This window comes from Megascapheus bottae, chromosome 21 (genome assembly GCF_031878675.1).
Source record: "Megascapheus bottae isolate mThoBot1 chromosome 21, mThoBot2.hap1, whole genome shotgun sequence".
Taxonomy (NCBI): domain Eukaryota; kingdom Metazoa; phylum Chordata; class Mammalia; order Rodentia; family Geomyidae; genus Megascapheus; species Megascapheus bottae.
The window spans coordinates 30,755,923-30,816,870 of NC_143529.1; the positions used below are offsets into that span (position 1 = coordinate 30,755,923).

The 60,948-nt window shown below is 39.4% G+C and overlaps 2 long non-coding RNA genes across 3 annotated transcripts; one reads left to right on the forward strand and one right to left on the reverse strand.

Moving 5' to 3' along the window:
• Positions 1-25,590: 25,590 nt before the first annotated feature.
• Positions 25,591-51,214, reverse strand: LOC150048865 (uncharacterized). The gene is made up of 4 exons (XR_016539111.1): positions 51,133-51,214; positions 34,556-34,667; positions 33,116-33,265; positions 25,591-25,868 (listed from the first exon to the last, which is right to left on the reverse strand). It is a non-coding gene; the product is annotated as an uncharacterized LOC150048865 (long non-coding RNA).
• A 141-nt stretch (positions 51,215-51,355) lies between these two features.
• Positions 51,356-60,551, forward strand: LOC150048866 (uncharacterized). Of its 2 annotated transcripts, XR_016539113.1 has the most exons (4): positions 51,356-51,497; positions 53,966-54,152; positions 54,886-55,124; positions 60,270-60,551. It is a non-coding gene; the product is annotated as an uncharacterized LOC150048866 (long non-coding RNA). The 2 variants fall into 2 exon arrangements; XR_016539112.1 differs by lacking the exons at positions 54,886-55,124; positions 60,270-60,551 and adding an exon at positions 54,460-54,551.
• The last annotated feature ends 397 nt before the right edge of the window (positions 60,552-60,948 follow it).

Genomic DNA, 60,948 nt, shown 5'->3' on the forward strand with positions numbered 1-60,948 from the left:
TGTATCTGACATCATAACCTGTTCATATCCAGTCTGGGGAATTGCTTGCATGGTGTCTAGGAAATCTAGACCTTCTTTCTTTTGAAAGGCTAATGTTCCCTATGAGTCCAGAATATCAGCCTGTAGGGAGAGGACAGAGGGGGACACCTCTATAAAGGAAAACCTAGAGATGAGAGGAGCCTAAAGCGGGTGGTGGAATGAATCATCCTTCTATCTGCAAAGCTCTTCCCTAGTGTTTATTTACCCTTCCCACACCTCTATGAGGCAGAACAAAAGAGAATTTGAGAGGATGAATTCTAAGGGGCACATCACTCACATATTAAAGATACGGAAATAAAGAAATAGTAAGACCATTTCCCCTATCCATGATCACTTAAGAATATTGAAACACTGCAAACAAAAAAATAAATAATAAAGTATTAGGAAATAAACATTTAGTTACCCTGTGCCACTTCCTCAAAATATAATTAAGGAAGAAGATAACTACATTTCAATCTAAATAATCTTCTTTATTTCTGAGTTCATTATTAGGGGCCATAAGTCACTAGATGATCACAGAGAAAATGCGATTTGCTAGAAAAACAAGATCCAAATCATCATAGCCAAACCTATGAATATTTATCAAATTGTTTTGTTTCTTGCTCTAGTCATTTTTATTCATTCACAAATGAATAAAAACAAATTTTGAAGATATATTTTATACTAGCAAAACCCATCAGTATTTAAATATTTTTAAACAGATTTAGAGACTTAACGTCAGAACTAAAGACTGAGTATATTTTTTTTCATGAGACAACCATATTTACTAATGTTCTCCTTCAGAAAATAACTTTTACCACTAAATAAAATAAGTAAGTTAGAAGGTTACCATAGGTTTTCAATACATTTCCACTGTGGCTGAAGAGAATGTGAAAAATCAAATTAATATTGATTCAAAATAACCATCACTCTTCCTTTAAAAATATCTTCAGCGAAATTCAAGTCTTGGTACTTTGCAAGAGTACTAATGAGCAGTTACTATAAGCAAACAGAGATAGAAAAGGGAAATATATTAAAAATATACTTCAAAAATATATTTCAAAAGGTAAAAAAAATGGACAACTTAGAGATAACACAGGAGGGTCCAGTGCATAGCAAGTGCTGCAGTGGCTATCTAGAAAGCATGAGATCCTAAATTCATACTCCAGTTTCTCAAAAAAAAAAATCAGAGGAAATTCACATGAGTTTTTAGGACTAAGCACACTTTTGGAGATTTGGGGGTATCTGTTCATTTCTTCAACTTCCCATAACCAACTCAGAGAATGAGATCAGCTTGAAAAAAGACCAGCTTTATAAATGGTCCTTTCTCTTCTGAACCCCTGAGCTCACTCTCCCCATCCATCTCCTTCCTTTATCCAGCCCTCATGCTGAGCCCCCTTCCTTCTGTTTCTGGGGACAGCAAGTGATCCTGTGAGAAACCCCATTCTTTTCCTGTCTCTCCACAGTAGCCCTCTGGAGTCATGAAGGTACCTCCAGTATCCTTCCACAGCAACAGTGATTTGTCCTAGCTGACCAATCACTATCTCACTCCCTTGAACAGGAAGTTTGGCTTGGGGGTAGGCAAGGGCTGGAAGTAAACCCAGTGAGAGTCAGTCCTGGGGGATGAGAATGGAACCTCCATATCCAAAGGGCCTCTGTGCTTTCCCTAAGAATGGTGATGGACAGATTCAAATACAATGGACATCTTAATTGCAAAGCACTTCTCTCAAATCTCTCTAAATCAAAACATGACTCCAATTTTTGTCAAATGGCTTATACTTTAATCCTGAGTAGAGATACATGGCAATGTGGGAAATAATTCATATTTCCAAGTTTTTACAGGTGCTAAAAAATCAATGAGAAGAGATATGGGAAACGTACTCCTTACCTGACTTATGTAACTATAATCCCTCTGTTCATTATCTTTATGATAACAATCTTAAAATATAAAAAAGAAGAAGAGCTATGGACTAAGGGCTCAAGTGATAGGGTGCCTGGATGGCAGGCACAAGGCCCTGAGTTCAAACCCCAGAAGAAGAGGAGGAGGAGGAGGAGGAGGAAGAGAAGGAGGAGGAAAAGGGGGAGGAGAAGAAAAGGACCCTGGTTAGTAATCTATGACTGTGTTTGGTACCCAGGTATCAAAATATTGGTTCTTCTGAATAGGTAAATGTAACAATTTTCCCAATTTTTATAATTATTTTCTCTGTGTTTGAATGAAATAAAAATTTCTACGGGTAACTCCTTCCCTGTTACTTGCGCTGAGATTCATTTATACCATTAACTAGTTTTCATTTATATTATATCATATTACATTATATTAATGAGTTGAAATAAATTGGTGATAGAGCCATCCTTAGTTTAAACCAATCTCAGTAGAGGAGTAGTAAAGAGATGATAGATAGATAGATAGATAGATAGATAGATAGATAGATAGATAGATAATAGATAATTTCAGAAACCATTTCCACCAGAAACGAAGAATATGCAATATCTATAGTTCCATTTAAGAGGAGATTCTAGCAGCTTCCACATCATTTGCTCTCACTCTGACACCTCTATCTTAGAAGACTTAGGTTGAAAATCAGCATGTTGCTGTGACGACTCCAAACCTTCTCAATTGTACCAGTCTCCACACTCCTTAACTCCACTGCAATTAGGAATAGAAAATGTATCTGCACCTGTATAGGCTTTCTATAACATATGGATAGTACATGGAAATACATAAAGAATATATCATAACTCTGTAAGAAAATATACTTCTATGTATATATATACATATATTGTATGTTTGTATAAAAATGATCCCCTGCAAAACAAACATCTGTATTTGAACTCTTCAGAGAATTCAAGGCTCTCAAATACTGCTCTCATTTTTTATCGCAATAATTCATAAATCTTGGTCTCCTCTCCACTCATATACATAATAGCCAGTATGAACAAGAGAAACCAATAGTTCTTTTTATAGCATCTTCACACGAAACCTCCAAACCATTTGTTCAGTTGACTGATTTCAGCAGAGTGGGTGAAGGGCATTAATAGACATTTGGAAATCCCTGTAAATTCATCATCCTGATAGACAGCACTGTGCCCCCTGTGACTCCAAAAGGAATGAAATGAAATATGCCACCAACTCCCTGGGGGTTCATCTATCATATTTTTTGTGCTACTTGGTTTGACATAACCAAATTTGCACTGAAAATCAAGTCATCTATCTTTGTTCTGGTCAACTTAAAAAATTTAATCCTATTTGACCTTTCCTGAGGTGCAGTCAAAGAAAAACAGATTCTCTTTTGAGCTGGGCAACTCCCTTTTATCTGTATTACAGTCACCTGAGAAGTTCCATATCTGTTCTAATTGAGGAGCATTGAATGGCCATGACAAATACATTCACCATCTTTTCTGCCTCCCAAAGGCAGGAAGGATAGAAGATTTTATTTGTTTTACTTTGAGATGATAAAGGAAATTTATTTAGAGAAGATTAAAGGGAGAGGACCAAGAGATAAGGAGTGGTGTAATTCTCTGATTCACCACATGAGTGAGGCAGAAAGAAATCTAGAGAAATCATTAAGTCCCCATAATCCCCAATTTTCTCATGGAAACTATCACTACAGCAAGACTCTTACTACAGCTTCCACAAAGCAGACTATGTCTTCTGCTTCCGTTTATTTTTATTAACTCAATTTAGAATTCACTGAAGAGGCATTCCTTTTCAGGCACGTTCTTCCTAGAAACTCAGAACATTTAAAGTTGTACTTGAAAGATTCTTTATAAAATTCTCTCTCTCTCTCTCTCTCTCTCTCTCTCTCTCTCTCTCTCTCTCTCTCTCTCTCTCTCTTTTGCTCTCTCTCTGTATTGCTACTATATATACTTTATTGGTATTTAAAACTCTGTTATATTGTCCTGAAACACTCCTCATTGTTGAACTTCTCTCCAGAGAAGAAAAACAAGATCTCATCTCTAAAGATAATGGTTGAAATTGATATATCTGTTAAAGCTGGGCTAATTTTCGGCGGTAACTACTGAAGGGGAAAACAAGCCAAATTGAAAAAAAAATAAAATAAAACATCCATTGCTTTTGGTGACCAAATGCTAACCATGCAGAAAAAATGAGTATCTGAAACCTAAAACAGAGGCCATTGGAATGCAGCACTGAACATTTGTCCTATACGTTGTGTTTAGACCTCTATGCCCCTCACACTTATGATATGTGAATGCACAATCACATGTACACATATGCACACACACAATATTATTTTTAATATTTGATTCTCACAGTTGGCTCTCCCTATGTATAAAGAAAGGCTAAATCAAACTCTTGATTCTATTAGCACAGATAAAAGACGGACAGATAATGTAAGAATTTTCATTGCTTTGCCAATTATATTTTTTAAGATGTTGGTTTTCTTTTCCTTCCTTCCTTCCTTCCTTCCTTCCTTCCTTCCTTCCTTCCTTCCTCCCTGGCTTCCTTCCTTCCTCCCTGGCTTCCTCCCTGGCTTCCTTCCTTCCTTTCTCCTTTCTGTTTTTCAGTACTGGGATTTAAACTAAGGGGTTTCTCTTGCTAAGCAGGCTTTCTACCCCTCACCCTATTTTGCTGTGGATATTTTGGGGATAGTCTCACTTCCTACCCAGGCACACTCCTAGATGGTATTTCATCTATTGTGGGCATTCTGTCATAGCTAGAATGGCAGGTGAACACCATGACACTCAGTTATTCGTTGAGAAGGGGTCTTGCAAGCTTTTCTGCTGCAGCTGGCCTCAAATCACAATTCTCAGAAAGTGTCTGAGATTATAGACAGGAACCACTGGCACTGGTGTGGAGGTTTGTTTGCTTGTTTAAAGAGAAAATGTATTTGCTTATGTAAATATTAATGGGCAATTTCCTTTTTATTTACTGAGAAATAGTTCAAATGTCAGATCAATACTTAAAATCCAAATAAACATCATCTACTCCAGAAAAGTTGGTTCTGTGATACACAGGGAATCACTTTTATCTTCCAAATAAATGTCAGCAAACTCTGCATTAGAACTAGCCTCTCTAGTTCCTTTTTTAGGTCCATCATGGGGCTTGAATCTATCTTATGAAGTAGTTCATAAATGACCTATTTCATGATAGAATATAATTATATAAAGCATATGTAGTCTAAACTATAAGAAAGCAATATTTCAACAAAAAGATTTGTGATGATGTTTTATTCTAGGCAAGGCTCATCAATCATAGAAACAAATGAGAAAGCATCAATAAACTATGTTTTTATATTTGTCTACATTCTTGTACTTTTATAAGCACTTGATAGATTTCAACTCATTAATTTAATGACCTGAAGATGTGGTTACCATTATTTTCCTTATTTTCTAGATTAGAAAATGAAGGTACAGAGAGTTTTAAATGACTTTCTCAAGATTCTACATGAAGAGACCTATAACAACATTATTGTTGTAATTTCAAATTTATTGAGTATGTGCTATATGGAAACCATTTGTCTAAGCAGTTCAACATGATTTTGCCTCCTTAAACTTCCAAAGACCCAGTTGACTCCAGATACTAAATTATATCACAACTGTCACATTCACAGGGACTTGCCATAAAAATTAAATTCTGGGGGCCAGGAGTTTGTCCTAGTGGTAGATTGCTTGCCTAGCATGCATGAAGTCCTGGGCTCGATTCCTCAGTACCACATACATAGAACATGAAAGCCAGAAATGGTGCTAATGCTCAAGGAGTAGAGCTCTACCCTTGAAAAACCCAAGGATAGTGCTCAGGCCCTGAGTTCAAGGCCTAGGACTGGCAAAAAAAAATTAAATTCTGCCCTTGAGACATGATCTTTTCTCTAAGGAGATTAGATCAGGAGACAGCTGCATATTGTTCAACATTGTCACAGCTACTGGTGGATGAAATCAAGATTTGAACTCAAAGCCTCATGATACCAAAGTTCAAATGAGGCCATTTAATATCAAGTTGTGTTTTTCTTTTCTCCACCAGGATCCTGGCCTTAGAAACGTAAGTTCCTGCAGCACTTTCTGTGAACATGCTTTCCCTTCACACCTCAGGGCAGGAGAAGGAATTAGAGAGGGTGAAGGAGATAGTCGACTCCTCTATAACCCCATCTTCATTTAAGTGATGGCTTCATAAACTAAATCTAAGCATATGATGACATGAACCCAAACAGCACGCTGTAATGAACTCAGCAAATTAAAATAAAGTTTGATCCACATCAATAATGTGACAAAGATGACAAGACCTCTGTAGTAGGCAATCTTTTGAAATAGCTTCTAATATTCCTAGCTCCCTGGTGTTCATGCTATCCTGTGTTTCCCTGTCCATGACTATATGGGCTGGTCCTATGAGCTTGTTTCTAGTATGCACATGAAGCCTGAGCACGATCAAAGTGAGCAGTGTCACTTCTGAAATTGGGTCAGGGGAGGTACACACTTGTACCTTACGAACATTGTCTTTTCTCTTGTTTCTCAGCTTTCTGGCTTCAGTGAAGCAAGCTGTCATGTTGAGGAGGCCCATGTGGCAAGAGAATGAGAGTAGCCTCGAGCCAATAGCCAGTAAGGAACTAAGGCCCTCAGTTTAACAACCCACAAACTACTGAACCCTGCCAAAAACCATGGGAGTGAGTTGAGAAGTAGATCCCCCCGGAAGAGCAGCCAAGGAAATCAGAGTCCTGGCCAGTACCTAGGTTGTGGGGCAGCCTGAAACAGAACTCAGCTAAAACAGGCCTGAATTTCTAACCCACGGAAACTGTGAACTAATAAATATATTTTGTTTCAAACCATTAAATTTTTACAGTAATTGGTTACGGACTGATAGAGACTATATAACCTCTTTCTTCTATAAAAGTATTATCCGTCATTTCCTCAATTTAGTATCATGGATTTACATCTACATAAAAGAAAAAACACCCACTCTGGAGAGGTCCAGATGACAGCCATCCAGTTATGATTGCTTCATTATAGTCAGGACAGTCTGCAGGTTGAAGCAAGCTATGGTGGACAGAACTCTGGATCTGGAGCCAAATTATTGGCTCTTCTATGATTTCGGTGTCAGTAATCTGAGAGTTGCTTTAACCTTTTGCAAAATGGAAGGAAGGTGCTTGTAAGATAGCATGCACAATTCCTTCATGCATAAAGGGTAACTACGAGACAGTCCTTGACCTTGACAGCAGAGAGAATTACAAAAGCTATCACTATTTCATAGTGAACAACTACTACAGTGGTTTGTCGAAAAAACTATCTCAATTAGGAATTGTTTCTGAGTTGACTTTCTCTCTTTGAATGGATCAGAACTCAAACCAAAGCCAAATCTTTGAGTTACATTGAGTTACATTAGTCAGTAAACTTGATTATTTCTACAGTGAGAATAGAATGAACATACAAGCATATATACACACAAGCCATGTCTGAGCTGTTTCTTCAGAGAACAATAACCCTTTCTTTCCTCTTTCAACTGTCCACCAGTTATACAATAGACAAGATCAATGTAAGCCAACACAAATATGTCAGACATACAAAAATTGATCTTGAGTGACTTTGGTATGCAAGGAGCCTTTACTACTTTTTGGTAGGAATTCTACAGATACTCAACTCCAATCTCTATTTCCTGTTCAGAGGCAGCTTAAAACAGTAGTCAAAAGAAAAATGTATGGCAACTAAACTTTGGTTGAAGAACATTTATTTTGGAGACTATTAGAGAAATAAGTTGAGCCGTGGTATTTTCCAGACTACAGTTCAACAGCTTTATCATGCATGTCTCCTCTAGTGCCGAAGCGTGTGATATTTGAAACCCTGGAATTAGTTGTTCCTGGTTCTGGAATTCCTGAGTGTTCATTTGTCAGTCTTTCCTTTTTTGATGTGTGAATGTGACATACATGCAATTACTCTTTCAGACACAAACAAGTGGTTGCAGTATCAGGACAAATGCAGAGATCAAAACTGCCTAGAAATATGCTGAAAGGTCTGATCTTGTTCCAAAAAAGTAATACTCTGTTGAAATTCGATACCACATATTGTACTAGTGTGTGTTTAATGTACAGAAGTGAAAAGAATTTGAAACAACAAACTTTGATGTTAATCTATAGGTGTTATTTCCAGACACTGTTCAAAGGATCATCAGTCCCATGGCCTAAACACTGTGAATAATGTCATTAATATGCTCTACCATGCTAAGGAATCTGCAAGGCACTTTTACAGGAGGTATAAATGTGAGTTCTATATATACAAGTCAAATCCAAGGCTGATCATATTCAATGGACAGATCAGGGCTCTAAGATCAGGCAATATAAGATAACTGACTATATATTCCAAGATACAGAACTAGAATTAGAATCTAGATCCTCAAGCAAGAAAATTCACCATGTTTTATGATATGAGAGCCTCAGGCTTAATTAAAAGTATATAAAGGTAAAAAAAAGTCACAATCATCATTCTGAAATTTTTATCATAACTGAATAAAACTAAAATAGAATGTGGGTAATAGTCGGAAGAAGCACTTTAGAGGAGATGAGGTTCATCTGGAAATTTGAGTCGAGATTTTCTATCTATAAAAAGACCTGAGAGTCATCTATGAGAAGACTCCTTGGTCTTCTCAGTTTCTGTTAGCCACAGAGGAGCCAGAGACCCAAAGTTTCCAATCAGCATCTCTTCGAGCCACAGACAAGATGACGTGTTCTTTTGAGAATATGGTCAGCTCTTATGAGCATAGATCTTCCTTCAGCTTTTCCCACAAAATCTTATCAATGAGACACAGCAGGTACAATCCTCTCTGTTTTATTATAAGAACTTACACACACACACACACACACACACACACACACACTCACACACACACACACACACACACACACACACAGAGCATCATGCATCTGTGTACTTGAGAGGTAAGCAAATCTTAGTGGTGGGATTTGAATTGGGGTCTCTGACCCCATTTCCACTAACAGTGTCTCTAACTCAAAGAGAAGTCCAATTTTACTGTGTGTTAACAGAATTGTCTCTGTTTCAATGCCACTATGGAATAAAATGCTTTTATAAATGATTCTACTTCCTATACTTTAATAATCTGATACCCCCCAAAAAACCAATACAAGTTTATATATTTTGATATTACAACTACTACATAATATTCTTTATGGAAATAGAAATTCCTTACAGATATTCTTTATGGAACAGTAACACCAGTGGTATCTACCAGGAGGTAGATAGGGAGGAATATGTAACCTACGTACACATGACAATGAATGGAATGCATTGTGTGTATGTGTGTGTGATAGTATGTTGTTTTTTTGTAAATTTTTATTGTAAAGGTGATATACAGAGGCTTTACAGTTACATATGCCAGATAACAAAGACATTTCTTTTTATTGTATTTTATTGTGATGTATAGAGGGATTACAGTTACATTTGTCAGGTAGTAGGTACATTACTTCTTGAACATTGATACCTCTTCCCATGTTTCTCTCCCACTTTCCCTCCCCCTCCTCCAAACTGAGTCATCTTGTTTTTCCCCTTCCCTTCCCTATTTCAAATAAACAACATATATACAATATATCAGGTTCCAAAGTCAGATACAGTAATATAAAATAAACCATAAGGTAAAGAGTGAGAAAAGAAATAACTTTGCATAGTACATTAAGAACAATAATCACAAAGATATACATCTTGTTATTTTTATTGTAATTAATACAAGGGTTACATTATATGCGCCAGATAGAAGGTGATTACTTCACAAACATTGATGCCCTTCTCATGTTTTTGTCCCCATTTCCTTCCCCCATTCCCTCCCCTCATCTTGTTTTCCCTCTTCCCTATCCTATTTCAAATAAACAAATATACAATATACCAGATAATAAGGTAAGATACTGTAACAATATGAGAATAACCAAGGGACAACAAAGAGATGAGAAATAACATAATACATTAAGAATAACAATCACACATTATATGGCTCTTGTTTCCATATCCTGGAGGTCCTTTTATTTAGCCTCATTCTATATAAGACATTTCTTTTTAAACACTATCACCACTTCCTTCATTTTCTTCTATTTTTTCCTTTCTTATCCCCCTTCCCCCACAACTTATGTAGTTCATATTTAACACAGTATCTAGTAAGGATCACTGCTGAATTACCACAGCCTTGGTCCCTCTATGTCTGTGCTTCCCTTCCCCAAATCACATAAACTTACCCACAAGAAAATGGTACAGAAATCAAAAATGGCAACAAAAGGGGACAAAGTGGGGGAGGGCAGGGGAGGAAGGAAATTAGAAAACCTCTTGTTTCTGTTTCTTGGAGTTCATTTTATATGACCCTATGGACATAGCCCTTGAGCCCTTGAGATCTGCTCTTGTGATAAACAGGACTCTAAACAATCACACAGTGATGATACATTTGCTAGCATCAAGAGGGAACTCCAGTGTAAAATGTAGACTTTGAGTAACAATGAACTTCATATAGAAAGCAAAGCCATATAACGAATGATTGTTGTCCTTAATGTACTATGTTGTCTCTCATCTCCTTTGCTGTCCCTTGGGTATCTCATATTGTTACAGTATCTCACTTTGTTATCTGATATATTGAATTTATTTGTATTTGGATATTTGAAATTTGATAGGGAAGGGGGGAAAACCAAGACGGGTGGGGGGGTGAGGGGGGAGGGTAATGGGTAGCAAGACATGTGAAAGGGTATCAATGTATGTGAATTAGTGCACCTTCTATCTGGCAAATATCATGTAACCCTTTTACTAATTACAATAAAAAATTTAAAAAAAAAATAAAAAAGAGAAAGCAACAAACTACCCCTTCTGTGGGAGAATGTTCCTAGTTTAAAAAGAAGTGGAAGGCAGAAGATCTATTAGAAATCTCTCTCCTTCCATGCAACTTTCCTCAGAATCTGAAACTACCCTAAAAGGAGAAAGTTGCTTTTCTTACAAATATAGTCAATAGTCAATATTTAATAAACTTTATTTATAAAAGGACATGGATTAAGGAAAAATAAATTTTTCTAAAAAGAGAAATCAGAATGTACTATTCATTTGTTTTACAAAAAAAGAAAAGTAGGGGGCCGGGAGTTTGGCTTAGTGGTAGAGTGCTTGCCTAGCATGCACGAAGACCCAGCTTCGATTCCTCAGTACCACATACATAGGGGAAAAAAAAAAGCTAGAAGTGGTGCTGAGGCTCAAGTGGTAGAGCTCTAGCCTTGAGAAAGTCCAAGAACAGTGCTCAGTCCCTGAGCTCAAGGCCCAGAAAAAAGTAGGGAATTGAGCAGAAAGTAAAAGTAAAGAAAGAAAAACAACAAACTGGAAAGAAACAAATGCAAATTGGTCATATACAATGGCCTTGGGGTTTTTGAATGGCCGAATTTCCCCTTTCATTTCACACACACATTTGCACACCTCCAAACTCACCTTCGCTCTTCTACTAGTGACGCATGTTTGGTTTCTGATCAATCTCTTTGATCAGCCTGATCCTGATCTTGGACTAATATTCCAGGGACAGCTACGGAAATATAATCGCAACCATAGCCTGGTATTATTTGCATCAGTAGTTTAGAAGGTTGTTTTTTTATATTTAGACAGTTATTTTGTATTCTTAGAAATCATTGAAATCTGTCTCAGATCCTCAGTTCAAGATCTAGATCTCTAAATCTATGGAAAGTAATAGCCCTGGGGAGAAGATATTCAAAGAAGACTACAAAGCATTACTCAGGAAGGGGAAATCAGTGAAACCAAGAAGGTGCATACATTTTGCCCTTCTCCCCTTCTCCCCAGGCATGTGGGAAGAGGTTCTGGATTCAGATCCCTCATTTCTATGTAGACTTAGCAGCTGGAGAGCAAAGGTCCATACCAAAGCTTTGCTATCATCCACATACCTTTTTCATAGTCAGCCCATGACCGCACGTTGACAATCAGCTTGGACAGATGCAGAAGGCCAAGGACCAATGAATGAGAAGGATATTAGAAGAGTGATTGCATCTACTGCTTTAATCCCTTGTGCTGCCACTCTGTGTTCACTCACTAATTGTGACCTTTTTTTCCCCATTCTGTATCAACTTCTCATAATACCTGGAAAATAGTAGATACTGGCTGTTGTTGAGCAGGTACATAAATGGATGGACAGATTCAGGTTTCCCTGGGAGCAGGGACTGGCTTTCACCAGTGTAACCTAGCTTTATGTTTGAACACAGTAGATTATTTCAGTGACTTATTGAAATAATTGACTACAAAAAGTATAAGCATTCTTTTACCAATGTATCCTTAGAGGAAAAATGAGAAGGCAATGCGTTCACTCACTTTTCCCCAACTCTGCATTCTTTCATGCTTATCTTTTTCAAAACTTCATTCTCATAAATGCATTCCTTTAGTTTAAATAGCTTTGTCTTCTAGGAAGTAAAATGGATATCTTTCTAAGAGACCAAAGTTCTTCTTTCAAACTTCAGACTTTTAACTAAGAACATATGTACTCAATCTTTTTCTGGGAAGCAGATTTTCATAGAGGGGCGGGGAAACGAGACTGATGCTACTGAGTCACGAAACAGATTGAAAGACACAGAGATGGGAGCACCAAGATAAACTTGATCACTTCCAAATCTTTCCCAGACCAATCCCGACTGCTAATTCCCGAGTGTCTCCTTGGTGGTCCAAGGATGGGTTTCTTGAGGAGTTCATAATCTGGCTGTGCCTTTGTTTTTGTTTCTGGACTGAATTAATCATTTAGTTAGGATGGTGAACAAGATCAGACGCTGGCTTTCAACAACTGCAGTCCCGTTTGGGCCATTAGGACTTAGGAAAATGTTTGGCACTGTTGAATGTAAGTAGGTGAAATATGTTTGTGGTTGTGTTTGGCCCTGACAAAATAATCCAAAAGAACAAACAGTGTGAGATCCTTGCTATTCCTCTTAATTTGACCATCTTTTTCTCTAGACCATCAGATTACACCTTCCTCAACATTTCAGTTGACTTGAGGATGTCACATGTCTCTTTTGAGGGTGTTTATTACTTCCAAAAATTTTTATTTGTATCATCCACTAATTCGTCCTTCATTATTCAAGAACTCTTTCTCCATACAAATCTTTTCTGATTACTCAGAAGAAAGATCTATATCCACTTGTTCTCTCATATCCTTTTTGTAGAAAATATAAGAAAGACTTGTTTCTACATAATAGACCATCTAAAATCTTACTCACTTCAAACCACACCATTTTTTAAAAAAATTATCTTAACTTTATGGGCCAACTGGGTTCATCTGGGCAGTTGTGTTCAATGAGTGCTATCGTAGCTAAGGTCACACTTATGGCTGTATTTAGATGAGATCAACATTAAAATTAGACCATCTTTTTAAGGGCTTATCCTCCACTATGGAGTGAATCTTAGGCTTCTTACAGAATAATGGATGTATCCTAAGACATGGAAAGAAGAAATCACCCTGGTTGCTAAGACAAGAATTTGTGTAGTTCCTCTGTTTTTACCTACTACCAAACAAAGCAATTCATCCCAGCTTGAGGAGACTCTGTCTCCTGATGGGAAGTGAAGAGAAGAGATAGCCTTATTGAAGGGACTACGCTTCCCTGGCAGACAGGGAATGCTTCCTGGGCTCTAATACTGAGTGTTTCTTAAAGAATACTCACAGAAATAAAAGAGCTCTGGAGATATAGCAACTTCTGAGAAATGAAGGGAAAAATGTTTAAAGATGTATAGCAACTGGGAAAAGAGCTTCAATAATCCATTTTCTAAAGTTTAAAGAAAAAATATCTGACTTCCACATGCTTTAAAAAGAAAACAATGGGACAGGAAAGCAGACACAAATTTCATTCAGGTCCTTTACAGGTGCCTGAAGAAACAAAGCTGCTTGTGACCAGAACACTGTGGAATCCTCATTCCTTATAGTTCCTTAAAGATCACAAATCCTCCTTGGTGCACTACAGTGCAATAGTCCAATGAACCTAATGTCACCATCCGTCAAGAGGGCATAAGCCATTTGAGAGACTTAAATAAATTGTCATTAATTGTTTTATCTAATACACCACTACAAATGCACAAGTCAGATGAAGTCACTAGAATCCCAGGTATTTGGTCTGAATACAAAATACTATACTGTATTTTTATATATACCATATTTTTGTATCTGTTCATCTGCAGTAGGGCATCTGGATTGTTTCCATTGCCTGGCTATTGTGAATAGTACAGAGATGAACATGGCTAAGCAGGAGTCCTTATCATATGTTGGGTTATGATGCTCAGGATAGATGCCCAGGAGTGGTATGTCGGGATCGTAGGAAGGTCTGTTTTCAGTTCTTTAAGAAACCTCCACACTGCTTTCCAGAGTGGATGAACTAGTTTACAATCCCACCAGCAGTGCAGTAGGGTTCCTCTTTCTCCACATCCCTGCCACCATTTGTCATTGTCTGAATTCAGAACCTTGGCCATTCTAACTTGGGTAAGGTGGTATCTTAGAGTTGTTTTTATTTGCATTTCCTTTATGACCATGGATGATGAGAATTTTCTCATATGCTTTTCTGCCATTTTAACCTCTTCTTTGGATAAGTCTCTCTTTCGTTCTCTTGCCCATTTAGTGATTCGTTTGTTGGGCTTGGGGGAGGATTGGTTTCTTGAGTTCCCTGAAGATACTGGATATTAAGCATTTTTCGGATGTATTACTAGTAAATATCTTTTCCCAGCTGGTTATACTGTATTTTTAGAAAGGGTTCATCCGATTAAACAATCGATCCCGTTGATACAATGATATGACATAGCCTGGAGCAGTGGCTCATACCTGTGATCCTAGCTACTCAGGAGGCTGAGATCTGAGGATCGTGGTTCAAAGCCAGCCTGGACACAATGAAACTCATCTCCAGATAACTACTAGAAAACTGGAAGTGGTGCTGTGGATGAAGGAGTAGCTGAAGAGCTCAAGGGCAGCGCCCAGGCCCAGAGTCCCTGTCCCACAACTGAGGGGAAAAAAAGCAATGGTATGACAACTGACCCAGTTATATCATGTATTTAGGAAAGTTTACAGAGCTAGTTTCCTGTTATAATAAGTAATTGATCTCAGGAATTAGAGGTAGAGATATTATGAGAATGGAATTTGACAATATACATTCCCAATAAACAATGAAATTTTTGCATAGACTTTAACCTATAGATTATATTTTCCTAAGAATTTGGGCAAGTAGAGAGATTTTATTGTTAAAGGCTTGCTTTTATTTGAAGTAGTGAAGATATTGTAACCAAGCCATATGTAAGAAATATAAAATTTACTGTATAAATTATAATATAACAATTGTAGACTTGGTTTCCAGGAAACTATTAACTGTTACTATCAAAATATATTTGCTTTTATGAAAAACTTGATTGTGATATGATATAAACATAAAATAGTTATAGAACATCTGCCTACATATACAAAAAGCTGGAAATCAATGTACTAAGTTACTGATAGTGATTAGCAGTAGCTAATTTTCAACAGTAAAATTATATTGCTGTGAGTTACAGTTGTACCTTGGTGTCTAAGATTTTCCACTAAGGAACAACCCCAAGTATTCAGATCATTTATGTCCACTACTCTACAATTAGTAACATGCACCTATACAATATCTGCAGTAAGTCCATGCTTCCATAGCTTGAAACCACATGGAATAGGCTGTCATCTTTATGAGCTATATTAGAGTTATCTGTAACTGTAAAAATAGTCTTATGAAAATAGTATCATATTGCCTGACTATAAGTTGTAACCAATATCTCACAATATTCCTGGCTACTGGAAAGGAGGACGTAAAAGGATCAGAATGGGAGGTTGCCCCATGAAATTACAGATTCTATATGAAAAACCAAGTAAAGGCAAAGGGGCTGGGGTGGGTGGGGGGGAGAAATGTGGCTACAAGAGGTAGATGCTTTAAGACTAGAGTCCAATTCTAAGTGCTACCAAAAAAATGAAATTGATTTTTGTGGGTTTTCTTCATTTGTATATCATCAATTTAAGGACTATTTGGAAAATTCTAGAATAGAGCCACTTAACATTCCCTGATTAGACCATGAGAACTATTATTTACTGAGCTATTTCTTTGGATCAAAAATGTAAGTTGTTTCCGGGCACAGTGGCTCACGCCTGTAATCTTAGCTACTCAGGAGGCTGAGATCTGAGGATCAAGGTTCAAAGCCAGCCTGGGCACAAAAGGACCTGAGACTCTTATCTCCAATTAACCTCTAGAAAATGGGATGTGGGGTTTGGCACAAGGGTAGAGTGGTAGCCTGGAGCTGAGGAGCTCAGGGACAACATCTAGGCCCAGGGGTAGGGTGGTAGTCTTGAACTGAAGAACTTAGGGACAGCGCCCAAGCTGAGTTCAAGCCCCATGACCCACAAAAATAAAATAAAATTTAAAAAAAAATATATATATACATAGGTTGTTCAATGAAACACCACTGAAACACACATGTAGCCCCATTTACTGTGCAGCACAAAGAATTGCTTTCTCACTGATGTGATGTCACTTTAGAGCACACTGAATTTGGAATGCCTGTGAGATTAAGGACGGGTAAACAGAATATATACATGTGGCCGGGAATGAGAAAAAGGTTATGGTATATGCCCTAAAGCTGAAACTTGGCGACATCTCATCCAAAAAACCCCCAAAAAACTAGAAGCTAACATCTAAGGATAGAATTTGATAAATAAAAAAATACATGATGAGTGTAAACATTCCCTCTGCCCACATGTCCCTCTTTACCCCGTTTATGGAGTTTCGGCTGTCCACAGCACACTGAACCACACCCCACAGTTGAAGAAGCATAGAACCAAGACTTGGCCATAGAATAATCTGGTGGCCAAAGCCCTGTCTTGTGCCTGCAACATAAAAGCCTCATACATATTCCCTTGTCCCCCACTTGCTTTTGTTCTTAGACTCTTACTCCTGACACCAAGTCTTCAGATCCACATCTTGCATGCAGCCTATCCAGGACTGCCTGTCTCTCTGCACTGCTATTTTTCTGTAATACTAGCATCCAGTCTTTCTGCTCGGCTACTGAAATGACCCTATGTTGCCCACTGCCAGACTTTGTTTTGCTTTGGCTTGTTTATCTAGTCTCCTCATGACAAATGTCCTTTGGTCTTCTCCCAACAAGAGTGGGGGTCTGATGAGTAGATGTCACATGACCCCAGTGGCTCCCAGGGGAGGAGTTCATCTTGTGAAGCTGAAGTTAAGGAACTCCAAGAGTTCAAGATGAGTCTGCTCACTTAGTGTTGATTCGGTCTTGATATTTTCTTTCTTGATTTATGACATTGATGTCTTTTCCCCGTGTTGCTGAGTTGTCTAAGTTGTTTTCCCTTAGAAACTTGGATTTCCCAGGCCCAGGTTTTGTTAGACATAGGACCCAATGCATTTAGTTATTTGGCCAGGACTTTTGTTGGTAGTGGTGGTGGTCTCCTGAAGCTTTTTAGTGATACTTGCTTCGTAAGCTTTGAACATTTGTTAGGATGGTTGTGGTAAGTTCTGGAATGGCACGTGTTTCAATGAAAATACATGGGAAGAGTAAAATGGGAGATTTTTCTAGAGGAAAATTAGAGCAGGTACTAGACAGAACATGAATGGTATCCCATCCAGTAGGTTGGTCCTGCCTTCCTGGAACTCACGTTCCAGAAAGAAAAAGAAACAATGAGCTAAAGACTTAAATGAGATAGTGCTTCATAGAAAGCACTTTAAAGAAAGCAAATAAGATGAGGGGGAACTGTGTAGTATAATAAATTAGGCGAATGGTTGATGTCTATCCCAGAAGGTGATAAAAGACCTACTCAGTATATAGGATTAGAGTTAGGCAAACAGATTCATATAATTCATATATAATTCTTTGGAAAACATGAATAATTTATTTTCAGATCATTCAGCCAAGTGTTTAAGTATTTTTCAGTTTGTTGGAGGGGTGTGTGTGTGTGTGTGTGTGTGTGTGTGTGTACATGCTCAAGAATACCAGTCCTAGGATTACACCTGGGGCCTGGGCACTGTCCCTGAGCATTTTTGCTCAAAGTTAACACTCTATCACTTTAGTGATAGCTCCACTTCTGACTTTTCGGTGATTAATTGAGATAAGAGTCCCCTAGAGTTTCCTGACTGGGCTGGCTTGAATTTTCAGATGTCAGCCTGCTGACTAGGCAGTATTACAATCGTGAGACACCAATGCCCAGCAGAGACATTTTTATACAGATTTCTCACACATGCTGTCAAATCTAAATATCTGTTTGGTTCTGAAGGTTGTTTGCTGAGGGTGGTATTTTGTATTTTTAGATAATTACATCTGTTTGCGTGAGACCTTGGTTCATTGCAACCAATTTGTCTGATGATCGAAAATGTGTCTGAGATCAGTACAGTGAGAATACTTTTTGTTGTCTTCTCAGGGACAATTTGTTCCTTCATCTGATGATTACCATTGTCTAAAGAATTACAAAAGAAGCCACCCTAAGATCTTTTGCAAACACTAATTTGGGCAATGAATTTAATTATCCCATCAAAACAAAACAAGACGAAACGAAACAAAAAAGAGGGTTTCTCCCGAGTTGGAAGCTTTTCTAAACCACATCAGTGAGCACCCAGGCTCAGTTACATCTTTCCAGGCGATGCATATGCCTGCCTAGAGGCAATTAAGAATTCACAGGTCATCCAAGGACCATATGGCAAGCAGCTAGCTGGTACCTGCACCTCAGTTCCCAAGAAAAGTCTCATGTGACTATTGTGGTATGACACCCATGGAGACTGAGGCACTTTCTGGCAATGAATTTGCTTTGGGAACCACTGGTAAACAGGATTAAGGAAGAAGCCAGCAGCTACTGGTTCTTGTGCTTGGGTGAGCCTGTCTCCTGCTTATCAATCTGTCCATTTCCTGGCCACATTCCCAGAACCTAAAAGAATTCCTGATAAGAGGTAGATCCTTGCCCGTGTTTTCTACTGGTACTAGCAAATGACTGATCAATTTGGCAGCTTAAAATAAGCATCCCCATCTGAGTACCCATGGCTCATGCCTCTAATCTTATTTATTTAAGAGGCTAAGATCTAAGGTCCAAAGTTCAAAACCAACCCCAAATAGGAAAGCTTGTAAGATTCTTATCTCCAGGTAGCAACAAGAAAGCCAGAAGTGCAACTGTGATTCAAGTGATAGAGTGCCACACGTGTGAGAGAAAACTAAGAACAGTGTCCAGACTCTGAGCCCAAACCTTAGAACGAACACACACACACACACACACACACACACACACACACACACACACACACATTTCTCACTAGAGGTCCTGGGATAGCAGAGCTCAGCTGGAGCCTCATGCTAGAGTCTCCCAGGCTGAGGCTGAGTTGTGCCTGGTACGGCTGTGGAGCTGTTTCCCCTTTCAAATTTACTTGGGGGGTCTACTAAATTCCCTGTGACATAGATGGAGGTCCTTGTTTGTATATAAACTGAGGACTATTTGCAGCTTAAAAAAGCCAGCTGCCCTGTGAGGCTCTTGACCTCTTTAAGCATCTTCAAAGCCAGCAATGGTGGACCAGCAAGTCCCCTCTCACGCTTTGAGTTTCTCTTTCCTCTTCTTCCACCACATTTCTCTCTGATGCTTCTGCTTTCTTCTTCCCAAGTATCTGTGGGATTATATTGGGCCAACAAAGATAATCCAGGATAAATTCCCTATCCTAAAGTAATCTGCAAAATCCCTTCACCTTATAAAGCTAATATTGTCACATGATCTGGGGAGTTATAAAGTGGACATTAGAGAAAGGGGATTACTCTCTGTGGCCTCAGTACTCTATTAGAGTTATACAGAAAGGAAGGAGTCACATTATAGCAGGCAGTTAAAATACAGGCTCTATAATATACCTGAACAGCAAGTTCAATGAAGGCTAGGGTAGACACAAAGACCGAAGACAACATTATTGACACTTATGCTACTCCAGGCTGCACTTAACATCTTCCTATAAAAGGCTCTTTTAAGCAAAGGTTTTGTGAGCAGGTAAGTTATCTCTGCTTTCTAATTAGGACATGTAAGCTAAAAATAGATAAGTGACCTATACAGCAGCCGCATTCTCGAAATCCATTTCCACGTGCTTTCCCATCATACCATTTCTTCTAACTTAGACAATTAAGTCCAGCTCGGCTTAACCTCTGAAACAAAGGAGTTTGAGCTCCAGTTCAGGTCTGAGATTTGCCAACTGTGTGACCTTGATTTAAATACTTCCCATCTCTGTGCTTCACTTGTTTTGGATTTTGTTTAAAAAAAAAATAAAGAAGAAAGAAAAGGTAATAATTTCACTAAGTCCTTAATGCTATTCTAGGCATCCAATGAGTTAATATAAGTTGAAGGTGTCACCAAAATTCCTGGCCTTGGTTCCATGAGAATAACTTTAACCACCATATGTTGGAACAATTTTATTCAGATATATTTGTCGTCTTTGATTTTCAAACTTCTTACTCTTGTATAGTTCTATCATGTATGGACAGATTCATGTTTGTGAAGTTGCTTTTGTGGTGATTCTTTCTCCATAAAGCAAACAAAACAATAAGAAACATAATAGAATAAGAAGATACTTCTGGAAGATGACAGACCTAACAGCAGCTTAGAAAGAACGTTCTGGAGTGCAGGAAAAGGCTCTCCAGTACTAAGAAGACTCCTTACATGTGGCTGAGGGAGACACCAACTTGAGATAGGTCCTTGGAACCCTGATAAGGACTTGGAAAGACACAGAAATAAGGATTGTGTCAGCAAATGTTGGCCAGCCTCCATTCCCTCCACCTACGTACAGTAGGCTGGAGGAGCCATGTGTGATCTGCACTCTGAAGCAGTGAGGCCATGTCCATAACTGAGTTCCTCCCTCTAACCACCGACACTATCCACGAAGCCTCAAGCACGAGGGGAGAGTGTCCCATAGGCTTATCTCACAGGTACCCTCTTCCATTCCTCTACCTCCCTCTTTTCCCACCCCTCTGCCCAGCATCTTCTTTTATGAGAATGCCATAATGCATAGCAAAAACGGCACTGTCAAGATTTTGAGGCCTGGAAGAGAACCCTGGAAGTACTTGAGCTAACTGATCACTGTTGCCAAATATTTCACAAGTAACTTGCCTTCCTTCTTGCCCTTGGACCCCAGAGAGGAGATAAAAAAAAAAAAGAAAAAGAAATCAGGACTAATTGGATCTGAGCGCCAAATGATCACCGGTTATACAGATCCATTTGAGAACGCATTACCTACCAGCCTCACCAAATGACCACCAGAATTGAGTCCATATGGGAACGTTTATCCTTTCCCAATAACTGGGTTGTGCTATATTGAAGGAGCATGGGGAAGAGAAGTTGAAGAACAACTTACACAAGGGAAGGGAAGTATTTCCATGCTGTCAGTTGTGTGTAAACGTACATTTGATCATTCTGTTCTATGATACCTTCGTAGCAACTGCTGGGTCATTTAGCTGTCCAGGAAACAAGTCTCTTCCATGAATTCCATTTCCTTCTCAGGCTATTTGCCAAGAACAACAGAACAAATGTTAACTCCAAGTCTGAAAAGTTTCTCTTAACTCACTAGAGTTCAGCCCCCACCTATTATCCTAAACTAACTGATAAAACAACCCTTTGATGCTATCCTTTGAACAAGTTATGCAAGCTGAAAGTTAGAGAAAAGGGGGCAGTGCGGGTAGCCTCAAATGAAGGAAGCTTTTGAGTTAGCAGCTATCCCATGTCTTAATTTCAGACACATGACGAACATTTCCCGTCTCAGGGTTGTAATAACAAGACCTATATAGCTTCAAAAGTATAGGCAGATACTTTTACATTTATTTCTTCATCTCTCACACACATAAAAACAAGTGCCCTATGTCACCTGACTTTTGTTTCTTGATTGCTATGATTGGTGTGCATTCCATTTTCTCTAGAATCTGAAAATAATTTCCTTGAATGGGAGTGTGAAGAAAACAATAAAGGAGAGGTGGAGCATGTTGCCTGTTTATATTCTTGGAACTCTAAATGTGCCTCTATTATACAATGGGTCTTGTTTTGTTGCAACTACTTATGCAAATCAGCTTAGCTGTGGATTCTTCATAAACCATAGATGAACTTACCAAATATAAATATAGGCCCTTTGCCAAAGAGTAAAAGAAAGACATATATACTATGACGGGAGTTCATGCCTGTAATCCCAGCACTATAGAATCTGAGGCTCAGGGTTCACAAATTCAAGGACACCCTGAATTACCTAATAAGACCATCACCCAATAAAAATAGGGCTGGGAGTTTGGCCTAGTAGTAGAGTGCTTGCCTAGCATGCATGAAGACCCGGGTTTGATTCCTTGGTACTGCATACATAGAAAAAAAGCCAGAAGTGGTAGAGCTCTAGCCTTTAAAGTCAAGGACAGTGCTCAGGCCCTGAGATCAAGATCAGGACTGGCAAAAAAAGGGGGGAGGTAAATATATTGTTAATTGATATTTATTGTAACAAAATGATTACCAAGTAACCCCTTACATTTATTGGACTGTCTCTCAGTTTTTATTGTGAAAATCATGACTTTTATTGGGCTTCCTTTCAGTGTTTAATGTTTAAATCTAGGATTGAAAGTAAGGAAGGCCTTAACACCCAGAGCTTTTCAAGAAATTTGTCTGACACTCTCTCTGAAGTGTAAAGAGACAGTGAGCCCCCAAATTTCATCTCAGATAATGATGCGTATGACTGGGTTCTAAATATGAGTGCCCACTGGCAGGACAAAGTCCAGATTGGTTACAGTATTTAAATGAGTGAATGGATGGAAATTATTACCCCTTGTACCTAGTACAGGCTCAGTCTCTTACTAAGGGCTTAATCAAAAGTTGCTGATCTGTGATATTGCATGACTGCTGGAAAATGCACATATTTTCAGATAAATTTATCAAGTTACATGTGTTTGCCTGTGTGTGAGTTCACACATGTAAACACATACATGCTCAGCAATACGCTAGAAAACAGATTCTTATGATCCTACAATAGTAGAATATCTTGTCTCCTCCATGCATTTTGGACTATTATAACTGTGTGCAGTTCACTTTCACAGCCTGAAGAATGATAACTGCAGGCTCAGGTAGTTGAAGGTGCTTAGACTGTGAGTTGTCTGTGCATGAACTTGGGTAAGCACTGGGATAGAATTCACTGACAGCAGTCATTTAGGGAAGGGAAGATCCTGACCTATGAGTAGCATATGGAAACACTGTATGCAGCTATGGTTACCACAGAGATTCAGGAGTGGATCATAGATTTTCCTGACCTGAGCTGGGCGTGGTGGCTCATGTCTGTAATCCTAGCTACTCAGGAGGTTCAGATCTGAGGATCAAGGTTCAAAGCCAGCCCAGGCACAAAAGGACCTGAGACTCTTATCTCTAATTAACCTCTAGAAATGGGAGCTGGGGCTTGGCTTAAGGGTAGGGCTGTAGCCTTAAGCTGAAGAGCTCAGGGACAGTGCCCAGGCCAAGTTCAAGCCCCATGACCCACAAAAAAAAAAATCCTGACAGGCTAAAAATTTTGAAACAGGGACTAGGAGGAGGCGATATTAACAACACACACACACACACACACACACACACACGCACGCACTCAGAGTCAGATAGTGAAAAGTAAATCTTCATCAGATATTGTGAATTTCTGTCTTTGGAACATATAGAGAGCTATGGCTTAAGAAGGTTCAACACTATTTACCAAAATTAGAGCCAACGCCATGAACATAGAGGAAGCTCAAGTTAGAACCAAAGAGGCACTGCTCTGCCTTAACTTCCATCTCACCACTTCCAATGGCAGTGAAGAATGAGACTGACCAGTGTTGAGACTTGGAGATCTCAGGACTTCTAGCTTTGACTAGTGAATCAAATCTTGGGTTGGTATAATTGGGTGCCTGTCGTGTCATGCAGGAAGTAAATGCTTCCTACCCATAACTTCTAAATCTAATCACTGAAATAGTGTGTGTGTGTGTGTGTGTGTGTGTGTGTGTGTGTGTGTGTGTGCGCGCGCATGCATGCCGGTGCACACGTACTGGCACATGCACATGCTCCAATACTGGGTCTTGATCTCAAGGCCCAGGCAGTAACACTGAGCTCTGTAATTCAAGCCCAGTACTCTACCACTTGACCCACGGCTCTCCATCTGGCTTTTTGCTCAGAAAAGAATCTCATAGACTTTATTGCCCGTGCAGACTTTGATCTGTGATCCTTAGGTCTCAGCCCACCGAATAGCTAGGATTACAAGTGGGAGTCACCTATGTTGGCAAAATGTGACCTTTTTATACTAGCATACCAGATCTCAGGACCATACCATGTGGTGAAGGAAAACCTTATAATTAATCTCTGAACTGTGCAGCTCAAAGCCAATTTCTGTAACTAATAAGTCTGAAAGACCCAAGACTCATCTAACCTCCTTGGAGAATATACTAGGTCTTTAGACATGGAAGAAGTGAATCAGAGAAGAGACTAAAAAGACGAGCCAAGACAATAATAAAGGAGAAAATTGGCACAGAGCCTTATTATTCCGTGAGGTGGAGGGAGTTTATTGGATTTCTGGCAAAATCCACTTTATCTTCTCAATTCAATCAGATTGATAAAGCCTCTGAAGATTTATACCATGCTGTCATTGTTTCTCTGACCCAGCTGGTGACTATGATCATGCTCCAACATTAAATAGGGAGAAAATAAATGTGTGCTCTCTCTGAAATGGCATCCACATATGTCCTCAGACAGACACATCCAAATCAGCCAGAGAAGGCACACCAAAAACATGGATGAGCAGCGATGGAATGGGCTCCTTTCCCTGCACAGGCAGCTGATTTATTTTGAGCAAAGCAGTATGTAATGCTAGATCGGATTAAATCTTTCTCTCTTTTTCTCTTGCTCTTTCTCTTTTCTGACAAGAAGCCAACTAAACAAATGTTTTTGTTCCTAAGTCTGTCCCCCTGAGAGACCCCAAAAAAGAACTGAGATGACTTTCTAAGCCACCTTCAGTTAAATATGGCTGTCAACATTCTTCCTTGCCAGACTTTTTAGTAACTAGAAAAAAAAATCTCTAAGTGAATTGTCCTAGAATTAATCACCTTCATCCACAGAGAATGCCATTCTTTATTTCAGCACTCTGGGGCTTCTGGGAACTCCTTTTGGATTAAATTATTTTTTAATCAGGTGCTGATATTTGTTGTTTTTTTTTTTAATGGGCTGTCAAAAAAAAAATCTCCACTTTCTGCCTCTCTTTTTCAACCCCAACCCCTGACTGAAAGTCTAATTGACCTAATGCTAAATTTCCTCTTTTGCATAAGTGGTCCTCAAAAAAAAAATGTTGTTTTGGAAAAGCATAGATGTCATAGGCACAAAAAATCATTTTGCCAAAAAAAGCCTAATAATTCTATGCAAAATCCCTGTAAGTCACTAAAGGGTCACATGGGTTTTTTTTGTGTGACTCAGTTTCATGGATAAGAAGCCAAAGACACATAAAATGACTTTATTGGATGATAAATTCCACACCCCCAAGACAAAATTAGACTGCCACCCAGTAAATTCTTACAGATTTCATTTTCTTCCTTATGTTTTACAGCTTTTTTTTAAAAAAAGAATGCTTTTGTATATCCTGGTATTTCATTTTTATTTTTGTATTGTCTCTAATTTCACAAAGTAAAATTCATTTTCTATTTTTGGTTTCCATTTATGGTGTATGTGGGCTTCAGGAAAGTCAAACCACTTTGTCATAGGAAGGAGCAGAGAGAAGGGTGCTTGACTGTGCTGGAGCCAGGGGCCAGGGAGCAGGGAAGGGTCTAGCTCCTTCCTCCGCTGTTCCTGCTTCCTCTGTATTCTTAAGCTCTCGAGGCAGGTGCTGCATTTAATCTCTGAGGTCTTGCTGCCGCTAGCCAGACAGAACATGAAAATAGTCAACTGACACATTTGGGAAACTAACTTCAATCAAGTTGGAGAATAAAACTATTCAAAACAATTTCATACGCATATGGAGGCAGGGGTGGAGAGAAAACAACAACTCTTTAGAATAAACTATTTTCTAAGCATAGAGTTTGAACCATATGTTAAAAGTGAATTGTAGAAGGAGTGGAGGAGAGGAGAAAGCCATGGGTCAAATTCAGCTTCCTAGACCTCATCCCAGCCTTACCGCTGACTTTCTAAGGGCACATCTGGGAATATGTGTCCTCCATGGTGATTCCTATATGTTATAATTTTCAAATATAATGTTCAAAGATATTCTCTCTTCGATGGAAATTCAAAGGATAGTGGAAATGAAGGACACGTTATGTAACATTTCCTAGAGTCTGTGACAATATTCTCTAGAGTACTAAAACATTAGAAGAAAAAAGAAAGAAAGAAATCTGAGCAGAGCTGAGTTTGATGATCTTGAAATCGATACTTTACCTTTGTTCTAGCTTCTCTTTGTCTTACCACTTTTGTAGAAACAAGTACACAGGCTTGCCTTTGGAAAATGTGGGTTACACACATGTCATGTGATCTGGTTATGGTTTTATTTGGGTCATTGTAACCTAGGATTGCTTCTTCCAAAACAGGTTGATGGTTCACATTCCACATTTTCTACCTGACAGTTACTATGGTTATTATAAATTACTATCACTATGGTTTTACTTCTTTTTGTGTACTTTTTCTTAACCCTGGGTGCATATGAATTATATATTGAATAAAGGGTTTTGCTGGGCAACAGTAGCTCATATCTGTAATCATTAGTACTCAGGAAACTGAGATCTGAGAATTAAGCTGCAAAGCCAGCCTGGACAGAAAAATCTGTGAGACTATCATCTCCAATAAACCAATAAGAAGTAAGAAAAGGATGTGTGACCCAAGTGGAAACTCACCACTTTAATAATAGTCAATTCTGTATATATATATCACATTTCTTTATCCATTCATTCATCAATGGGCACCTAGATTGATTCCATAACTTTATTATCGTGAATACTGTCATAGTAAACATAACATGTAGGTGTATCTATAATATGCTCACTCATATACCTATGGAGATAGAACCAATAGTAATATCATAGGTTCATCTAATAATTTACTTCCATACTTTTGAGAAACCTGAATACTTAATTCTATACTAACAGGAATAATGTACATTTCCATCAATACTCTATAGTGCCCACCAGCATTTGATGCTTTTGTTTTCCTTCCTAATTGTCATATTCATATTTGAAAAAGAGAAAACGCAATGTAATTTTGATTTGCATTTCCAACATAGCTAAAGATATTGAATTTTTTCTTAGATTTGTTGGGAATTTATACTGCTCCTTTGGGGAGCTATCTGTTTATTTAATTCATTTAAGATCCATTATCTATGGTGTTTTGCTTCAGTAACTGGGAAGGTAGTACAATGTAAAAAGCAACCAGCACAATGGGGAGTCAGGATTCCTAAATTCTGTTTGTAGCCCTGTCACAGACTAGGCTATCGTGGGTAGACACATCTCTGGCCCATCCAGAATCTCTTTCTTAAGGGAGTGAATCTTCTGTATACCTTCTGGTACAAGTGGCACTGATACCACCTTCTTATTGAAGAAATAGCTACCCAGAGTAGACTACTCCGAGAAGCTCGCCTACCATCATGGGCATAGCAATAGAACAGAAAAGAGACGGTGTCTTAACTGAGCCAATCACAGTATTTCCATGCATTTGTCACAATTAACCACTGTGACTGGATGGAAAAAAGCCAAAAAATGCACTTAGGCATGATAAACTAGGCAAATCTCTAGACATTCACATAGTGAGCACAAAGAAACATATTATTAAGAGACAGTCACAAAGGCTCAATATCTATGAACATATGATCGCAGAAAATGATATTTATCAAAATGAACTCAAGAAATTGAAACAATTCCCTTTGTCTTGTTTGTGAGCTGATCTGTTTTGGGGGGATAGGGGGAGGTACAGAAATAGAGGGACCAAGGGCAAACAAATACAGCAGCACTGAAATGAACTATGCAACTTGTGAGTGGGGACAGGTGGTGGGAAATTGCAGAAAGAAAGGAAAGAGGTGACAATGTTCAAAAAACTGTACTCATCACCTGACTTATATAACTGTAACTCCTTTGCACATCACCTTTACAAATACAACAACAAAAGAAAGAAACATCGAATATATTTCCAGAGTCGTTGTACCATCCATGTCCAAGAGAAAGCAAATGAGAGAAAGCCAGGCAGGAAATCTGGTTTCCAAAAGCCAGCACTGCCCCTAAGGTCAAGTCCACCTATTTGACTCCCCAAGACTGCCAACTAATTGTGCCACTTGGCTCCTCTATTTGACAGTGCCTAGTATGAATTTGGTGTTGCAGGTTTATAGTCAAGAATCATATATAGCCCAGAAGTGGTGGCTCACGCCTGTAATTCTAGCTACTGGGAAGGCTGAGATCTGAGGATTAAGGTTCAAAGCCAGCCAGGCACAAAAGGACATAAGACTCTTATCTCCAAATGACTTCTAGAAAATGAGAAGTGGGGCTTCTCTCAAGGGAAGGGTGGTAACCTTTAGCTGAAGAGCTCAGGGACAATACCCAGGCCCAGGCGTAGGGTGGTAGCCTTGAGTTGAAGAAATCAGGGACAGCACCAAGTCCAGTTCAACTACGGGTGCCCCTCAGTTGATGAGTGGATCAACAAGATGTGGTATTTGTACACAATGGAATTCTATGCTGCTGTCAGAAAGAACGACATTGCCCTATTTGTAAGGAAATGTAAAGACTTAGAAAAAAATCATATTAAGTGAAGTAAGCCAGACTCAAAGGAACATAGGCTCAATGGTTTCCCCCATTTGTCATAATCAGTAGAAACCTGGGCTCTGCTAGTAGAGATTTACAATAGAACAAAACCTAGATACATAAGGCCATATAGTATGACACTAAATGAAAGGACCTCCAGGATAAAGTAACAAAAGCCATATAATGAATGGCTGTTGTCCTTAGTGTACTGTTATCTCTCATCTCTTTCACTATCCCTTGGTTTTCTCATATTGTTACAGTATTTCACCTTGTTATCTGTTATAGTGTATATATGTTTATTTGGTTATTTGAAATAGGACAGGGAAGGGGGTAAAACAAGATGAGGGGTAGGGTGGGGGGAGGGAAATGGGGACCAAGACATGAGAAAGTGTATCATTGTTTGTGAAGTAATGCACCATCTATCTGGTGAATATAATGTAACCCTTCTATTAATTGCAATAAAAAATATATGAAAAAGATGGGGGGGAGGGAAATGGGGACCAAGACATGAGAAAGGGTATCAATGTATGTGAAGTAATGCACCTTCCATCTGGCGAATGTAATGTAACCCTTCTATTAATTACAATAAAAATATATGGAAAAAATATATGAAAAAAGAATACCAAAGAAAGCACATATATTACATGAATATTTCTATAAACTCATTCTAATTTACTGAACAAATGAGCAAGTCATCTTTAATCCTCTTTTTTCCAAAACAATCCCTTTATCTAACTTAGCAACCTATTTAATCTAGTCCTTGACCACTTTCTCAGCATCATTAAAATACAGCTGCAAACTTCTCTGCCTTGTGTGGAGGTGAGGCGGGGGGGGGGGGGGGAAGGGAGGGGGGCAGGGGCGGGGAGATGTAAGGATGAATGTGTCCTCTCTTGAATTTGTGTGAAGTCAGAATTCATGCACACCAGAAGAGAGCCTGGTTCTGGCCTGATGTGGACACTGTTCACTGGCATTGCACTCTGCAAGTAAGGCTCACAGTCCTCTTGCCAGTGACCTTGTTTTGTAACTAGTACGTCAGCCCCTTATTTGGTTCTGGTAAGAATCCAAACAAAGAGCACAAGCAAAACGTGTTGATAATATTTGCTGACGTACTATGAGCAGTTAAATCATAAGAAGGGAGGCCTTGGCAGCCCTGATAAGTTTGAATGAACACAAGGAAAGGTTACATTGCTCTATAAACAGTCTTTATATATGGATGTCATATGAAAGACAGTGGGACTAAAGATTTATGCTCCAGGGTATCTGGAAAACATCGCCCAAGCCTTGTTGTTCCTTGGGTCATAACAAAGTGATACTGTTTCTTTAATCTGAGTCTTTCTTTCTTAGAACTCTATGGTGCCAAAACAGGCCTTTGTAAAATTTGTAAAAAAAAAAAAAAAAACTTGGGACATTTTATTTCTTTCATTTGAAAAACAAAAGTGAATATGTAAAACAAAAAGTAAAGGGCCAGGAGTTTGGCTTAGTGGTTGAGTGCTAGCTTCACATGCACAAAGATTGGGGTTTGATTCCTCGGTACCACATTCATAGAAAACGCCAGAAATGGTGCTTTGACTCAAGTGGCAGAGTGCTAGCCTTGAGGAAAAAGCCCAAGGACAGTGCTCAGGCCCTGAGTTCAAACCCCAGGACTGACCAAAAATAAAGTTAACAAAATATGATTGGCTATCAGGAACACAGATAAATGACATATTCTTAAAGTATTTGGGGTTCTACTTTTTGTATTATTGATGTTTTTATATTTTTTTCTATTTGCTATTATTTTGTTTTATTGTTTATATTAACTTTGCATTGACTTGTATTTTGTCTCCATGACAAGATTGCAGAGTGGTGCTTCAAGTAAAAAGTTCCTATGAAGTGTTATCATTTTTGACCCCAGAGATAAATAAAAACCCTGTTTAAATGAAAATACTTGAAAACAGCACAGTACACAAAATCTACCTCCATACTTACATTTGGGAAAGGAGTTTCATCTCTAAGAATAGAGTTAGCAAGGGGTAAGGCAGACACAATTTGCCACAAAGCAAAGCTGTGCAAGATTGATAAAGGAATTTTACAGGTCTTTGATATATATTGACACTATGCAATAAATTTCCAGATGATATGGCTTGTTCTTGCTTTAGTAGTTATTTGTCATTTTCATATTGCTTAGCATTTGCTTAATGTCAAGAAATGTTGGGGAGGGGGTTGTTGCAGCATAAGGACAATAACTGTTCACATCTGCCTATTTCTTTAATAAACCCTAATAACATCAATACATTACTTTGGGCATACAGTAATTACACACAGAGAAATTTCTCTTTTATGCCTTTATTGTACAATAGTGTTCATTTGTGGAACCTAGTATTTACTGTGATTTAAAAACAATACATTAGGGCTGAGAGTTTAGCTTAATGGTAGAGTGTCTGCCTAGCATGCATGAGGACCCGGGTTCAATTCCTCGGTACCACATACATAGAAAAAAATCCAGAAACGGTACTGTGGCTCAAGTGGTAGAGATCTAGCGTTGAGAAAGCCCAGGACAATGCTCAGGCCCTGAGTTCAAGCCCCAGGATTGGCAGAAAAGAAAAAGAAAAAGAAAAAAAGAATGCATTATTCTAAGTACAGCCTTCTTCAAAGACAATTTGGGCCTCTGCTATTCCAAATCTCTTATAATGATTCGTTAACGTTCTCAAAGAAAACAATCCCTGGGACTCACATGAGAGGAAAAGAGCAGATAAGAATGTCTTAAAGTATTTTAAGCTCAACTACAGCTCAGCTTCTCAAAAGGAGCTGTCAATTGTGATATGTTGAAAAAAAGAGACTTAAGAAGAGAATCAATATGAAAACCTAGTCACTGTGAACCCATTTGAATTTAATTAATTAGCTAATTAATTAAGCTAAAATGTCCTTAATTCCCTGTCTTCCTTTTGTTTCAACAGTTTCCCCCTATCAACATGAGAAATATTGTCACCTGTCTGTAAGTTTGGGTTTCCTGCTGTGAGTTCATTCTCTGGACACTACTAAAGCCCGTGACAGTCACCTCACTACTTTTCCTCTCCATTCATTACTTCAACCTGTGCCATGTTTATAGTCAACTGGTGACATAATAATTCAAATATTCCTGACCAGAAAATGGCTGACAGGTCATTCTAATATACATACCATCCTGTAAGAATTTCTGCTTTTTTTGTGTGCATTGTCACAGGACATTTTTTCACAGAGGGTATCTTGATGTTCACTACTCAGTTATTTTGAGTTAAGGAGGGGAAAGAAGCCTCATTTTCAAATGTTAAATTACTTTAAGGAAATTGCCTGCTAAACTTGTAAGTTATTAACTATTCCTGTCTTCTTCCTATTCTGCAATCCGTATCTCTACACATACAATTCCTACAGTGAAGTAGCATGCTCTGTAGTAAGATTTCTAAGGTAATTATTGTCACGCTAAAGCTAATGAAGTGTTTATTCCTGCCAGCTCTTACAAAGAAGTTGTTACAGTCCAAATGTGGAGTAAAGGTTACAGTGAAAGGTCATGGTGTGTTGGGGGTATTTTCATTTGACCTGTGCTCTCAGGCTGAATCTTAATTTAATAATCTCCCACTGGCTCTACCTAGGGGGACACATGCCTATAATTCTAGCTACTGAAAACATGGACAGAGGAGGACATGGGCCAGCTCAGGAAAAAAGTTGGCAAGAATCTATTTTAGAAAAACAAGTTGGACATGGTGGTGCATAGATAGCATTAATCCTAGGAGGATTGGGGTTGAGGATGGACCCTAGGCCAAAGCGTAGGACTCTATCTGAAAAAAAAATTAAATTAAATTTAACCAAAAGAGCTGTGGTATGGCTTAAGCATCTCCTCCCCCTCTCCCCCCCCCCTCGTCTCTCCCTCTCTCTCCTTCTCCCTCTTCCTTGCTCTAGCTCTTACTTTCACTCTCATTCCCTCTCCTGAATGGGAAAATGGTCTGAGGAACTGGTTTTCTCCTGAACCAGCAAGGTTTAGGTTTTTCAGAGTCCACAGAATTTCAATTTGCAAATCAGCCAGTTATTTCACTGGATTTATTGTATGTAGTTAAAAGATTCACATTCTCATAAAAAACCATCTTGCCCATATCCACAAGTTCACTGGTGACTTCGTCATCTTTCAGTTTACCACAGATGTGTCATGGTTAGACAATGTAGATCACCATTTTTACAGACAGCTATAAAGACTTCTTCAGTATTTTTCTCTGCTTACAGCCACTTCCCAGACCCACGTATTTTAGAGTTTTAGTGGAGCAAGAGTACCACTTATTAGTATGCATTGATTGCTGTGTTGGTTTGCAATGAGTACAACATCTTACATCAAACAGCTATAAAATTTTAGTGGTGGGTAGCAATTAAGGTTTGTTGAGCTCACATAGTCTATGGATTAGCTGAAGGTTTGCTGGGGTCGGCTGAGGTGTCTCGATTAGGTGGCTCCATTCCATGGCTCCATTTCCCATTCTCCTTCTAGAACCTGTGGCATGGTCTGGTCATGTTCTTCTTGGTGACAGTAGACTTTGAGAGGCTGGGAAGCACCATGCAAGAGCATCGTCAGGCTCCTCAGGCTCTGCTAAGGCCCCAATGGCCAAAGAGAGTCACATTTTAAGCCAGAAGTCAAGAAGGGAGGAAGTAGGCTATGCACAGCGTGAAGTAAAACATATGGCTAAGAGCAACATTACTGGGGGGAGGGGGCGTTCTTTCTTCCATTAGGTAAAGAAAGGGAGCTTATCTGACAAGAGTTAAATCTGCTAGGGGGTGGGGGGGGGTTGCATTTCTACTTTTTTTTTTTTACACAATTCCTGTATTAGTCAGGGAGTTGTATGGCAAGAAACTGAAATTGATCTGACCAAACTTATGATGAAGGAATTCACTGGACCCATATGGTCCAATGATTTTATCTTTGATTCTATGACTCAAAGATCAATCTGACCACTGGTCAGAAAGAATAAGGACTGTGGAAGATGCAAAGAACTAACAAGTAGAAAGGAATGGTCTCTGGGAAATTCTGCTATGGAATCGGAGGGAGGATATCCTGCTGAAGGAATTCTGCCAAGGATTCCAATTCTCAACACAGAGAGACTCATTGAGGTTGGGCTCAGCCCTATGCCAGTGAATTTAGTTTTAAAAGGAAGGTAATGATGTTGCTGTTGTCGGGAGAGCACTGCATGCTGAGAAGGCAAGATCACCAGGTATGCACACCAACTATCTTATGAACCTATTAAACCTATAAGCCCATTAAGCCTGTACGTCATGTTAACCCACTTAGTTACCTCTGTCCAGTAGAGACTAACATGAAGAAATAAGCTCCTATCACTCTAATAAACATGGTTTGTAAAGTCTTAGAATCACAGGAGTAAAATTAAACTTCCTGGTTTACCATTTATTCCTTACATGACCTTGCATAAGTCACTGAGGCACTGTCACTTACATCACAGAAACAAGCTGTCTTATCTAACTCACTACATAGCTGTGAATATATTAACACACATAAATCAACAAACAGCTATACCTACAAATGTCCTTTAAAAATCGAGAAGCACATTTTCATTGAACAGAAACTTTCTCAATGATACCAATTGAAAATGTCCAACCTTACAAACACAATCTCCCAACTCTCTTTATTGTTTCATCTATAAATACAGGTGGGCCAAACACACATGCGCTTGCGCGCACACACACACACACACACACACACACACACACACACACACACACACACACACAAGTTAATTATTTCTTGTAATAGGAAGAAGTCACCCTGAACATAATGTTCTAAAAGACAAAAAAAGAAAGAAAAGGTTGATCATTTGCATACCTGGCAAGTTGGAACATAGCCTTATCAGATTGTTCACAGCTCAGGTCTTGTTGGTGGAAGCCAAAACTCCATCATCATATGAGGTACCAGGTTGGGATAATAGTCAACAGTCCTTCAAAGTAAAATGACAGAGGCAAACAGACAAAGAGTCAAAGAAAACATTCTTTGTATTGAAAAGACAAATGCAGATATCTTTCAACATATATTGCGGGTATGCGAGGCAGCACATTATTTAGTTTCATACTTAACAACATTCATTCCTTTGCATGTGTATCATTAGAAAAGAATTTTGAAAAGAAACAAAAATAGAGAAATATCCAAATGACCTCTGAGTGCTCAGCAAAGGAGCACAAACTCAAGAACGGCTCATTCATGCAGCCTTTAGAAAACAATGCTTCAGCTATGGCTGCTTAGTCTCACTCTGGAAAGCAGTTCACAGTTAATGAGGAGATCAAGACTGTGCCAGTGAGCACCAGTCCCCACCCCCATCCTTTAAACTGGTGGGATGCTGGGCCCATGGTCCCATTGTTAGTCCAGAGATACGTGCAGTTCTCACGGATTCAAGAAGGTATTCCTAGGACTGAGTCTGTGGGTGGTACTCGGGCATGATGTGCCTGAGAACTCAAGGCTTTCCTGTAGCAGGTGAAATAATGTTTTTGAGACATTATTATACTTCACTTTTTTACCTCATGACACTTTCCCATCTCCTATGGAGGCCCACTGTTCTTTGTCCCAGGTTTGATTTCTCAGTACCACATACTTAGAAAAAGCTGAAAGTGGTGCTGTGGCTCAAGTGGTAGAGCTCTAGCCTTGAGAAAGCCTAAGGACAGTGCTCAGGCCCTGAGCTCAAGCCCTAGGACTGGAAGGAAAAAAAAAAAAGAAACTATTTCCTGAAATGAAGTAACACTGAAGAAGAGTAAGAAGTAATGTTCTTAATCGGTTTCAGAAAAAACTTTCTACCCCAACCTTGTATACACACACACACATACCACATTGGTTCTTAAGCAGATACATAGGAGGACTGTCACCAAGTAACCACTTTATGCATTACAGAAACACAAGTAGGCTAGGTCAGCAGGTCCACACTAAGGGCCTTTATTAAATAGGGAGTTACATGATCCACTGACACTATGTAATGCGTCTCCTGCTGTACCTGGAATCCCCTCTCACAGAGATCATATTATCACCATAGGCTTAATGTAGGTAGCACAATGCCCCATGCAGACACTGGTACACAGTAGTAGAGAAATGGACATGGTAAACGTATGCTGCAGAGTACATACAGTGCTCAATTCACTTCCTAATTACTTCTGTGTAGTAGCCATGTGGTTAGTTTATGCCCATTATTACAGGACTGGGACAATCTTAGTAACCAATTGTTTAAACCGAGATGTCCTTGGTAGCCCTGCAGCCTGGCTTACTACTGGTTAGCCACTATAGACATTAGCAACTCCCTTCATGTACAGGAATGTCCTTATTTGGATAAGAAATTGCATAGTTACCTTGTTTCTGGTCTGGGTAACTCTCATTTTTGCACAAATTCCATTCACTCTGCTATATGGGAAATCCCTGAACACATGGAGAAAGGAGTATTTCTCTTAGGGTCCCCTGATTACAGAAATCATGAGTAATCGACAGTAACAATACGATCAGCTACATCTCTATGGCAAACATCTGAGGAAACTTTCTGACTTTTCCTTTTTGGAAAAATTTCTCATTAAATGTGTGCACAGAGGCAAATATCCTAGTATCACTATGGCAAAATGATGGAGGTGAAATTAAAAATAATGAACCTCAAATAGACCACCTATGCCCAACCTAGATTTATGCCCAGTCACATGTAATCATGTTCATTCTCAGAGAGGTGGTAACTGGGCATAAAACTTTAAAAAGTAAAATGCATTGCTCTATCCTTGACATGTTTTGAATCTCTCATGAGAAAGCACAGACTTCTGGAAATAAGTAAGACATAGTAAATAACAGGCACACCGTACTATGGCCAAGTGTTGAAAGAGTTCTCCCAAGGTTACTTAATAAATATGTGTCAGAGTTAAAAATAGATGAAGTGGAAAGAAAATAAACATTTATCAAGCACATACCATAAGTCAATAAGAGCTAGCCTTGTGCCTTATCTCACTTAGCTTGTTTCAAGACTTATTAAGGTAATATTATTTCTCTCATTTGTAGATAAAAGAACACACCTTAAGAGAAGTACTTTGTCTAAGATCACCCAAGAGTTCACACCAGATCTACTGAGGTTAACCTAGGATTCTCTATCCTATACGACACGAATTACATTCATTTCCTATATCTCAGGGCAAAATTAGGCCAATATCAGAAATTCACGTGTTTGAACTTATTTGGGGGAGAAATGAGAATATACACAATAGCACCCCAGAATTAAGTTTAATGATTCAAAAGAAAACTAAAAGCATGAAAGATTGCAGTTCCACATTTTCTTCCTTTAATTTCCAGAGCAAATTCTTATGCAGTTGTGTATGATTAGGGAAAGACATAAAAGCAGGAAAAGAATGGGCTGTAACAAAATGTAGTGTGATCCAGTCTTTGTGGAGCTGAGCCCCGCTGAATTCCCTGGGATGACTCCCTGCAGAGAAGATTTGTCTCTTCTTGCTATTTCCCTGATGTTGGATATAACAAAATCTTCCATTTGGTGGAGAAAGGAAGGGAATCGCTAAGCTGTTGGTGAATGCTCCAAAGTTTTCAGAACATGAATACTTTTTTTCCTGTTATTGATTACACATACACACACACACACACACACACACACACACACACACACGTACACCAATTTCACAACTTATCTCTGAAGTTATAAAGCAAAGTACTGGCTGGAGGCACAGAAGGAATGAGAGCAAAGGCATGAGTCAGGACTACTGGTACATTACCTCTTCCACAAGGAAAGGAGAACAAGCATATTTATAAGATGTCATGGAGGTCAGGAGTTTGGCCCAGTGGTAGAGTGCTTGCCTCGCATGAACAAAGACCCAGGTTGGATTCCTTGGAACCACATATATAAGAAAAGCCAGAAGTGGTGCTGTGGCCCAAACAGTAGAACTCTAGCCTTAAGAACACCCAAGGACAGTGCTCTGGCCCTGAGTTCAAGCCCCAGGACTGGCAAATAATAATAATATTAATAATAATAATAATATGATGATGATGATGAAAAAGCACACAAAAGGATGAAGGGACAAGCTAAACGTAACATTAAAACAAAGAGGGAGAAAGATATGGAAGTCAAGTAAAAATTAATTCTCATCTCCCTTAATTCTTATCCACACTTGAGCTGCCTTTTCATTAATTCAAGGTTTCTTATGCCAGATGCTGGTGGCTTACATCTGTCATCCTAAACTACATGGAAGATAAGACTGAAAGAGATTGCTCATGGTCCCAGGCCAATCCAGACAGAAAAATCCTATGAGATTTCATCTCAATGTCAAGAAGCTGGGCAGAACCATGAAAAGTTGGGATGACCAAGTACTGATGACATCCCTGTCATGGCCTGTCATCCCAACTACAACGAGAAACCTAAAATTGGGTAGACTGTGGTCCAGGTACCTGCCCCAACAGAAAATTCTACCTTATCTCTAAAACAACCAGAGTACGAAAAGATTAGAGACATGGCTCAATGAAAAAACATCTGCCTAGCAGACAAAATGCCTTGGGTTCCAACATATATATATATATTCCCTAGAATGGATGTTGAGATGGAGGGGACAAGATAGAAAAGAGATAGAATAATGTAGTTGATGGGAGAGAGTGAAGGAAGAGGTGATGTTGCATCAAAAAGAATGCACTCTTTAACTGACTTGTGTAACTGTGACCTCTTTATAAACTATCTTTATAATGACAATTTAAAATGTTTAAAAAAGTTCAGTTAGATGAGAAGAGTTCATTTCAAATGTTATCTGTACATGCTGGACAATGAGATTCATGGATTGTTTCTAAATAGCTAATAAGGAATATTTTAAATGTTCCAAACACACACACAAAAATATGACACCCAGGGTTCCAGCTCTATTGGTCCGGTCTCGCCACACACTGCACATATGCATTGAAATGCCCCCACTGGACACTCACAAGAAATAAAACAGAGCCCTTAATGCCTTCCACAACATCACTAAATTAAGAAAATAAAACTTTTAAGAATAAAGTCCTTGAACATTCTCTCTTAGCATATGAAGGAGAGGTGTTTTCTTAAACAGAAAACAAGGCCCTGTGTAATTGCTGGATGCAAACTTTCACTGGCCAGCCACACTGATGTGCTGAGACCTGACTCAAGTGCACTTTGGCGTTCCGGCACTTCTCATGTCTGTATCCTGCCTTCTGGGTCTCTGTTCAGCTCTTATAGTCCAGCCCAGGCTCTCTCTCACTCTTCACAGTCTCACCCACGATCACTCATGGCTTCCCCCTTCTATTGACCCAGAGTTAGAGCTCTACCCTAACTGACCTGCTTCCCTGGAGAGATCTCGATATCCCTTCGATATCCCTTACATCTGCCCCCGAAGATCTTCCTCTCCCAAAAATGTACTGCTTCTGTGTTCCTTTTCTTGATGAATATTAAGTATCATCTACCAGATATCGGGTATTGGGCCATAGCCTTGGCATCTGCTTGGCACACCCTCCCTTCTCCCTCTCTCCTTTCCACTAGCCTGTGCAGTGTGAGGCCATTCCCGTGGGTTTGAAGCATCACTGAGTTACAAGGACAACCATCCATCTTTTCTACTGTATCACAGTCCTCGTTCTTGGGAGAGGAAGAATGGTGCAGACTTCTTGTTGAGCTCAGGAGACTGACAGGGCACACCATACTGTAGGCCTTCCCATCCCTGTAATTACACCCAGAGTCCGGAAAGCCCCAGGCATTCTCATTCTATCCCCACCCCTGTGGCTCCTCCCCTTAGGCCACCCTTTCCCTCATTCTCCAGTCTCTCTGGAGCAATCGCTACTAAGGAGGTAGCCTGCAGGCCAGGGCCTTTCATATTTTATTCACATGACTCAGTTGGGTTAGTGTCAAGGCTCCCCAAGGGAGCCTGGACTTGAAACAAATGGTAAAACTCAGGTTAAGGCTGGTGCTAATAAAGGGGAGTTGCTGGTATCTTAAATCACCCTAGGATTGTTGACTGGGGAAAGCAGCATTTCATCAGCAACTCCCACAGAAATAGCAGCCCTGCACTGCCGCCTGCGCCTGGGCTGAGGCCTGCGTTTGCATTCTAAGCACTGTAAGTACCAAGTGTGGCCGAAATGGCTGGAAGCCAGACAGTAATGTTTCCTTTTGCTGTTGTTGAAAAGGCAGTCAGGAAGACAATTGAGCACAATAAGGGCCTTCCTGTTCCGGCAGGCAGGCTGGCCCAGCTTGTGAACCACCCAGCAGGATAGTGAGTCATTCCATGGAGCCATGAGTTTCCTTCTCTTTTGTCAATAAACCATGTGTCAGGCGGGAGTAGGGACCATGCAACACTAAGCTCTCTCCTAGAATGGGATTTTTCACTATCCATTTCGCCCACCCCTCTAGACATCATGGGATTTCCAGGCTACACAAGTCCCTGTTGATGCAGGGCGGTATAACAAAAGCACAGGCTAGGAAAGGCACTGGCTGGCTACTTGTATGTTGCTCTCTAGCTGTGAAATCAAAGGAAGGCCCACAGAGGCTGGCTCCAAGCAAGTCCAAGATGCCTAAAGTTCTTGGGTTTTTTTCTTTTCTTTATTGTGTGACATATACAGAGTGTAAAGGAACATTTGCTTGGCTAATTGAGTCACAGCTAGACAATCATAAGTGTCCATGAAGGTAAATGGCTGATTGACCTCCAGTGAAATCAGCCCTGTACAAAAGGATATCAGAAAGAGACTACACCTTAAAATGTGTTACACAATGAACGAATAGCTCCTGAATCTATGAGAGATCAAAAATAGTAGTAATAACTCTCTCTCTCTCTCTCTCTCTCTCTCTCTCTCTCTCTCTCTCTCTCTCTCTCTCTCTCTCTCTCTCTCTCTCTCTCTCTCTCTCTCTCTCCTCTCTCCTACTTTGGGTATTATAAGATGCTTTGCCATGAGCATCACCTCAAGGGGGTGGGATCCTTCAGAGTGTGACCCAAAGAGATGATAATCTTGATGTCCTTCCCCAGATTCTGCTCCAACACTTCAGAGCTGCTTAACCACACTTAGTGAAGGTTAGTTTCAAGCATTTATTTTGCCTGCTATAAGAGTAGCCACTAAGCATTTATATTTTGATAAAATGAATTTTTAGTCATATGACACTGTTTGGATCTCATCTATTGCATTTTCTATCTGTGCCTTTTGTACAAATTACCTGACTTCTCTGTTTCCTCTTCTTAAAATAATCATAATAATAGCACTTACCTTTGCAGGATTCTCATATGGGCTAAATGTGATTCTCATATATGACACCTGTATGGCCACTGTACTTAATGTCTTAGCCAATTAAAAATAGTAGCAATAATAGGTCAATAAATGTAGCTATTATTCTTATTATAGGACTGTTGCTACTAATAATAAACCAGTCAGTAATTACTGGATTACTGTTTTAATTCCAGGTCTAGTAAGCTGGGCATTACTGTGATAGGAGTAAATAGCACGTCTTCGGAAGGCATAGTTGCTCTCTCGTACCGAAATAAAGCCATCTTTGTCAATGGAAGAGTAGTATCTGCTCAATCACAACAAAAGATTTCAAATATGTGTAGGATGTTAAAGCCATTAAATTTCTCCAACAAACCTGTCAGTCATTCAATTGCTATATAGTTCTTAGAAATTCCCGTACAAAGATTGACTAGATACTTGAAATTAAATATTAGGTATGAGGTAGACAAATGATAAGAAGGGAAGAAAACGAAGCTGAAAAGCTAATACATATCTTACAAAATTAAGAAAAGTGAGGGAAGGGAAGGGTTAAGAGCTAGGAGTAAGAAGTTTCAAAGTGGTGACTCATTGTATTCCTGAGATGCTTTCTTGAATGACAGACCCTTTGTCCACACATCTTCTAAATGAGATATCAGGTAGGGTCAATGAAAATATTAGTGTTTATCATCCTGAAATACATATTTGTACAGTGTGATATTATCGCTTCTGGCTTGTAACTTCCTCCTCAAGGCAGACCACAGAAACTGGAATTTCTCTCCTCAGACAGGTCATAGAAACTAACCATCTGCCACCTTTCTGTGGTGGCCTGGTCACAAAGAAGTTCTCTGATTTCCCATGGGTGATAGTAGGTTACAGGGCCCAGAGTGCTCCCGCCTCTTTGCTGGAAAGAGGCATGACATACTACAGCCAAGAGGCCTAAAATCTAAATAGACAGGCTTTGCTGGGTTCCCAGCCTGTCTGTGAGCATCTGTGCCTAAGCGCCAAAGTCTTCATACAGTCCCAAATGATAGGGACCAGAGAGCACATGGATAGCAGAGCACATGCAGTTTCCTAGGGCGTCGTGCGAGAAGGCTGGAAACCTCTGTGTCCCTACGTTATATCCTTTGTCATATCTTTGGTAGTACACCTATAAATGTGTTTCCCTGGATCCTTGGAGCCCTTCAGGCAAATTAGTCAAAGCCAGGGATATCTGGTTTAGAGCTAGCCAGTCAGAAGCACAGGTGAGGAAACGTGGGGCTTGCAATTCCATCTGAAGCTGGGGGAAGGGTGGTGCCTCGGGAGGGTCTCTCGTTTGGTTGGATCTAGCGGTTATCTTCAGGGAGATCATGTCAGAACGGAATTAGATTGAATTCCCCACTCGCTGTCAGCTGGAAGAAGAATGGACAGCCTTGTATGGGAGACAATTCTCCCCACCACTGCTGTCAGAAGTCTTCTGGGGTAGAAATACAACACGGTGCAGCACCTGCTTTCCTAAGCCATTACTAAGTTCGATACATAAGTAGAGGAAGTTCCGAAATACCCTCCTCTCTTAAAAACTTTGCTCAGCTAATTACCCATTCACAGATCATTCTCATATGTTAAGGGGTAGCCACTTCCTCGTACATCTCAACTTCTTTTTAACTGAACTTCTGTGAACAGTATTCGATTTACATTAGGACATGTTTCATTTTGAAGTCAGACTGTACATTCCTTATAGAAGCTCAGTTTTGATCTCAAAAGTTCCATGGAAGGTAAAAGCCCACATAATCACACACACATACACACACACACACACACACACACACACACACACACAATCCAAACTTCAGCAAGATTTTGGAAGTACAGTCAGAAAACAAAATCAAAATAATTCTGGTTAATATCCCAATGTTTTTACCAACCATCTTTTTTGGTGAGCACAGTTCATTTTCAGCTCAGTCAGGTCTTTGGGAAATCTAACCACAGCATACTGTAGACGTTGGTTAAATCAGATACATCCTGTGGTTGGGTACATCAGAAGTAGCCACAAATTCTTACAGTATGATTCATAGTCATCCAATTCTGTGAATGTCCTCTGAAATTGTTCTTTCACTCCCATCACACAGCTCTATAATTCTTCTGAGCTCTCATTCCATTAAGCTCAAGGGTGTTGAGCGGTAGGTGAAGAATGTGGTTGGAAATGAGTACCCTGGTCACCTGCTCAAGTCACTTGTCTGTCAGATCCTGCATCTGCTTGAACAAGGATTCAAGAGCTGGCAAGGCCCATCCCTTCTTAAATACTTTAAGGTCCCCAGGAAAGCTGCCTTCAAGATATTGAAAGTTGGGGCCGGAGTTTGGCCTAGTGGTAGAGTGCTTGCCTAGCATGTACAAAGACCTGGGTTCAATTCTTTGGTACTACATACATAGAAAAAGCTGGAAAGTGGTGCTGTGGCTCAAGGACAGTGCTCAGGCCCCAAGTTCAAGTCCTGAGACAAGCCAAATAAATAAATAAAAGATATTCAAAGTTTATATCATCAAGGTTTCTGTGCTAAATTTTGAAGATTCTATCAAACAACCATGCTCTATACTATATCTACATGTGCCAGTTTTGACAGTGTAGAGCTATGCAATATCAGGAAAATATCAATGTAGACTAACCTTTTAATTTTGCTAGCAGAAATATGCTATTCATTCTTTAATCCAAAACAAGAAATCACAAAAATACTATACAAAAATATCATCCTAAACATAAAATGTTAATGGTATCGGTTGGTTCTTATAACACAGCACCCCAGAACTTTTAACAAGAGCCATTCATTTTGCTTTTCTCATTTCATCTGCATTTATTCATGTATCTGTGCTTGGCTTCTAGGCCAGCTGAGGTATGCTAACCTCAAACAATCTCAGATACAATGACTTGCCTCTGTTCTATTAGTCTGTCTGTCCCCATGCAGTATGGGAGCCAGGGTTTGTTCATACAAAATCTCCACAGGGTTCAGAAAGACAATCAAAATGGGCCAGGCCTCCAGACTCTGGGCTCAGAATTTACACACTGTTGTTTCCATTCTGCTCCATTACAAAGCCACTTTGGGTTTCAGAAGTGCAAACAGCTTACTGTCCTCCACAGAAGAAAGACATTACTTTCCAATGTGACACCATGAAATCCATTCTGATTCCTGGAAGACTTATAAGGAATACTTGCAATGTATCTACTTTTCTTCGGGACCTGTTAAACTTTTGAGGAACAAGTAAAATCTATTTTCATTAGTATAGAAGTTATTGCACCTCCAATGTCCTAACTTACAACACTTGAACAAAAGTAAACAAAAGATAAAACGTTTGCTGCTTCTTTGCTATCTAGCCAGCTTCAAGTTTTCTCGCCTTAATTTATAATTCAACGATTCCTGTAGAGTTAAGGAAAGTAAAACTTCACCATTTGCTTATTTTGATTGCTCCAGTCTTGAGATACTCAGGAAGGACACTTGACTGTGTTTGTACCCACAGGGAAAAGGCTGTGGTTAGAGGTTAAAGTTATCCAACAAACAAAAATAATTTTGTTAATGCTTCTTTTTCCTCAAAAATGTAAAACAGAGAGGATAATTTCAGAGTTAGGCATTTCCTGAGAGCTAATGATAAACTGTGTGAAAAGTCCTTGAGATGCTACTTTTTAAAACAGTAAGGAAGACCATGCCCACTTGGGGTTTGGGAGTATTAACTGTGCATTTTAGATCCTAAAATGAGCAAATATATTGTTGTCACAGAAACTAAGGGGTTTTTCCCTAGGTCACCATATTGCATATAAATGTAATTCTAGGTGACGTTAAAAATAAAGGAAGTCCTATTAACCAGAAAAAGGCTAGAAGTGGAGGTATGGATCAAGTGATTAGACTGTCAACCTTAAGCATAAAAGCTAAGCAATAGCCAAAGACCCTGAGTCCACACCCCAGCACTTCCACACAAAAAATGGCAGGGAGGCAGGGAGGTTAGGAGGGATGGAGGGCGGGAGGAAGGGAGGGGCAAGCAAACCAACAGTTACTAACTACTCACCACTACGTACCAAATACTTTGCTTGAAAATTTTGCTTTAATTCTCACACAACTACCTATTTATTTATTAGGTTCATTTTATTTTTTTTATTATTAGGTTCATTTTAATGATGAGAAAGTTGACAGCCAGAGAGTTACATAGCTGGAGAGCTAGTTCAAGTCAAGACACTAATAATTTCTAGTTTTTTCCACCTAATCATCTTTTATTTAAAAGAGTATTATTGTCAGTATAATTTAAGAAAAAGGTCTACGCTAATAAATGTGTCAGCCTTACCACCTTAACTCATAAACAAATCCAAATCAGTGCTCTTAAAGCCTTGGTGAAGTGAGTTCTATGCCTTCTATCTAAATAAAATGCATACCTGCTGGCCTCAAACTCCTCATCAGAGCCAGTGGTCCTGTTTATCTGTAGCATCTGCATAGGCTGTTGTCATATGGTCATCTTATTGCCTAGATCGGCCATTGGCGATCATGATCTTGAGCCACTACTGAACGGATGCTTCTGAGACCAATAAAAGAGAAAGGAGAGGCTTCAGGGCCACGAATTATGATGTCATCTATTCAGTCCCCTATGTGAGCTGCCGTTACTAACCAGAAGCAGCCAGTGTCATCAAGACACCAAAATAAATACTGAACCACACAGGCTGAGCACGGTGGTTCACACCTGCCATCCTAAGTAGTGGAGAGGCAAGGATTTAGGAAGACTGGGACCCACGCCTGTCTGGGGAAAAAATATGAGGTAGTATCTCAAAAATAATCAAAGGAAAAAGACTGAAAGCACATGATCACATGGTAAGATACCTGCTTCACAAGTCTGAGGCCCTGAGTTTAAACTCCATTACCATCACACACGCACACACACACACACACACACACACACACACACACAGCCCTATTAGTAAAAATAACATCTATTTGGTTAGCTGTGTGTTGATACAATCTTTAAAAAAACATTTTAGATTATAAATTGCATAATTTTTAAGAAAAACTCCTATAAGCTTATATAGCAAGGGGTTTCAAGAACTAAAACCACAGCCACAGCAATGCAAACTGAACTATTAAAGTGTGAGTGTCTATATGTGTATATATATGCATGAATCTCCTATCACATGGACTGAATTGAAATTAAAATTGTTTCAAGGGATTCCGTTCCACTTGAGTTATTCCAATGTGTAAAAAAAAAAAATCAACACATTTAATTCTCAATTACTATGGTCTTATTTGCTTTCCACAAATACTTGAAGGGCATGACTAAGCCAAGTTATGCGTGACTCGGTGCTACTCAGCGCTCTCTCAAACATTTCTGCTTCAGTCTAATCCCTGATCCTAGCCTCTGGGAAATTCAACACTAGGCAGAAAGGGTCATTTGCTTTATGGTCTTACATTTAAGAAAAAAAACCTATCACCCAAAAGTCATGGGATATGTTGCTGACTCACCCTAAAGAAGGATTTCAGGTCTGGTCAGCAACATGTCCAAGGTGCCAGAGCCGCCAAATTTCCTCTTACGGTTAGGACACAACACATTTGCTGAGAAGCCTGCATGGATGGTGATCTGGCTGCCAGAAAGAACCCGGTCCCAAAACCAACTTCTATAAAAAGAAACGTCCCTCAGTCTCCCCTCCCAACAAGCAAAGCTGTGTTTCCCCGACAGGAAATGGAGAAGAAACTACTTTTCTTCTCTCTGGTGTCTCCGGCAGAAGAATCAACCTTTGACTATTCAGGAAGGTGAGATGCCGCTTGGCTTGGTCCAGTGTCTTCTCCTGGCCATGTGAGAGACTAGGTTGGAGCATTCTCAGAGACTGGAAGTGGGAGAAGAGTTGCTATGTGTGCACCAGGGAAACTGTCCAAACGCTGCCATCGCTCCACAGGAGTCAGGTGCACGCAGAGCCTGCATCCTTTCCTCCATTCCACACTGTAAACACCTGGTAACTGCCTGATATACAGACTGAACTACACCTCAGGTACATCAAAAAAAGCTTCTCCACTCCTTCCTCATGCAGTCAGTTCATCTTTCTCAGTGGCCTCTGTGCATTGCAAGAAAGTGCCTCACTGCTTGCCCTGCTCTGGCCTCCATGTCAAGAGAATTGTCACCCTAGCCAAAATGAACCCTTGATGCTTTGTGATGGCTCCAGCCACTCCCCAGGGCCATGTCCAAGCCTCCCCACCAAGACCCCACCCTGAGGAAATAGGAGGCCCAAGATTAGAGGCCCAGATGAAGGAAATGAAAAATAAATGCCCAGACTAGACAGGATTCTCCCAGTTGGGAGGAAGAGGGAGGGAGATACACACACACACACACACACACACACACACACACACACACACACACACACACACTCTTGTTCTGGGTATCTCATGAGGTACAATTTTCGGTCAACCACTTTAGATGTTCATGTACATTCAGCTGTTTATATAAAATGACATTTTTGTCTATTATCTAGATATATTACAAAATACTTTAAACTATCTCTAGATTACTTACAATACCCAATAAAATATAGATGTTACATGATAGCTTTTACATCTGCTTAAAAGATTAATGACAAGGAAGCATGTTCGTACATCCTTTTCTTCAAAATATTTTTTGATCTGCCCTTGGTTGAGTCCACAGATGCAGAGCTCACAGACAAAGAGGCCAACTCATATATGTGTATAAATATATGCATATATTTACATATATTATACATATATTTAGACAGAATGATTGCTCATAGAGACTTGGCTGACATGCTTCTAGCTGGCAAGTCCAAAATCTGTAGTGGAGGCTGGCAGGCTGGAGACCCAGGAAAGAAATAAGGTTGCAGAGTCAAAAGTCAGACTGTTGGCAGAATTCCCTCTTTGGGGAGAAATAGTTGATTTATTTTTTTCTCCTAAGGCTTTCTGTTGTATGGATAAGACCCAATCTATTTTATGGTAGGCAATCTGCTCTACCTTAAATGGCTTGATTTTTTTTTTCCCGCCCAAGTTGACTGATTTGAATCTACTCTCGCTTTTAAAAATAGGTTTACAAAAAACATCCAGGATGAAGTGTGACTAAATATCTGCTTATTTATGTCAACGTGGCCTAGCTAAGTGGGCACACCAATGTGATATTGTCATGCCCTTCTCCCATTTTGTTCGAAATTCTGGGGTTCCCCCAGGTGTTCTGCTTCCCATGTGGTAAGGGACAGTAGAAGCCAGGGACATCATAAATACCCTCCAATTCATATATCAAGACCCTGCACACACACATACACCCTCCCCCCACCACCACTTCCGCCCTACAGAAGTAGTGCCCTTTTGATCACATAGAGCAATTACAACACCATGTTGAGAAATCTTGCTCCAAATGGCCAGTTCACTTCCTGTCTCTCTAACCCTGTTCATGATTGCTTCATCTTCTCTGGCCGTCTTTCAAGTCCCAGGACATGCCAATTCCTTTCCTCCTGAGGGCCTTTGCCGTCGTCACAACCAATGCCTGAAATACTCAGCTCCTTGAATGGCTGGCTCCTCCTTATCTTTCAAGTTTCACCAAGCAGTCTCACCACTACCTGCTCTATCCTTCTCCCTTTCATTAGTCAAATTCTTTCTTCCTCACCAGTGGACATAGGATTATTTTGCCTCATACATCAAAGTCTTAGGAATATAAAGGAAGAAGTGCTAGACCTAGCACTTCATGAACATTTGCTGTGTTCACTAAATACTTGTTGAATTAAGGAAGGAATACCTTACCTCTTTTTAGTGAACACAACTCTCTTTAAGTGTTAGCATTTCCACCTTGCTGTTCAACAACTCAGGCAGAGGAACCAATGCTCGGATAGGGTTTGTTACCCCAAAGCCACCATGAAAAATAATTTTCAAATATTGATTCCCCACCAAAACAAGGCAATTTTCTACTGGATCCAGAAGAACATGAAGTCAGATCTTTTCTCAAGACTGTCCCTCTCCCTCAACACAATTCTCCATGAAACCATGTCTGAGCTCTACAGATGCTTCTTAAGAACTGACTCAATATGGTCATTACTGATCAATTTTTGCCCCATTTATCCTCCCTGTAAGTTCTTACAAGTGCCACTTCTGACTCCCTGGTGCCTGCAAGGAATATCACCTATTTCACACATCGCCCTTCCTGATTAGAGTCTTTTCTCACTACATCCTTCTGCTTTCAGTTCTTCCGATGGGGCTGTTCACCACTGAGTGATCCACGTCTCCATTCCTGTCTGGACTCAGCCCCCTTCTTGATGAAGCATTTGTCAGGTGGCAGGATAATCATTTCCTTCTGATATCGAATAGGATCTTGGGAGATGAGGCCCTCAGGAAGCCATGGCAAGGGAAATACTCCACCACTATCGTAGAGCATTAGTCTTAAACAAATGAGTTCAAGGACAGAGCCCAGACACTGAGTTCAAGCCCCACAATAGACAAAAGAAAACAATCAAAAATCCCCACCACTACCCATAAATAATCAGAAGGAAGGCTCATTTGCCTCTGAAAAGAAACTGCCTGTGTTTTCTCCTCCTTTTTGCATATGGATGACTCCTAGCACAGAGGACAACCATGCCAAGAGCAGTTGGTAATGACCCACACTGACCTTGGAACTTGTGAAACGAAAAGGCAGATGGACACTCAAATAGTAATGGGGCTACATTGAAAAAGTAGAATCTTCCCAGTTTCATTTCATGATCATTTGATCAGCTTATAAAAAGGTATTAGAAATCATTTAAACCAATTCTATCCCAGTACCAGTGAGACCCAGAATAGAAGCTGACGGCCTGGATGGCAGATGATCTTGCAACAACTGCATAATGTCTCTGTGCACCCATATTCCCTCTTTATTCTGTACCCACCCTTTTCCCAGCTCATATGCTTCTGATAGGAGTCAAGAACGCTGCCACTTTAGCACGTTGGCTAGTCCACTGGGTAGTCAAATAGCACTCGCTGAAATAATGCCAATACTGCGGGGGAAAGGAGTACAGATATATGAACTCTGATAGGTCTGTGAGAGCCAACTACTCTAACAGACAATTCTAGAGTCATAATGCTTTAAGGTTTTATCTGAGTCACTGAACAGATCAATAGGGGCATCTGTCAGGTGATCTTCTATATGATGAGCCAGGAATTCAGCCTCCCTCCATCCCCCGGGACATGAGAACCCATTTGATCCTCTACTGTCTGCTGACGGCCAAAAAAAAGAGAGTACTAGAGTGAATGAAGGAACTTGAAGGAGAGTGGCATCTATCCCCCAGTCAGAAATCACTCAATGTTTACACCTAATTGCAAAGGAGATTTGGAAATAAGTCTAATTGTGTGCCTAGGAACAAAAGAACACACAAATAAGCAACAAATCATTACGGGATCCATCCTTCACATCACATGGGAAAGACAATGACACCAAAGCAGAAAACAGCAAGGCAATGCAGAGAAAAAGACAGCATTGAGAAACATGATCTGAACTCCTAGACGGATGTTCCTGCACTGTTAGTGTCAAATGGGCCTGTCAGAATAATAACCCCATAGAATGGGAAATAATCGGAAATCTTAAAACCTGTACAGGAATGTGGATGGGGCCACAGTGGCGCACAATGCATGGGTCTTTCTGGGTCAGTTGTCCTTCTGTACTGCATGGAGAGTGCCGTTCCATGAGACTGTGACCAGCCACGTGCCAGCTGGCAGTACCTCACCCTGGCCCAGTGCCTGAAGCTTCTCCTTATCACTTCTCTGGTGCAACAGCCCAGTTCTTCCACAGTAACTGCTCAGCAGTCCTAGAGGAGCAACTCAAAGGGCAGAGGTGTGTGGAAATGTGAGTCACACATGACCATGGCAGTTCAGGAGCCACTGGCTCAATGTTCCTTCTTCTACCAACTAGACAATTTTGAGACACTGGCTAGGTCTCTAGCCAGGAGGTCAGATCATAGTTTCTATGATTTGGGTCTTTCTTACTGAACGTTTTACTTTAGTGTCCCAAGGTAATTTCCTAGCAGAAAGTCCCTAAACATCAAACACTAAGTTCCCTTGTGGTACCTTTGTTTCCTTCCTTTCCTCACTGCTCTCCTGGATCTTTCAATCCACTCACCCTAATAAACTCTCCCACAGCCTTTGGCAGCCTCTGCTCTTGGGAGAACCCATGCTAAGCCAGTTCCTTTACTGAGAGGAAAACAATAAGACCTGTGTTAGTTACTTTGCAAAGCTGTGACACAATACCTGAGAAAGTCAAATTAAAGGAACAACACTTGGTTTAGGTTTACAATTCCAGAACTTTCATGCCATGGTCTCCTGGACTGAGTTGGTCAGGTCTCATTGCTTTAGGTGTGAGGCAATGACAGATGTCATAGAGGGTAGGACCTCAGGGTGGATAGGAAGAAGGGAGAACAGAAGGGGCCAGGGTCCCGATGTTAACTGATCAGCTTCCTCCAATGAGGCCCACCTCCTAAAGATTCACTATGCCCCATTACTGGGACAGGCAGAAGACAGAACCTGGAGCACAGAGCCTTCAGGAGATCCACACCATAATATTATGCTCATATGTACCTTCGTTCTTTTGGGGAAAAAAGAAGCATGCAAACCAGGTATGGTGGCTCACGCCAATACTCTAGCTACTCAGGAGGCTGATATCTGAGGATCAAGATTCAAAGCCACCCTGGGCACAAAAGCCCATAAGACTCTTATCTCCAATTAACCACAAGAAAACCAGAAGTGGTACTGTGGCTCAGGGGGTAGGGTGGTAGCCTTGAGCTGAAGAGTTCAGGGACAACGCCCAGGCCCAGAGTTCAAACCCCATAACAGATATATAGATATATATAAAAAAAAAAAGCATGCAGAATTTCCCAATGGTACTTTCCATGGGTTTTGTGATTTCTAGAAAATGACTAAACTGAAACAAGTTGCCTGTTTATCAATTTTGCTTTCTGATTATAGGGTATTTAATTCTCAATGTATTTATATCCCTAACCAGACCACAAGGGTTAAGAGGTCTTGACATGGATCCATTAATAGCCCCAACAAACCAGTATGGCACCAGGCTCAAAGTAAGATACAACAAACACTCAATAAACTCTTCCCATTGGGTTAATAACAAACTCGCTGGTTGCAGAGAAAAATAAAATATTTTCAATGATGTCTTAAATAATTAAAAACATTTTCAACTTATATTTTACTTAATTGAAATGAAAAATGATATATTTTAATTTGAAGCATCTATAATGACACATGTGATCTATAATGACACATATGATCTCTTTGTACTTCTTTCTTCTCCTTTTTGGTTTTCTTTCTTTTTATTTTTATTTTTGCCAATTCTGGGTCTTGAACTCAGGTCCTGAGCACTGTTCTTGGACTTTCCTCAAGGTTAGCACTCTACTACTTGAGCCACAGCACCACTTCTGGCTTTTTCTATGTATGTGGTAGCAAGGAATCAAACCTGGGTCTTCATGTATGCTAGGCAAGCACTCTACCACTAGGCCAAACTCCCAGCCCATTGTTTTATTTCTTATCTCCACTCCCCCACCCCATGTCACTTAAAATTCAGAGTAAAAAAATCTCTAGGAACAATGACTAAGTAAATCAAAGTCAAATCTATATTGACTCTCATAGTAGAGAAAGTAGTCAGCTACTGAGAATCCCAAAATAGATTTGTCTTATGGGAAAATCACCGTCATGCTTTCTGCTCCCATAGACCATAGTCTAATGTGCCTCTAGCATTCCTTAGTGTTTATCACTATTTTAGACTTGACAAAGCATTTTTTTAAAAAAAAGAATAGAAAAGCAGGTGTCTTTCCTACCTTCTGACTCCTACTTCCCATGAATTCTGTTTATTATAGCTGGCCTTTGAACAACTCCAAGATTAAAACCTCAATGAAAAGTTAATGAAGAGTTTAGAAGGAGTAACTGATGACCAGTCCATTTTGCATCTGGGGATACAGGAAAGGGAAGAATCTTGTAAGTTCTACTGATCTTCCTATTTGTTAATGGTTAGCAGATTGCTATTTTCAATTGAGATTAAAATGTGTGCTTTGTCTCTGGGGTCTTAGGTGATAGCAATTTTTTCTGTTCACTCTTCTTCTCTTTGTTTATTCACAAAGACCAGAACTTTATAATGAATAGCATGTGATGAGTTTGCTATTTCTATTCAGAGTCACTGCCTACTAAGAGTGACTGTTTGACTTTATATATATTATATAATATTTATATATTTCATAATATATGACATATATTTGTATATACATTCTATTAGTCTATATATGCTATTATAGTATGTGTTAGTTTTGCAAATGTCTTCCATTGAGAAGGATGCTAACCACTTGCTATAGAAAATTTGGAGTAATTGCTCCATTATTCTAAAAACCAATAGAATTCCCAGGTGGATTTCCATGCTCTTCTAGTTTCAAAACCACACCCTCTAAACATACCTCCACATGACTGACACAGCAGTATCATAAGTTTAAAAGGTTAAATTATGTATGTGCCCAACACTGTCTATAGCACATCATTAATTCTTAAAAAGATTGCTGCTAGAATTATAACAATTATCATTATTAATGTCATTATTTCTACTGCTACTAACATTATTCAAAGATTCTGAGTATTGAAACCTAATATCCAGGGCTGAGAAATATCTAGGATGTTAAAAGTATAAGTACAAAATTAAATTCCCTGTACCAATGACAGAAGGTTAAAAAAAATACAAGAGTCTACCAAGTCAATAAACACACTAGTTAAACAAAGAATAAATGAATGAATTTAAATAACAATTCTCAAAAGTGCATCATCAGGCATAGAATTTCACCTCCTAAATCTAATTTTTATGCACTACTTTGATGTTCCTGCCCATAAACAGGAAATGTTGGAGACAGAAAAACTGGTAACTAAGCTATTGTAAAAGCAAGCTACTCTTAAGTTTCTATAACAGAAGGACTAATGTTTTGTTATTTTGCGGGGGAGGTAGTTGTGTTTGTGTGCATACATGTGAGCACGTATGCATGTGTATAGTAGGACTTAAACTCAGGACCTTTCACTCTCACTTGGCTTTTCCATTCAGGGCCTAGTGCATTAGCACCTGAGCCTCACCTACGCTTCCAAAGGGACTTGTGCTTATTTGTGGTGCAAATCAAAATCCATACTCCAGTTTCACAGTGGACATATCTCCAGCTGAGTTTACAGTACAGGAAAATCCAAGAGGACTAAAGTCCACCCTCTGCAATCTACTAAATACTTGGAAAACCTGTGTGAGTTTCCTTCTCTTAAAAGTTTCCAACTCATAATCTATATTCCACAGATACTCAATGTGCTTTGTGTCTGTTGCTCACAATATTCTTTTCATCAAGCATAGTCAGGTCCTGGGTGGGGTCTGTCATACTCACAGAAGTCTGTCATGTTCACAGTAAGCTTAAAGTTCACTGTCATCATAGGGACCAGAACAAGATGGACTGCAGTAAGAACTTGACCCTGAGGTGCCTACCCTAGGAAGTAAGACTGTCTTCCCTGCTGCAACCTGAACCCAATGGAATTCCCCTTTCACCTCCCCTATGCTAGCCATTGAAGCTGAAACAGAGCCACCTGGACCTCTGAGACTGGGATCGGGTCAGAGCTGGCTGTATGGTGGAAATTTCAGAGGAGAGCATCCAGGGTAGGCCATAAGTCCTCCAGGTAGCTTTCTACACTGTGAGGTTTCTACCCCAAATCCTCAGGAATTTCTTATGAGGGCTTCTAATCATATTTCTCCTACACAAAGATGCCCTTCATTTTCTTTGTCTTTTCTTAAAATTCTCAAAGAACCTTTCTAAGCCTTTTTGCTCTCTCTTGTGCTTCTCAAAATATGAACAATAGAAGCTTTGAGGAGAGATCTAGAACACGGTGAGAATGGGCCCAGATGAGAGATGACTTCCTGCTCTACATCTGTCTGTCAGCCAACCCTTACCCTCCCCTAATGGTGTTATTATATGCCCCATTCTTTTTCAGGAGTTCCTCTTCTCCAGGGGGCCTGAGAAAGAAGATATCCTACACTGCTCTGGTCAAGCAATGGGACTGAATCCATGCTAGATTTCATTTTCCCTGCTGTAGAATGAAAAAGAGGAAAGTCATAGCCTTGAAATCAAAAGTGGATTTATTCATGACTGCATTCATTCAATGAATACTATTAAAATCTGTACTAGGAAGGAGGGATTCAGGAGAGAACACAGCCCCAAATCCCTTCACTTGTAAGTGGCATCACCATCGCTTGCTGGGAAAGCAAGTAAACAATAATAACCCAAATAAAATATGTAGTCAAAGGAAAAACTATAAAGAAAAGATATAGCAAGAAAGGGAGAAGGAAGGAAAATGAGGTTTCAGAAACATATCTGGTGGAGAAGTTGATGCTTCAGGGAAAATCTGAAGGCCTCTTGTATAGGCCAAGCAAGGTCAAGAACAAGCAGAAAAAGCCAATGTGGCTGAAGCTCAGGAAATGAGAAAGTAGTAGGGAAGGGATTCAAACAATTATGTGAGGGACTGGACAAAGCTCTGTATACCATTGAAAGTACATATACTTCTATTCTGCGTCTGCCTTAAGTGGCTGTTGCTTCAAAACAATCATAGACTCTCTGGAGTGCACAGCCATAAGTATTCATTTCCCTACTTCAACACGTGTGCACAGAACAAATACATGGTCAAGCCAAAGTCAAGGAATGGAACAGTACACTCCATTTCTCAAGGATGAAAGGGAGATTGAGGATCATTGAATAGACAGCCACTAATAGTGCTGAACCTAATATGTCTTTCATTTAATATCATCAATTCTAGTGGGTGAGTTGAAATAGGAGAGTAAGACAGCCAGGGTAAAATAGGGGAGGGCATGGAGAAGTTATTTCATTATTCATTGTGAAATACCATGGTGACATAGATAAGGTTAATAGCAGAGAAGTTAGTGAGAGGTAGTAATTTCTGAAAATATTTTGAAACAAAAATCAAAGGATTTTCTAGTGGATTGAGCATGAAACCTGACCCAAACTTTCTGAGTTATCAGTTTTGAGATAGAAGTTATAGAGGCAAATTGGAAGAAAGAAAAATATGAGCCTGCTTTAAAGACAGGGACTCTGAGATGTGTGGTTGACCTCCATGTAGAGACACCAAAAAGACAGTTAGATGTCAGGTTAAAGTTCATGAGACGTGTCTGGATTGGAAACCTAAATTTTAGTGTCATCAGTAAGTAGATGGTAAATTAATTTTCTATTGCGGAATAACAAATGGCCACAAAGTATGAGCAGCTTAGAGTGACCCCCACTGATTGCCTCACAGCTAAGAGATTATAGTCCAACACATTATGATTGATTTCTTCATTTGAGTTTCATTGGCCAACACCCAAATGTTAGCTGGATCCACCAGAGACTTTATAGTCTCAATCATTGATTTCTGACTAAGTTCAGTTCCATGCAACTAATAGAATGAAGATCACATTTTTTGCTGGCTTTGGTCAGGAGTCCCTCTCGACTCATAGAATCCCCAAGTTTCTCAATGTGTACTCTTCTCTATGGCAAGGTTATTTTGTTTGCTTCTTCAAGGTCAGGAAGGATTTCTTTCTTATAGAATCTTTCACTCTAGGAAGAATTCACTCCCTCTCTGAAGAGCTAGTTTAGCCAACTAGGTCAAGCAAATCAAGAATAACCACACTCATACCCATTTTTATGAACTCCAGGTTAGCTGATCAATGACCTAATCACAGAAACAATATCTCATCATAATTATATTACACCCACTATCAAAAGGGAGTTAAATAGATGCTGGGAATCTTGATCTCATCTCAAAATCCAGAATACTATATGATAGATACCCAAATCTTTGCGATTCAATGAGATCATAAAGTTCTATATAGACAGAATAGAAGTACCATGAAATGAGTACTTGCAATAAGGTAGAGCAGGGCCAAGGGGAGAGGGTTGAAGAATGAAAGGGGAGTGGGGGAGAATGCAGACAAAAGTTCATTGTTATAGGAAGACGGTAGGTTAAGAGTGCTTGAAGATGAGGAAGTCATGACACATAACTGCTTTATTAGATCGCAAAATAATTTAATCCACTGCCTAAAATTAAGCTCAGAATAGGGAGGGTTGAGAGCGATGAGTGAAAATGCTGAAATTGATCACTATGTACTGCATTCATAAACTGCTTCAAGGAATGGCAGATCCTTTGTGCAACTACATGAAGATAACAGAAAGTATTTTTTTAAGAAAAGAAAATTTGTTTCTTCCTATAGAGCCTTAAAAGCTGTCATAGCCCCATCATTTTGCTGTCCCAGTTCTCCCGTCTTCCTAGTTTCAATAATTGCCTAAATTCTTGCTTCTTCTTATAATTAGAGAAGGCTTCTTTTACTTACATCTTGCAAACACCAATGGATTCATCCACTGGTGAGTCTCATTTATAGTAATGTTTGAAGACGAGGACGACTGGGATGTAAATAAATGATTTATTGGGCATTTGTGCCCAAAATTCTGAAATAAGATTTATCTGCATTGCAGAACAAATCCTGTCTAAATGATCCTGCTGGTGTATACTTCCTAGAAAGATAAAAAGAGTTTGAAATATAGCAACACAGCCGAGTAGCATTTTAAAGTTGCTGCTTCTGAATCACTGAGAACTCGTGTCCTTTTTTTCCTGTTGTTCCTTCTATTATTTTGTTTTCTCTCAGGAAAAGGTAAAGATAGGGTCATCATCTCATCCCCAAAATGCATATAGTATAATAAGAAAAGCATTAATTTTAGTAAGAGGCAAATTTGGGCTTAAATTGTGACACCTTAATTTATGCACTATGCAAATATGAACTGATTAACCAACTTTTTATATATCTCCTTTTGGCTCACGTGTCAAACAGTATTACCTTACTTCCAAGGGCTTTTGTTTGGTTTGGTTTGGTTTGGTTTGGTTGGTTGTGGGGCTTCAACTCTGGGCTTGGGCCCTTCAGGTCAAGGCTACTGGATACCACACTACCCCTGGAGCCACAGCACCACTTCTGGTTTTCTAGTAGTTAATTGGAGATAAGAATCTCATGGTCTTTAGTGCCCAGGCTGGCTTCGAACCTCGATCCTCAGATCTCAGCCTCCCCAGTAGCTAGGATTACAGACGTGAGCCACCACACCCGTCACATCCTAGGTTTTTGAAAGGATTAAACAAGAAAATGAATATAAATACTGTAGAATTTTTTACTAGAATGGTGACTATTGCCACAGCTAGCTGTGTGTTTAAAAGAGAACTAGGAAGATAAGTTCCCTGTGTCTCAGTATTGTGAAATACACACAGAGCAGAAGCCTTAATGGGGGAAAAAAAAAAAAAAACTAGGATGAAGTAGCAACTTAGCTTGCTCACATCCTCTGCCCTAGTGGTGATTTGCTACTCTCCTCCAAACTTCACTTTGGATTGGACAGATTGCTAACCAAGAGGGGAAAACAATTTCTATCGAATTGAACTGTCCTATAAGAGTGCACAAAAAGCAATGAGGTAAGACTCAAGTTGAGAGAAAGGTAAAGCAAACTAGGACAATGAAAAACCTTTCCTTTTATAAAAGCGAATTCCGAATGATCACACATTGTACCTTTGTTCCAGTTACCAGTTTCCCTTGGGGCATTACTGCTGAACATCATTTAAGATATATATATATATATCATATATATATATATATATATAGCATGGTATCTGCTTCTTAAATAGGTTTTACTACACAACTATATAATATAAAAATTGAACATATCTATTTGAATTGTGCAAACATCTTTCCCAGGGTTACTGCTAATATAACTCTTTCTTTGAGTGCATTTAAAATGATTCCTTACATTGCCTTTTGCATTTAACAATTAAGATTGGTGTCAAATCTACCTGTTAATTGAAAAATAAATCTCACAGTCCTACCAGAGAAATGAATCAGGTATATTCATCAGTATATTGTTGATTTTACATTCCTGCATTCCAAGTATTATCTTCCCCTTAAGAGGAAAAAAAAAGGATAAATCAAATGTTCTCTTTCTGAATTTCTCTTACTCACCAACGATTCAAATAAATTGGTTGCTCTGGTTACAAAAGACAAAGTATAAATAGCAATGAAAGTCACCCTATCATTTTCCTTGAATAAAGATACTCATTTCCCAAATTTCATGTCAGATGACTCATAAACATCACAAGCAACAGAAAGGCCAAGGGTTTAGGGAAAATACAATTACACTTATTTTGGACTAATGATGATTCCTAGTTATCATAGTCCAGCCTTCAACCAACTTCCACCTTAGTGAAAGTCATAATATTGACATGACAGAATAAAACAATAGCACAAAAATCAAGCAGAGATTTTTTTATGATAAAAACATGCAAAATGGTCCAACATCAAGTTCCGTAATACTACTAGCTAATCAGAAGGCTGAGACCTGAGGATAACAACTGAAGCTACCCCCGAAGGAAAGTCTTTTAGACTTTTATCTCAAATTAACTACAAAAAAGAAGCTGGAATTAGGGCTGTGGTTCTAGTGATAGAGCATTACCCTTGAACAAAAGAAGCGCTGGGCAGTGCCTAGCCCCTGACTTCAATCTCCAGGACCCACACAGACAAAAAACCCAAAAGTACACTGAAACAAATGATTGAAACTAATGGTGGATTCCTACCTTCAAATTGATTCCTATCCCTTCAAATGATTCCTATCCTCTACTTCCCATTAGAAGTTGTAAAGGCTTGGGGAAGAAAGAAATGTAAATAAGTATTAGGTCATTTTTTCAAACCATTTTATAATGGTTTCTACATATAAGATTCAACAAGTAAATATAATAGTCCAGATGACTGGGTTTGAGAATCATCAATTGTATCTATCATTTGGCCAGCTGACCTAATATGAGTTCGTCACACAAATTACTAATTTAATATATTCAGGGGAACTCAAAGACCTTGGTGAAAAAGCTAATTGTATTTACTGAGCAATGACTAAATTAATGCAAAAAAGTGGGTGAACCATTTTGGAGATTAGGAAAGTGTTGCTTGTACTTAGCCATTGAGTCCCAATATTTGCATATGTATGTATGTCACATATATATGTATATATACAATATATATACATATATATTTTCACTTCTTTTTCACATTCCTTCCTCTACACCTTAGACTTCTGTATATCATCTCACTTTGTGTCTCTCTTCTCCCTCTATTGTGAAATGTCAGTAATCTCACAGGTGTTATAAAGAGATCAAAGCACTCATTCATTTCCATCTCTTACAATTTAGAGTTAAGGATACCTACGCTATTGTTTCATCACATTTCCTGAGAATTACTTAACATGTAATGATTCACTAGGTCCACTCTTGTAAACATGTCTTTCAACTACGTTTCCTTTGAATCAAAGTCAGAAATGGATCCCAGTTGTCCAGCAAGGATTCTCAAGACCCCAAACCAACCAGAAGCCTACTGAAGGAATGAAGAACAGGGAATGGATAAGGAAAATTATTAAATGCCAAGAAATAAAACCATCTTCATACAAAGCAAAATCTAAGTACCACAAACTGATAAGGTAGGGTCGAAGGCTGCTTCCTGAAGAGATGCCAAAGAGGAAAACTGATTATGAAGATAGAAGAAGCTGCCTCCAGCCAGGAAAAGAGTGGTGGCTCTGAGGAACAGCAGAGAGGTCATTTAGAAAGGAAGTTAAGATGGTAAAAAAAAAAAAAAAAAAAAAAAAACTACCTGGGCCTCCGTTCCAAATGCTGGAGTTAGTCTTGGATCAATTATTATAAACTGTTTGCTTCTGACCATTCGTTGATGTCACTTTGAGTCTGAAGTTAATTCATCTTTATCATGAAGAAGACAAAAAAATTTACTCCATATAATTGCTCAATTGAAAGCAGTAATATAAGAAAACTCAGTGGTGAGAAACAAAGAAATCACCAGTTACAAAGCCAAATTAGGAGTGTTCATTGGAGAGCTGTAGGTCCTGGTGGATTCTTGTCTCAAACACCAGCAGCGATGAATGCAGTTAGCACAAAGCTTACTATAGGCCAAAAGCACACAAGGTATAAAAGTGTGATACA